Here is a 62,505-nt window from a genome sequence, read left to right as displayed (position 1 = left end):
CTGTTTTTTTAAATTTTAGCGCGTTAAAAAAAAAAATAGAAATTTTTTTGGACAGAGGATTATTTTGAATTTGGGGCAAGATGGACATGGGAATTTTTAAATTTTATGGGTAAAAATATATAGATGTGGGTACTCATTTAAAAGGGTTTTATATTTTCTATACAAATCCGTATGATTTTTTTTTTAATTTCAAAAGTGAATTTTCAAAATTTTATTTAAAAAAATTTTCAAATTTGGATATATGCGAGCGCGTACTCATTTTGGAGAAAATTAAATTGTCTATTTGAAAAAATAAAAATTTTTGATTTTACTTCTACAAGATTTTTTTTCATCTGGCCCATTTTACCCCAACTTATATATTTTCATAAAATTTACCCTAATTACTCCAGATTACTCATTAATTTCTTTATCATCTCAATTAGTAGACTAAATTTCATAAAATAATATATATATATATATATATATATATATATATATATATATATATATATATATATATATATTTTTTTTTTTTCTTAATTTTTCTCCAACTTTCTGTAATTATTTATAAAAATCTTATCTCTTATATATATTTACTCAACGTTTTCTATATATTTTATAAATAAATATATATTATTATGACATTAGTTGTAAAGATTTTATATTTTTTAATATTTAGTTTTTAAAATATATGTTATTAAGTTAATGTTAGTTTTGTTGCGATTTTATTTAATCAATGATAAGACAGTCACGCATCATGTCGTGTACATTTTATGTCTAGTCCGTCAAATATTATATAGAACATCGATCGTTAAATTATTATATACAAACCATCACATAACATATATATACATATATAGATTTTATAACTTAATGGACATTTAAATGAACCGTAACGCGCAAATGCACTCAGATTTTAAAATATGATAAATTTTTATTATTCATATTTATCATATATAAATATATATACATATATATATATATATTTTTTTGGCACAGAAAGATAGAGGTCTGAATGCCCTTTCATATGAATACCCACATGCCTTATTTATTTTTAATAACATAACATTTATATATATATAAATATATATACTACAAATATATATAAGAAATAAATATGGCTTGTTGGTACTCATTTTAAAGCTTATAAAATTCTCTATTCATAAATATATATGTTACTTAAAAGCACTGAGTTAGAATTTAACATTAAGGGGTAATTTGGACCAAGCAGATTTAAAAAAATGTGGCAATTAAATATCAATTTTGAATTTGATAATAATTAAAATTTTAGAGACACCAGGGTCCGTGGTTCGAATCCAGTCTACGGTTTTTTTTTTTTAAATAATCGCGCGCATTTAAATTCAAATTTAAATGTTTAAATTGAATGAACAACGAGCTTATTATTTAATATCTCGTGTACAAAGTTAAACAAATATAGACTAAAAAAATATTTAAATAAATAAAATTTCTAAAGTTTTTTTTTCGAGATGATGAACGAATCGCGGGCGGTGAAGCATTTAAAAATACTCAAGAGTTATCGAAGCATCTCGACTCACCTGCCGGTCTTGGAAGTACAAGTTGGAACATCTGCAGCTAAACGCAATCACCTTCTCCTTCTTCTGCTGTTTCCCTTGCTCTGGTGTTACGTGCGCTCATTATGCCTCCCGCTATTCTATCTGAGGAATATTCAAATGGATTAATATCACCTCTCTTTCCAGTGAATCCGTGAATTATTGTATCGAGCATGAGTTTGAGGCAATGGTGCATCACTTAAGTACTTTAATCTCTACAATGTTTTCTCGAGCATGGAAATTAATCAACCTCAATGTATATTGTACTCACCGGTGTGAAAATATATATATTGCTTTATCCATCGCGCATTTTAAAAATATATATATTTTTTTTTTTTACAATTATTCGAGCTGCGAATACCGATCGTTAACTTTTAGTGACGATATCTCAATAAATATATAAAATAAGTATACGTTGTTTGTGCTCACTGAAAAGTTCATTTAATTTCCTACAATTTTTAACTCTTTGTAAATATCCCTAGAGCCAATGGTTCAAAAGTTAGAGCCCCTTGACCAATAAAATATTATTTGAGCCCAAGATCGGTATTTTATAAAACTTTAAACGCCTGTAACTTTAAAACTATCGATCCCACCAACTTTTTTATGAAATTAAAATATGTAGATAATTAAATTAGCTTTCCAACGAGCATATTAAAAGTATAATTATCTCAACTCCTTCCACAGTATCAGCAATTTTATTTTATCTAATTAATCCGCGGATTATCGACATAAAAAATGTTAATTATTAACTTGACTCGGCAAGATCTCTCTGAATATATAAAAAGAGTCGCGGGTACTTGTAGTCACTGAAACCAAAATAAAATCTTACCCTTGAGTACCTACATACAATATTTTTTAAAGACATTCCCATATATTTCCATAAATATATAAATATATACCCATATATACATATATTTTCTTCCACAGAAAGATAGAGGACCGCGTGCCCTTTCATACGAGTACCAACATGCCATATTTATTTTTAATAACTCACTAAATTTACATACATTTATATATATATCAACATATACTCAAATACTCATAAAAAATAAATATAGCTTGTTGGTATTCATTTGAAAGCTCATCGGACGCTCGTTAAAATGAATCTATACACGTCATATTTTACATACATTTATATACATATATATCAACATATACTAGAAATACTCATAAAAAATAAATACAGCTTGTTGGTATTCATTTGAAAGCTCATCGAACGCTCGTTAAAATGAATATATACACGTCATATTTTTTATATATAAAATTCCAAGTTTACTAATTTTTGAAATTATCACCCCACCCCGGGGATTTTTTTTAACAATCAACAATCAATATCCCAACCGAGTCATGATAAATAAATATCTAAATTGGGACAATTTTGCCTCTCAATAAATAATTTATCAGTCATGTCATTTTACTGTCAAGTTACCTCATATATTATTGTACTCATTCCTCATATTCTTTAGTTTTCCTTCTTCCTTTCTTTTGTATTACTCCTACTTACTACTTTTCTACAATCATAAGCAAATATATACATATATATAAAGGAATATATATGATTGTATCAAATTAAATGTCAAAGCGCAAGCGTCATAATCATTATTTCCTATGTACGATTCAATTTCTTCAGCTCACGTTTGTTATTACACTAGATGTTTAGATTCAAGTTAACTTATTTACTTATGTGTTAGTGTAAATAAATATATGAGTAATAAATTAAAAAATGTCTAAAATCGGTATTAAGTTTATTTTTACTGGCCTATATTTATTTAATTATATTTTGGCACAGGAAGTTATTAAAATGAGTAAGAATTTTTTTTTTTTATTTATTTAAGGAAATTAGAAAATTTTTTTTTTACTAAAGAGAAAATAATAAAATAAATAATTAATTAATTAATTATAAAAATTTTTAGTGGTGGTGATAGAAAATACTGATAGACATATATTTCATTTAATGAATAATATTTTACCTGAAGCTGAAAAAGCTGCAGGTGGAAATGATATAGTAAAAGTTGATGTGGAAAAAGTTGAGTTAGATCGGAATAATGTCACGGAAAGTTTAAATCAAGGTAATTAATTTTTTAAATTCATTTTTCATATATATATATATTTTCAAATATATATATATATATATATATATATATATATATACTACTCACATATATATATTTGGATAGAGAATTCAATGCCCTTTAAAATGAGTACCCACAAGTGATACTTATTTTTACTTTTAAATTGACATATATGTAGATATATATAAATATATAAATATATGTTAAAAATAAGTATAGCTTGTTGGTACTCATTTTAAAGGGAATTTTATGAACTTTTTGATAAACGTAAGCAAAATTTAATTATTTACAATATTTCTCATATATATATAGATATATATTATTTAAAAATTAAAAATAATAAATTTCTCGCTCTAACCATCTGAGTCGCCGTTTTATCTATTACTTTCGTAACTATTCACCTTGTGACCGTGAGCTTCTTAATTTAAGATGAGTGCTGGCATCTATATTTTTTTTTAAATACTAATCGAAGTTATATTTATATATAAAATTCTATTTGATCTAAACCTAGTGATGTGGGTACTTATTCCACCGGAAATGACCTCCTTACCATGACCCAACCATTAAAAATCCTTAAAAAAAAAAATTTCTATTCTAGCGTGCGCTGTTTTGTCTCGTGGAATCGCAATAGCTCTCGACATGACGCACACAGGCTGGGACAAGCTACGGGAAATAATCGCCAACAACTCAATAATATACCTAAGATCCGACGGCAGTATAATACCTTTTATCCAAGCCACCGATGAATTTCTAAAGAAAAAAAACGCAACGGACTTTGCGTTGATTTTTGAAAATCCATTGGATGTTGATCCAGCGCTCTATTACTTACTAGGCGCCTCAACTCTTCGACTTGTGATAATAGACAATTTAAACAATGCCTCGATAAGCAAAATCCATGATATGAAACCTCAGCCATCTTATTATATGATTTATTCCAGCACCAAGGGAATGGAAAAGTTATTCCAAGCAGTAATTTATATATTTTTTTTTATTGTTCATTCAACGCCCTTTCAAATGAGTACCCACAAGCCATATTTATTTTAAAGATTTTCATATATTTATATATATCAATATATATATGGAATAAATAATTAAAAATAAACGTGGCTTGTGGGTACTCATTTTAAAGGGCGTTTAATTTTATATCTTTATATATATACCATATATACATAAATTCATATTTACATATATTGATATATATAAATATATATATTTTAAAAATTTTTTTTATTAACTGTCAAATGGATTTACTTATAATTGTTTAGACACTAATTATAAAAAAAAAAAAAAAAAAAAAAAATTCAAAGTACGCGACCAGGATTCGAACCTTCGACTCTCTAGTTACAATCGAAATTTTTTCTATTGACTTTAAATGAATATTCTGGCTAAACTATCAAGTTTATGAAAAAAATTAAAGAGACACTTTTTGTAGCCAATAAAATTTCCTACAAAATTAGTCCTGTTCATTTTTTCTGTATCTTCAATACTTCATCTGTAATTTACAGATTCGCTATGGGATACTGAAAAATCGCAGGCAGCGCGAGCCGAAGGTTCAGTTTCCATTTTATTTAACGATTTGTTTTTTTTTTCTAAGGCTGTAGACGGTAATTTAGTCACAAGATCCGGTGTGTGGAATTTAGTTTTCACGGACATGGACTACAAACAATTTCGTTACATTAAAGGGCCCGATATACTGAACCATAATATCGGAATTTTTTCAATGAATTCTACTGTGTGCTGTACACCATTAGAAAAAATAATTTGTGAATGCCCACCAGATTTCAAGGCTCGTATCAATTGCTTTTATAAAATTTCCTTTTGCCCGCGAATTTCAAAATTTTTTTAAAATTTCCATACTTCGTAGCTCGGAGCAAAATTTACAGGATTCAAAATAAAAAAATTTTTTTTTTAGATTTTCGATCAGTACCTACAAGTTTTAATGAAACAATTAGTAGCAACATTCGTTAAAATAAATAGTGAAAATGGACCTAAGGTGAGGTCAATTAAAGGACAGTGTCCATTAGTAGAAAGACCGGCGGAAGAAGATAAAATAATTGAAATATTTAAGGATGCGATAATAGAAGTTACGGTAAGTCATATTTAAATATATGAAAAAATATATTTCACTGTTTGCGGTTCGCAAACTTTTTTTTTAAATTTTCAAATTTTGGCGGGAAATTTAAATTTTTTCGGGTGACAAATTCAGACTTTTTCGGGTGGTCCATCATACCCCGGAATCTTGTATCGCTTTGAAATTTGTAAATATATCAAAGATAAAAATATGACGATTATAAAAAAAATTTTTGACTAATTTTTGAGGGGATCCATTGGGCCCCGGTTTTTTTTACGGTTAAAAAATAAATTTTTTTTTTTTTACTATATGGTATAGTAAAATTACAACACGGGTTAGTAGTAATTGATGACGCAAGGTTTGTAAATTTAACATAGAGGGTTAGTAAAATTCACAATGTCGTCGTCTACTGTATCAGGAGCACATGAAAGTGTAAGAGTCGGCATTGGCGGGAATAATAAATTTTTTTTAAATATTTGAATTTTTCGCGCTTTTAAATTTGAATTTAAATATTCGGTTCGAAATTCAGATATAAAATTTTTATTTGATAATTATAAAAAATTTCGATTTTTTGGAAAATTAGAAAATTTACGAATAATTTGAAAATTTACGTAATTCAAATTTTACGATTAAATCAAACTTACAAAACAATTTTAATTTTCGAATAATTAAAATTATTCGAATTTTTTGAATACTTACACATAATTCGAAAAATCAATTTTTTTTAAAAAAATTTTAGATTTGATCATAAATCAAATAAAATTTATTTGAATTCAAAAATTTCTTATAATTTAAAATTTTTGTTTTTTATATACTCGTTAAATAATTAATAAATTAAATAAATTAAAGGAAGCAGATCCACTACATCCATTAGAATATATGCCAAAATCATCAATAGTTGTTCATGAATGTCTTATAGACATTGAAATATTAGAAAATGGTACACTAAATTTATTAGCGGAATGGACTAAAGACACAATTGCTCCAGCAGCTGGACAAGTTATTGCTGCTAGTCAGCCACATTTTCGTATTGGAACGACGGCGGTAAGTTCAAAATTTCTATTTTTTTTTTTTTTTTTTTTTTTTTTTTTTTTTTTGGAAAAAAAAAAAATCTAATTATTTAGTCTATACCATGGGTTACTCTTCATACTGACCCACGCACCGGAGAAGTTCTGCGGGACGCGAATAACAATTTAATGGCGGAGGGCTACTGCATTGACTTTATCCGGGAGCTGTCTAAGAAAATGCAATTTACTTATGAACTGGTCGTGCCGAAAGACAGAAAATTTGGAGATAAACTTCCTGATGGACAGTGGACGGGTCTCGTTGGTGATTTGGCCACTCGTGTAAGTTAATTATTTAATTTTAGTAATGAAAATTACGAATTCATTAATTTTTTTTTCTTTTAAATATGGGCTTGTGGGTACTCGTTCCAGAGGATTTTTCATTTTTAATTTATCCCCGTAAAAAAAAAATTTCAAAATTTCAAAATTGAAATTTTGGAAAATTTGATATTATCAAAACCTAGTCATGTGGGTACTCATTCTAGACTAAATTTAATTTTCTGTCCCATGAAATCTAAAAAAATAAAAAATTTCAAAATTTCAAAATTCAAATTTTGATAAATTTGAAATTATCAAAACCTAGTCATGTGGGTACTCATTCTAGAGTAAATTTGATTTTCTAACCCATGAAATCTAAAAGAATAAAAAAATTTCAAAATTTCAAAATTCAAATTTTGATAAATTTGAAATTATCAAAACCTAGTCATGTGGGTACTCATTCAAGAGTAAATTTGATTTTCTAACCCATGAAATCTAAAAGAATAAAAAAATTTCAAAATTTCAAAATTCAAATTTTGATAAATTTGAAATTATCAAAACCGAGTCATGTGGGTACTCATTCTAAAGTAAAATTAATTTCCTCTCCAGCAATCTAAGAAAAAAAAACCGCAAAAATTCAAATTTGAAAAAAATCATTTTTTTCAAAAATAAAAAATTTCCAAATGGTCAGAACCTAGTCATGTGACTACTCATTCCACGGCATTTTCAATTCTGCCTTCACCTATGCTGTTACATTTACCGTAAACCTTCACCTCAACAAGACTATTATTTCCCTCTGAAAATTGCTACCTATACTCTTCAATTATAGAATCAATAATCGCTTAACTTCATATTAATTTTCAATATTCATTATTTAAACTCGTCGTAAGTTAATAACATACAATTAATAACGTTCGATATCAAAACATGATATTAAGAAAAAAATATATATATACATATATACATATATATAAGACAAAGAAAAATAAATAGCCTTCATTTTATCGATTGTATTGTATAACTAAACTAAACTAAGTATATACTACACACGCTCATATATATATATATATATTCTCTTGAGTATATATTCTTATACTTTCATATACTCCTGATACAGTAGACGACGACATTGTGAATTTTACTAACCCTCTGTGTTAAATTTACAAATCTGGTGTCATAATTATTACTAACCCGTATTGTAAATTTTACTATACCGTATAGTAAAAAAAAATTTATATATATATATATATATGAATTAAAATACGATTTATATTTAGTCCGTTGGCTTTTCATGTTTCCCTGATACTCGAAGCGTCAAATATGACCGAGTTTGATAAATTTTACAGTATATATATAGATATATATGACATGATGACTTTGACTAATTAGTTTTTTATTGTCATTATTTATATACAGAATAAAATTATTATGAAAAAAAATGTTCAATAACATTGAAATAGAATTTTAATAAATAATTTACATATACTTCAATAACATTATAAATTTTTGTATTATAAAATTTTCAAAATGCCGTCAGTCATTTAAAAATACATGTATACATGTGTAGTTCGAAAAATATAATAGATAATTATATTTTGCTTGCATTAAATGAAAAAGTTATGAAATTCCCTGTAAAATGAGTACCAACAAGCCATATTCATATATTTATATGTATATGTCAAAATATATATATATATATTAAATAAGTAAAAATAAGTATGGCTTGTGGGTACTCATTTTATAGCCCATTAAATTCTCTATTTATATATATATGTATACATACATATATTTATATACATATATATATATATATATATAACAGAAAATATAGTAGAATGTATAGTATACTCCTGAATAGTCATAAACTCCTGATAAAAATATCAGAAATCAACTAAATGATTTGATAAATTCAAGAAAATCTTTTTAGTTAAATCTACTTAGTATATATATATATATATATAATATTTATCTAAAAATAAATTCAAATATTAAAAAAAAAAAAAATATTGAAACTATAAATTTTTTCATTCCAAAAATATAATAAAAAATAAATTTTCAAATAAAAAAAAAATAATGATAGTTATTAAAATTTATAGAGAACAGATATCGCAATAGCGTCATTGACAATGACGTCAGAACGTGAAGAAGTAATCGATTTTGTGGCGCCTTATTTTGAACAATCTGGTATTTTAATAGGTAACATTTTTTTTCTATGTTATTATTATTATCATTATTATTAATAATAATTAGAATTTTTAGTACCAAGTGATTAATGACGAATGATTGAGTTACATTTTTTTTTAAAGTTATGAGAAAGCCGGTCAAGGAAACGTCACTGTTCAAATTTATGACGGTACTAAAATATCAAGTTTGGCTGAGTATCGTTGGGGCGATAGTTGCGACAGCAATTATGATTTGGATATTAGATAAATATTCACCTTACAGTGCTAGTAATAATAAACAACTTTATCCCTATCCTTGCAGGTAATTTTTATTATTATTATATTTTTTTTTCATATATTAAAATTCAGAAATTAGAGCTAAATTGATTTGTCACTTATCTAAATCCTTTAAAAAATAGGGGTTTCTAAATTCAAAAATTACTATATGTTAATTTTTTAATTAAAAAAAAATTAGTTAATCAAAATATAGTCATGTGGGTACTCATTCCAGAGGAAATTCAATAATAAACACGATTTAAGATATTAAAACGAAAAAAAAATTTTTTTTTCAAAAATCAATTTTTTAATTTTTTCAAAAAATTAGTTACTCGAAATATAGTCATGTGGGTACTCATTCCAGAGGAAATCCCTTCCTGTACCCACCCCAGCTATCAATTTTCTCCCTAAAATTATCAAACTCGAAACCTAAACCATCAGCGCCTCTGGCAAAATTGAATTAAAATTTATTTTACAGAGAATTTACACTCAAAGAAAGTTTCTGGTTCGCCCTGACATCATTCACACCCCAAGGGGGTGGTGAGGCACCAAAAGCCCTATCTAGCCGAGTTTTAGTTGCCGCTTACTGGTTATTTGTTGTCCTCATGCTCGCAACATTTACCGCTAATCTAGCTGCGTTTTTAACCGTCGAAAGGATGCAAGTACGTAAACTCCCCCTGTTATTCTCTCTAACTTTTTAGATAATTTAAAAAATTTTATTCAAAAAAAATTTCAGGTGCCTGTGCAATCATTAGAACAATTAGCGCGACAATCTAAAATAAATTACACAGTTGTAAATAATTCTAATGCCTACCAATATTTTAGCAATATGAAAAATGCCGAAGATAAACTTTATAAGTATATATTTGCTGTTTTTTTTTTTACTAAGTAATTACTCTGTTAATTAATTTATTAATTTTTTGAATTTAAATAGAGTATGGAAGGAAATAACTTTAAACAGTACAAGTGATCAAACAGAATATAGAGTTTGGGATTACCCGATAAAAGAACAATATGGACATATTTTTCAAACTATTAAGACGGTTGGTACTGTTGCTAATGCCAGTGAAGGTTTTTTAAAGGTTTGTACAGAACTTCTCTAGTTTGTATTTTATTATATATAACAGGGTGTATCCGAAAAAAATTTTTTTTTCTCGGAAACAGGTTCAAAAGCTTCATTTAGATATAAAAATACACCTGTGAAAATTAGAGCTCTTGATATTAATATTATCTAAATTAAATCTATTTAAATCGAAAATCTTTAGAAGAAAAAAAAATTTATATATATATTATTACATATATATAAATATATGTGATTAAATATATATATAAATAAATATAAAATATAATTACCTGTAAAATGAGTACCCACAAGCCATATTTATATTTAATTATTCAATTCATATATATTTTAATATATATTAATATATGAATGTATGAAAAATAAATGTAGCTTGTGGGTACTCATTTGAAAAGGCATCAAATTTTCTATCTTTCTATACTCTTGTAAAATTGTTAACTTGAAAAAAAATTTATATATATTTTATTACATATATATAAATATATGTGAATAAACATATATATAAATAAATATAAAATAAAATTACCTGTAAAATGAGTACCCACAAGCCATACTTATTTTTAATTATTCAATTCATATATATTTTAATATATATTAATATATGAATGTATGAAAAATAAATGTAGCTTGTGGGTATTCATTTGAAAAGGCATCAAATTTTCTATCTTTCTATACTCTTGTAAAATTGTTAACTTGAAAAAAAATTTATATATATTTTATTACATATATATAAATATATGTGAATAAACATATACATAAATAAATATAAAATAAAATTACCTGTAAAATGAGTACCCACAAGCCATATTTATTTTTAATTATTCAATTCATATATATTTTAATATATATTAATATATGAATGTATGAAAAATAAATGTAGCTTGTGGGTACTCATTTGAAAGGGCATCAAATTTTCTATCTTTCTATATTCTTGTAAAATTGTTAACTTGAAAAAAAATTTATATATATTTTGTTACATATATATAAATATATGTGAATAAACATATATATAAATAAATATAAAATAAAATTACCTGTAAAATGAGTACCCACAAGCCATATTTATTTTTAATTATTCAATTCATATATATTTTAATATATATTAATATATGAATGTATGAAAAATAAATGTAGCTTGTGGGTACTCATTTGAAAGGGCATTAAATTTTCTATCTTTCTATACTCTTGTAAAATTGTTAACTTGAAAAAAAAATTTTTTTTGTAACAGGTTTTGGATAGTACAAAAGCTGAGTTTGCGTTCATACATGACTCGGCGGAAATTCAGTACCAAGTAACGAAGGATTGCAATTTAACAGAAATTGGTGAAATTTTTGCGGAGCAGCCTTACGCAGTTGCAGTGCAACAGGGCAGTCATTTACAAGAAGAGATAAGTCGAGCGTAATTATTCCTAAATTTATTTAATTAATTGTAAATAAATAATTATTGTTTTTTTTTTTTTTCAATAATTATTTCGAAATAAATAGAATTTTAGATTTACAAAAAGACAGATTTTTTGAAAATTTATCCGCTAAATATTGGAACACATCTTTGAAAGACAAGTGTCCGACTTCGAATGAAAATGAAGGGATCACTTTAGAAAGCTTGGGTAATTTTTTTTTTACTGATAAATAAAAATAATTTTTTTTATCGTAAAGTAGACAAAATTTCCTGTAGAATGAGTACCCACAACAATATATTTAAATTAAGTCATTTTTTAACAATTTGGCCGCGGTCATGCGCAAATTGAAAGTTGACATCAACTTTTTAAAAATATATCGATGTGGGTACTCAAATTACAGGAAATTTCGTCACTAATTCAACTGTCATAATTATTTTTTTTTTTACTTGCATAAAAAAATTTTAGGTGGAGTATTTATCGCAACATTATTTGGTCTCGCACTGGCAATGATAACACTAGGAATAGAAGTACTGTATCATCGACGTAAAAATAATTTAAATGATGACAAAGCACAGGAAGCCAATAAGTCTGTTAAAAAAATACCATCGAAATTAATAAAACCAAAACTACATCAATTCAAACCTGCACCGACTGTCGCGTTTATTGGACGGAATCGCGGGCTTAGATCCCGAGTTTCTCATATCTCAGTTTATCCCAAAACTTTTCCGTATAAAGATTAATTTCTTTTTATTGCTGACACATATTTTAATATTTATTAGTTTTCTCACTCATATTTATTTATGTACATTATATTAATAAATAGTACGAAAAAATAATGATATTTTGTAAAAATAATGTTAATTAATTCAAATAAATATTCTAATATTAATAAAATTACTAGAAATTTTATAAATTTTCAAAAAATTCCGGGTTTTTTTATCGGGATTAATCATGAAGTGAGTACTCATTAAAAAGGTAATTTTCTAGTAATTAGTCATGGAATTTCCTGTATTTTGAGTACTGACATCACTAAATTTAAGTCCAGAAAAAAAAGTCAAAAAAAAAAAAAAAGAAAAATTGATACTGAAGTCGTGTTCTTTATAAATTTTCCTTTCATTTGAGTACCCACATCAATATATTTGAATCAACTCGCGGTCAATTCGCGGGTGGCCGCGGCTTTTTGAATAAGACGTGACTTTATTTAAATATATTGTTGTTGGTACTCATTTTACAGGAAATTTTCTCTACTTTAAGAATATCAAATTTGTTTTGTCAAAAAAAAAATATTTTGAAAAAAATTTCTTATAAAAAAATGAAAAAATTGAAATTTTCGGTTTGCTGAACTTTGGCTTCGATTTGTGACTTAAATATTGCAGATACGACAAAAATGTACTGATATAAAGTTGTAGGAAATTAAATTCTCTATAAAAAAGAATATGATGATCTTCTTCGTAAATTTGATAGTTTCGGTGTAATTTTAATTTGAATAGAAAATAACAAACAGACGTTAAATTGAAATTTAATAAAATGGTTAAAAAAAAAATTTAATGTAAAATAATTATTTTGATTAGAAAATCATTTGATAATTTCTCTTTAGAGTAAAAGCTAAGTGACAATAGTCAATAAAAAAAAAAAAAAAAAAAAAAAAAAAAAAAAAATTATTGTAAAGGCGGAAGTTGGATTGAAATCTATGTTACAATATATCGAAAGTGTGTTTTTGCATTTATTGCATTCACTACTTTTTCTATTCATTCAATTTCTTTAATAAAATAAAAAAAAATTTCACAATTTAATTCATTAATTTTTTTTTTTTAATAAATTCCTGAAAAATAAAAACATTTTATTTCAACGCCCGATTTCTCATAAAATATTGACTTTAGCCAAAAAATGAAAGAATAACTTTTTGTAGAAAATTGAATTTCCTACAAGATTTACTTTTATCATTTTTATCATATCTTTAATAATTCACCCGCAAATTAACTTTTTAAGTTCAATAAATTATCACTAGATTTATTTTTAGTTTAAATTGCACACCAAGTTCTTTAAATTTAAATTACGGGTAAACTATCAGAGATATGATAAAAATATATGAGATCAATTTTGTTTATAATTAAATTTCCTGTAAAAAAAGTCTCTTTACATTTTTTTCTAAACTCAATATTTCATGAGTTATCGCGGCTCAAACTTAAATGTCACAGCAAATAAAAATTATTTTACTCAATTTTTTTTCTAATTAATTAATCAATTAATTAATTTAGTAAAAAAAAAAATTACTGGGTACTCGAAGCATGTCGAGAATAAAATTAAGAGTATAAATAATCAATGGTATAAATTTATCACGCTTGAAATATTGTAACGATAACGAATTAACATTCAAATGTTCATTGATGTCATTATTATTATTATTGTTATTGTTATTGGTCTCGTTACTTTTACTTTCACTTTATTATTGTCACACTATGTATTTATTCACTTTAAATTACTTCATCAATTTATGTACTTTTATTACCTTTTTTTTTTTTTTTTGAACGAAAATTTTATTTTTTTTTTTTAATTCAACTGAACTCTGAATTCAAATATAAAATTTTTGTCAATTTCATTAAAGTTTGAATTTTTTTTTTAAAACAAAATTTTGAATTTTCTTCAATTGAAATAAAGTTTGAATTTTTTCTTGAATAAAAATTTGAATTTTCTTCAATTGAATCAAAGTTTGAATTTTTTTTTAATTCAACTGAATTTTGATTTTTTTTTCTAAATCAAATTTTGAATTTTTTCAACTCAATAAAAGTTTGAATTTTTTAAATGAGATCAAATTTTAAATTTTTTCTTAAATCAAATTTTCACTTTTTGTCACTCAACTAAATCGTAAATTTTTTTATCAATCAGAGCAAATCTTAAATTTTTTCATAGAATTTGTAAAGAAAAATGATTACATAATTTGTGGTTTACAATTTACCCAATAACTTTTACTTTAAAATAGACATTTTTATAATAAAAATATATAGGAGTGGGGACTATATTTCTTTATCGACACAATTTAATATAAAATCGATTCAGTAGCCTGGAAAAATTCATTTCATGAGAAAGCTTTTGTTTATTTGTTCGTTAAAGTGATCGATCTTTTCTATAATATATAAATATATATATTTATATATTCGCTTATAAAAATATCAACAAAATGGCGACGTATAAGGTTTAGTTTTTTTTTTTATTATTCCTATTTTTTAATTTTAAATTTTCAAGTAATTTTACTATTTAATTCTGTGGGGTAAAATGGGTCATCAAAAAATAATCTCTAATTTTCTGTCATTCATTTTTTCATATAAGTAAAATAGTATGAGTGTTAATATAGAAAAAAAAAATTTTTTTTTCAAAATTTTCATTTTTTTGATTTTTTCAAAAATTATCTTTTACTCAAAGTATTATCATGTGGGTACTCGTTCGAGAGGAAATTGAATTCTTAACATTAATCCAGCATCAAAATAAATGAAAAATTGATTTTTTTAAAAATTCCATTTTTTCAATTTTTTTAAAAAATGATTTTTTACTCAAAATATCATCATGTGGGTACTCGTTCGAGAGGAAAGTGATTTCTAAACATTTATTCTGCATCGAATTAAAAAAATTTTTTTTTTTTGAAAAATCAAATTTCTTAGTTTTTTAAAAAAATTATCTGTTGTTCAAAATACCATCATGTGGGTACTCATTCAACCGGAAATTCAATAACGAACGAGATCCTGCCAATTTTTTTTTTTTTTAAATTTCAAAAAAAAAAAATTCTCATTTTTCTAAATTTTTTTTACAGATTTTCGCCATCATAAGCATCTTTGGTTTGTCCGTCTCCGGTCGCTCTTACCCCGTGACCCATCAGTCACTAGCCGACGTTTCAAATTCAAATCCCCGGGCGGGAAATTTTCAATTTTTTACTCCCGAAGCTCCAAAGAAAAGTAACGAAAATTGTGAAAAAGTTATCAAGAACGGCATGATGTGTTTTGTCTGCAACGACCCTCAGAAAAATGGCCAACTAGAACAATGCGCATATCTATCTCACCCTCCGAGAAAATATTCAGGTCTCAAAAAAGTAAAACCTGAGCCGGACATCGACGAGCTTGGACCCAAACCCACTAAAAATAGTGACAAAAAATTACGAAGATACGACGAAAGTTCCGAAAGTGACGATAATTCAAATTATTCAACCGAATTTGACACTTTTGATTACTACCCCGACTATACAACAAAGTCTGAAAAATCAACGAAATTAACCGACAGCAACAGTGACTGTCACGACGTTAGAAGAGATGACGGCTCAATTTGTACCGTTTGCAAAAATTCAAAAAATGGCGGGAATTCAGAGCGCTGTCGTCGCGAGTACCAACCGAAGGAAAATGTCTACAGTTACAGGAAGTCCAATAGTTTTGGTTATCCCAAGAAATCGGTTGGGAACAAAGGAACCAAAAGCAAGAAGGGCGATGATAAGGGTCAGCAGAGCCAAAGCTACAGAAGGCGCGATATTAATGATGACGATGATAATGATAACGACAGTTATGACTACGATGGAGCCGAAGATAGAAAAGGCTCGGAAAATTGTGAAGAAGAAGAACGGGATGGAATGATTTGCAAAATTTGCTTGAACCCAAGTACTAATGGAAAATCCGAACAATGTTCGTACTCTTATCAACCGGAAGATAAATTATTTGCTTACACTAATAAGCGGTCATTTAAAGATCATAGTGATCGAGATGATTAATTGATTGATTGATAAGTTCTTTGGTCAGTTAGAAGGTTAATTGGTTGATTAATCGATAATTTGGTTCGTTAATGAGAAGAATGGTTGATTAGTTGTTCGATTAAATCACTATTTGCGTGATTAATTGATTAATTAGTCATTTAATTGAATAAATGAGAGGTTAATTGGTTGATTAATCGATTAATTAGATGATTAGTTAATAGATTGTTAATTATTTGTTCAATTAAATTGAGATTCGGAGAACTAATTGATTAATCGATCATTAAATTGATTAATTGAAAGGTTAATAAATTGATTGATAAATTAATTGGCTGATTAATCGATTAATTGTTTCGTTAATGAGCAGAATTGTTGATTAATTGTTCGATTAAATCAATAGTAGAGTGATTAATCGATTAATCGATCTGTTAATTCAATAAATCGAAGGTTAATTGTTTGATTAATCGATTAATTAGATGATTAGTTAATAGATTGTTAATTATTTGTTCAATTAAATTGAGATTCGGAGAACTAATTGATTAATCGATCATTAAATTGATTAATTGGAAGGTTAATAAATTGATTGATAAATTAATTGGCTGATTAATCGATTAATTGGTTCGTTAATGAGCAGAATTGTTGATTAATTGTTCGATTAAATCAATAGTAGAGTGATTAATCGATTAATCGGTCTGTTAATTCAATAAATCGAAGGTTAATTGGTTGATTAATCGATTAATTAGTTAATTAATAAATAAACTTTTGATTATTAGTTCGATTGAATTAATATTTGGAGGACTAATTGATTAATCGGCCATTAATTGATTAATTAGAAGGTTAATTAGTCTATTAACGAATCAATTGGTTGATTAATCAATTAATCAGTTCGTTAATGAGTATAATGGTTGATTAATTGTTCGATTGACCAATAGTTGGGTGATTAATTGATTAATCAGCCATTTAGTTGAATACATAACCGATTAATTGGTTGATTAATCAGTTAATTAGTTAATTATCTAATAGATTGTTAATTATTTGTTCGAACGGATCGATTGTTTAAGAATTAATTGATTAATTGGTAATAAAATTGATTAATTCGAAGGTTAATTAGTTGATTAATCAATTAATTGGTTAATCAATCGAGAAATTGGTTGATTAATTATCAAATTTAATGATTATTGTTATGTTTTAACAGTTCATTGATTAATTAACCGAATAATTGGTTAGTTGACTGATTAATCACATTATAAATTGGTCGATTAATAAATCAATTAATCGATTAATCAATCGGTTAATAATTTTTTACTCTGTTTTATTGTTTTTTGTTTAATTAATTATTTAATAAATTTGTATAAAAAAAAATTGTTATTGTTGAGAATAAATAAAATTTTTGTTAAAAAAAAAAAAAAAAAAAATAAAATAAATTTTTTTTTATTAAGAATAATTTAAAAAAATGGCGGGAATTTTAAATAATTCATAAGCGAACGAACAACGAAATTCTATTTTCTAACGGCATTAAAAAATAAAAAAAATATATTTTCTATGTATAAAAATAATTCTAACACATATTTACCCCATGGAACACGTCATCGGTGTTCAAGGTGCCCAGACAGTTGTTTATCTAAAGACCACAACTTAAATCTAGGTCGAGAGCGTTTCCCAACTCACGTACCTTTACAACCTATTATTTTTTTTTTTTTTTTCATTTTAATTTTAAAAATTTGTAATTTTATAAATAAATTAACTGTAAATAATTTTTCATTAATGTTAGTATTATAATTAATTTTGTTAACAGTGTTAATTAAAAGTATTTTTGGTAAATTATGAAAATTGAGTAGTAAAAAAAAAAAATTAATCCGCGACTCGGGTCCGCGAGACCGCGACATCCTCAGTCTTAACCGACGCGGTACAGTGATAGCATCGTCAAATGATTTTGTTTTGATCGCGTAGACTTAAATAGAATAGTAATTAGTCATAGAAAATATATTTTACTTATTTTTTAAAATAAAATTAATTTGTTTTATTTTCAAATTTTTTTCTACTAAAAATTCAATTTTTTTTTGGATATAATGAGCTCTATAACTATTGGGTAAGTAAATCAAAATTCAAAAAAAATTTTTTTTAATTTTAAAAAATTCTCTGAAGATTTTTTAAAAAATTTTTTTACAAAATTAAAAAAAAAATAATAAAATTTTGAATTAGAAAAAAAATTTGAAAATTTTTGATGGCAATTTTGAGAAAAAAATTAATTTTGAATATGAATAATTTTATTAAAATAAAAAAATTAAAATTAAAAGAAGATGAAAAATTGCTAAAAATAAAATAATCGGAAGCATTTTATATACGGGCGGTGTTAGAGGCTTGGGTCAGCATGTTGCTAAAATTAGAGTATTGCTGGCGTATCTCTATACCTAAATACATTTATAAAAGCTATAGAGTTGAATTTCTTGGCCGGTTTGCCAACGATGAGAAAATCTCACCGCTCGTCTCATATTAAATTTTATATTATTCTCGCTTTGTACCACTAAATTTTCCATATTTTTTTTACGCTGTATTTTTGTTTTACTAAATACGTAAAAATAAACATGTATTTATCATTTTAAAAAAAACTGGTAATTTAGACACGCTTACGTTTAACGTTTCCTTAAATGGTGTCCTTAAGGTTTTTTTACCTTATCCGGAAATTAAGTTATCTGTAAATGTCTTTTAACATATATATACTTAGGCAATTTTATCATACTAATTATTTTATAGATTTAGATCAATGAAATTTTTATCATTTTATATTCAATATCTCCATTTTACCCCTGGTATTGTGTGACCTCAGTAAAAATTTTTTAGTCCTGAGAAATTTTTTTTGGATGTCCATTTTTCCTCTTTTACAAAATTTACTGCCAAAAATTTTCTGTGACCATTTTACCCTTTTGATATAAAAAAAAATTCTGTTTATTTTACACGCTTAAATTCAAAATTTTTCGTGTGACCTTTTTACCCCAGTAAAATTTATTTGCTGCTGAATTTTTTTTTTTTTACATGACAATTTTACCCCACATAAAGAATTCAAAATTTACATTTTTTTTGACCATTTTACCCCATTAATATGAAAAAAATTCTGTTCATTTTACCCCGGATATTAAATTAAAAATTGAAAATTTGTTGAGTGACCTTTTTACCCCAGTAAAATTTTTTTAAAAAATAATCATTTTACTCCTTGTGAAGAATTCAAAATTTACATTTTTTTGACCATTTTACCCCATTAATATAAAAAAAATTCTGTTCATTTTACCCCAGATATTAAATTAAAAATTGAAAATTTGTTGAGTGACCTTTTTACCCCAGTGACCTTTTTTTAAAAAATGACCATTTTACCCCTTGTAAAAAATTGATTATTCACATGTTCGTATAACCATTTTACCCCATGGTATTAAAAAAATCATGTCTATATTACCCCTTATTATTTCTTATGACCATATTACCCCTCAACAATATGTCCATTTTACCCCTGCAAAAAATTAAATTTAAAATTCAAATATTTTTCTATTTTTTTTTTACTATGACCAATTTACCCAACTTTCCATGAAATTTTCTCCGACCCATTTTACCCCATATTTATTTTTCAATTAAATAATTAATTATTTTTATTTTTTTCAGACCAAATGATTCAAATCCTTCAGGTAAAAAAAATATATATATATAATTTATATATTTTGGTTTTTGGCATAAAAACTAAATTTATTAATAATAAATATAAATAATAATAATATCAAGTAAATATTTATTCTTGTATTACAACCTGGCATAATTTACAGGATTTAGTCCTGCCCCACCCCCACCACCACCACCACCGGTACCTGGTCAGATGCCAACCATGAGAATTAATACTGAGGTAAGTAACACAGATACACCTATTGTGTACTCATATATATATATATATATATATATATATATATATATATACATATATATAAACAAGTTAAGGAGTCATGGTATTTCAAGTTTAACATTCAATCTCTCAACATCGCGCTTTCTATTTTAAAAAAACTCATTCAATCCGTCGGTCCACGTGCGTAAGTAGCTGACGAAATTTTATAATTTTCCTTCAAATTCCTTTCTAATAATTTTTGTGTTTTTTTAAAATTCTATTGAATTTTCTGACACGTCTATACCGCGAGTGGTAAAAGAAAAATTTGGAAAAGTGGAAAATTCTATTCGTGGCTATGTGACAAAATTTTTAATTTTTTGAAAAATTCTATGGATTCTTTGATCTGCATCTACATCACAAGTTTTTCAGTGAAAATTTTTTTTAAAAAGTGAAAATTACATTTTTCACAAATTTTGAAATTATAGATTTTTGATAAATTTTCCAAGTAAATATGAATTTTCAAAAAAAATTACACGAATTTTTTGATCTGCATCTGTGCCACAAGTTTTTCAGTGAAATTTTTTTTGGAAAAATGAAAATTCAAAATTTTCCAAAGTAAAAATTTTAAGATTTTAGTAAAATTTTCCAAAAAATTTCTACTGAATTCTTAGATCTGCATTTACGCCACAACTTTTTCAGTGGAAATTTTTTTTTGGAAAAGTGAAAATTAAAATTTTCCCAAATTACGAAATTTTAGATTTTTCTTTTAATTTTCCGACACAAGTTTTTTTAGTAAACATTTTTAATGAAAAATGAAAATTTCCAACCTCTGATCAGAGGAACATTTTCCGAAAGCGCCCGAAATTTGGGAATTGAATTTAACTGAAGAATTAATTTTCCAAAATCGAATTTTTTTGTATAAATAAAATGTGTCCTTGTAGAACCAGATGTCAAAAAGACCAAATACTTATAATAATGATGCATATGAGCCACCGGCGGCGATACAGAACGCGATGATGACCAAGGACAAGAAACCTTTCACTTACACTCCGGGTATGGGGGGTAAATTGGACTTATCACAAATTCGCAGTCCGAGAATGGCCCGCAGAGTTGCTAAGAACGCCAATGATGAAGGTATCGAAGGACCTCCAAAGTCCCCGCTGGCTAATGAACAAACACGCCCGGCCCAAGTTACCCCACCCGCGACTGCAAATCTTTTTGTTCAGCCGCAAGTCGCTGTTCCGGTTTTTCCGACCAGTGTCTCGCCGACTACAAGACCGCTTTCGCGGAATATCAATGGTAATTGTATTTATAATTTTTCAAATTTTTTATTTTTGATTTTTCAAATTTTCGCCTATTCTATAATTAGTAACTTTGGAATGGCAATATCTCGTTAAATATTGAAGATACATAAATTTTTATAGATACCTTTTTTGTAGGAAATTTAATTATCTTCAAGATTGGTATCATTAATTTTCTCTGTAAAATCAATATTTTAAAAGTTACAGCCGTTTTAAGTTGAAAAATAATTTTGGAAATGCTAAAATTGAAAATTCATTTTCAAAATTTTGTAAACTGCTATTATTTCACTAAGGGTTGAAATTACGTGAATTTTGAAAGAATACTTTTTTGTAGAAAATTAAATTTCCTACAATTTTTGATTGATTAATTTTTTCTGTAAAACCAATATTTTACAAGTTACAGCCGTTTTAAGTTGAAAAATAATTTTGGAAGCGCTAAAATTGAAAATTCATTTTCAAAATTTTGTAAACTGCTATTATTTCACTAAGGATTGAAATTACGTGAATTTTGAAAGAATACTTTTTTGTAGAAAATTAAATTTCCCAAAATTTTTGACTGATTAATTTTTTCTGTAAAATCAATAGTTCAAAAGTTATAGCGCGAAATTTAAAATTATTTTTAAGTGCCAGAGAAAATCGAAGTCCGGCCAATAAAAATCGATCAGAAATCATCGCAGCCGACGTCACCCGATACTCCGACGACTCCAATCCAAGTGACGTTAGCAAAAGCACCAACTCCTTGGTTGCAGCAAAAATCAAAGCCCGCGGAAGAGCTTCCCGAGTGGGCAAAACGGCCCACAAACGGATCCGGGCAAGAGAGTCCGACATCTCCAGTTCTGCCTTCTTCGATAAACGTCCAGGCAGTTCCTGTCCAAGTATCTGGTCAGAGAGTTCAAGCAAAACCTGTTGGAGCCAACGAACGAGTTATTCCTGTCCAGGTATAAAAAATATTTTTTTATGCATTGATGAGTTTTAAATTTTTTTTTTCCCGCTAAATTTTTATTTTTTAATAAACTTGTATAGATCGAAGATCGTCCGTCTGTGTTCGCGGTTAAAAATGAACAAGGGCACCATCAATTCAAGCAGACACCGCACCAACAACGATGGGGAAACTCACAACAAAATTTACCACAAAATACTACTGCTAAAATTACCGTCGCTCCACCGAAGCCTCAATTAACTAGTCCCGGAACTTACATTGTCCCTATCGCTGTTGAAGGTGCTCATGATGTCCAGCCTAATTATGATTATCAATCTAGTCCAGTAAATGCAGTCAGGTAAATTAATTCACTCAGTTTCGAAAAAAAAAAAAAATAAATAAAAATATTAAAACTTTTTTAAATTTTTCTTCATATATATTTTTTTTCACCTCGAAAAATATATGAGAAGACATAAAATTCTACGCTCTTTAAAATGAGTACCCACAAGCCATACTTATTTTTAATTATTTATAACACATATATTTAAATATGTATATATGTTAATAAAATATGAAAAATAAGTATGGCTTGTTGGTACTCGTTTTAAAGGGAATTTGATTTTCTATCTGACTAAATATATATTTTTGTAATATTTTTTTTTTATTAAAAAATAAGAGTCAATTTTAGCATAGCTTGAATTTAAAAAAATGTTTTTTCAATAGAAGTCAAGGAAGAAATATTCAAGAGATAGGACCTGGGGCACCAGTTCAGTCACGTTCATTTAGAGTTTTACAAAAATTAACAGATACTGATGATGATGTTGATAGTGAACAATTGCGTAAATTACAATTGACTGAAGATGATAAAGTTCTTATGAATAAATTTAAAGAACAAGGTAACTAAAAGCAAAATTTTAAAAATAGATTTTTTTTTTTTAAATTGAATTTTTAGAATAGGAAAAAAATTTTTTTGATATATTTTAGTGGATGGTGATACATATTTACATCAAGAAGAAGATCCTAGATATCGTGGTGCAGCTATTCCATCACGAGCATTTAGATATTTACAAAATATGACTGATTCCAATGAAGTACCCATTAATATAAATGGTAATATTTTTTTTAAATTTGATTATCAATTTCAAAAAGTTTTATATAAATATATATTATATTTATTTGGTTATTATTTAACAGCACCTAGAGCTATCAACAGTGCATTGAAGAGACAAAATAGAAATTCTCGATCATTTGGTGATTAAAAAAAAAATTAGAATCAAAATTTGTGTGATTTTTTTTTTTTTTAAGAAAATTAATTTTTGTATTTTTTTAAATGACAAAATAACTCATAAATAGTAATGTATTGAAAAAATTACCCATAACATAAATAACCCATAGTAAAAATTACCCATAGCAAAAATCACCCATAGTGAAAATTTCCTAAAAACACGAACTGTAAAAATGACCCATAGTATAAATAACCCACCGTAAAAATTACCCATAGCAAAAATTACCTTCAGTAAAAATTACCCATAGTAAAAATAACCCATAATAAAAATGACCCATAGTAAAAATTTCCTAAAAACAAGAACTGTAAAAATGACCCATAGTATAAATAACCCACCGTAAAAATGACCCATAGCAAAAATTACCTTCAGTAAAAATTACTAATAGTAAAATGACCCATAATAAAAATGACCCATAGTGAAAATTTCCTAAAAACAAGAACTGTAAAAATGACCCATAGTATAAATAAGCCACCGTAAAAATGACCCATAGCAAAAATTACCTTCAGTAAAAATTACTCATAGTAAAAATAACCCATAATAAAAATGACCCATAGTATAAATAACCCACAGTAAAAATTACCCATAACAAAAATAATCCATTACAAAAATTACCCATAGCAAAAATAACCTTCAGTAATAATTACTTATAGTAAAAATGACCCATAATGAAAATTTCCTATAAAAATAAAATATGAAAAATGACCCATTGTTAAAATAACCCATAAAAATTACCCATATAAAAACGTGGGTTATTTTGTGACAACCATTGATTCGTTGCATGGATTTTGGATTTTGCATGATGATTTTTTTTTTTTTCGAATCGACAAACATATAATCTAATTTTTGCATTGCTACTGTGCAGATGAGTCACCACAAATCCAATCAAACCTACCGCCGAGTGAGCAACAGGCACCAGAACCTAAAATATATACCGGAAGTGCAATACCATCGCGGTCATTCCGGATATTACAGGCGATGACCACTCCCGATTCTCTTGGTGAGTATTTTTATGAGTAATTTTTAATTTAAACCTAAACCAAAGCCTTTAATCGACACGAGAGTTCAAATTTAAATTTTGTCGAATTAAAATCTATCTATTCAAATTAAGATTACGCCTCAAAAATTGATTTTAGCCAAAAAATTAATGAATACTTTTTTATAGGAAATTTAATTCTCCATAAAATCATTTATACACACTTTTATCGTATCTTCAATATTTAACCCAGAAATTCAAATTCAAAAGTTAAAAATTTAAATCTAGATATCTATAAATATTTTTACATATATTCAAATTAAGATTGCACCCAAAATATTGAATTTTTTAAAAAAATCAATCAATACTTTTTTGCTCAAAATTTATTTTCCTACAAAATTTGTCTCAATAATTTTTTTGTATCTCTCATAGTTTACCCACAATTCAAATTATAAAAATATAATTTTCAAATTTTTCAATTTTCCCGCCAAAGATTTAAAAAATGTGTATTTTCAAATCAGATTAACTCTTTAACAAAAAAATCACTAATTAAAAATGAATGCCCATTGATTAATAAATTAATTAATAATTAAATAATAAATCCTGTGTTTACAGGAAGCTTTTAAAAAAAATAACAAATTAATTAATTAATTAATTAATAAATTTTAAAAATCATTTAAAATTAAAATTTAAAAAAAATTCCTCTGAGCACAGGATTTAATTCAACCCCCTGTCGTTCATCCTCTCTTGCTCCTTTGCCTCGTCGTTTCCACAAAAAAACGGCGACAATTAAAAAAAATAAAGGCAATTTTTAAAAAATCATAATTAAGCATTAATTAACTTTATTAATAATTAACTGTATTAATAATCATTTAAAATAAATAATTAAAGCATTAGTGAGAGAGAATGTAACGTAAATAAGGGAATCTGTATGTGTATGAAACGAATATATATATTTTTGTATAACCATAGCATCAACCCAAGACTTACCAGCAGAATTACCCGGTCAAGTAACAAGTAACATAACCTTGGGCAATAATCACCAGGGAATATTTCTCCCGCATTATTCCCAGCCTATTTATTGGGCGTATTATCCGTTAGCTTACTCGGCTGGTCACAGTATAGAATACCGACCTTACCAACAGCAAGAATATTGTTGCCCGAATCAGTTTCAGCATCATTTTAATCCATCTAACGGAAATGTTGGTTACTATCAAAATAACGGCTTGCCAATGTATGTTCTTGCTGAAAATAGAATTTATGATGGCCCTAGTGGTCATTATGAGGCTTCAGTACCTCAAGATAGTCAACAAGATGTCAATTCTGTTGATTCTAATCATAACCTAACAGAAACAAAGCCTAGAATGCTATTTTCTGAAGGCCCTAGTCATGAAACTTTGAAACCTACTGATTTGAATCAGGCAGGAGTCAATTCTGATGATTTTAATCACAAGATAATGACAATGCAGCCTAGAATGCTACTTGTTGATGGCCCTAGTCAAGATATTTTGAAGCCTGTTAATCATTTGAAGCAGACAGGAGTCATTCCTGATGATTCTAGTCAGAAGTTAATGACAATGCAGCCTAAAATGCTATTTGCTGAAGGTCCTAATCGTGAAACGTCGAAGCCTGATCATTTAAACCATGCAGGAGTCAATGCTGATGATTCTAGTCATAATCTAATAGAAACAAAGCCTAGAATGCTATTTTCTGAAGGCCCTAGTCATGAAACTTTGAAACCTACTGATTTGAATCAAGCAGGAGTCAATTCTGATGATTTTAATCACAAGATAATGACAATGCAGCCTAGAATGCTACTTGTTGATGGCCCTAGTCAAGATATTTTGAAGCCTGTTAATCATTTGAAGCAGACAGGAGTCATTCCTGATGATTCTAGTCAGAAGTTAATGACAATGCAGCCTAAAATGCTATTTGCTGAAGGTCCTAATCGTGAAACGTCGAAGCCTGATCATTTAAACCATGCAGGAGTCAATGCTGATGATTCTAGTCATAATCTAATAGAAACAAAGCCTAGAATGCTATTTTCTGAAGGCCCTAGTCATGAAACTTTGAAACCTACTGATTTGAATCAAGCAGGAGTCAATTCTGATGATTTTAATCACAAGATAATGACAATGCAGCCTAGAATGCTACTTGTTGATGGCCCTAGTCAAGATATTTTGAAGCCTGTTAATCATTTGAAGCAGACAGGAGTCATTCCTGATGATTCTAGTCAGAAGTTAATGACAATGCAGCCTAAAATGCTATTTGCCGAAGGCCCTAGCCATGAAACTTGGAAATCTGATCATTTGAACCAGGCAGGAGTCAATGCTGATGATTCTAGTCCTAAATCACCTACCCAACTCAGAATGCCATTTGCTGACCCTAATTCAAATCAGCCCAAAATAACCGATATTTCTAGTAACCGTCCTAATCACAACTCAATTTCCAACCAGCCTACATCTTTTGTTGATAATCCTAATTGCAACCTCCCAAAAGACCTAGATGACCATTCTTACCAGGTTGATTTAGCTAACCGTCCCTCAAACGCGATGTTAAAACGTCCCAAAGATCGTTTCAAGCATCCAAAGACCCCAGATGCTTCTAGTCATGATTCATCTCCAGCAATTCTGACTGATAGCCCCATCAACTATGAAACTATGAAACAACCAAGAACAGATTCCATCAATCCAAGTCCCAGTTCTATTACCAGCCTGGAAAACTCTGGAAACTTGACCCCGGGTCCTATCAATGTCTTCCAGGGTCTGTCTACCAGCTATCAAGCTTCTAATGACTTTTCAATGAACATTCTTCACGAGGATCTCGATAGTTCTGACAGTAGTTCCAGCGCCAATAACATCGACGATGGAATTGAAGCCCTGGGGACTTCAACTTCTGATTCAGACTCCGATTCCTACCTCGCGTACTCCACTGGTCTAAATCCTTCCCCTATTCGCGAGGAAGCCAAAGCTCCAGAGCATGAAAACATTCAGCAAGAAGGCCCGACAATAAACGTCAGGATTCCGCTAAAAGTACCAAAGCCAGTTGATGAAATCCACGTGGACTTCACGGTGACCAGACCAAAGTCATGGTGCCAAGATGGCAACCGACCATATGGTCAAGCAAAAGAAGAAACTGACGATGACGACAGCGGAGTCACGTCTCAGTCAGATTTGAGCCGGATCATATCCGAAGTCGACACCGATTCCGAGTCGGGAACGAAACAGAAGAAAATAAACAGCTACAAGCGCACGCAGACTCACTCACGTTTGTTTAAATTAATAACCGATGATTCGTCATTTTTAGAACCTCATAAATTATCACGGCTTAATGACAGAGAAATAAATTCCATTAAAAAATCTTTAAAATTTACGGATTTCAAATCTCGCGCCACTGGCGCGCCGTCTGAAGTGACGCTCAGGAACTTTGGGCGGCCATTAAGCTTGCAGATAAACTTGAACCGAAAAGATGAATTTTATAGAAAATTTATCAAGGAGACAAATATATCAGATAATTTTAAATTTAATTTAAAACCAAATGTTCTTTGCCCGAGAATAAAAAGTTTTAAAAGTATTAATAAATTAAAAGATAATTAATGCAATAGTCAGCTAAAAAATTTTTTCTAATTTTTATATTTTTATTTATATGATTTTTTATCACGTGTTACATGTCTCTCACGAATGCTCAAGGATTTTAAACTAACAACCTCATCATGGATGACAATTTATAATTTATAATAACAAATAAATAAATAAATAATTAAAAAAAAAATAAAATAATATAAAATGGAAAAAGTATGAGCCGAGGGATGACGGGGCAACGGATTTTGTTTAAATTTGGTACATATTTTTTTAAACTATTTTTTTTTTAAATCTCGTCGTCGAATTTTCAATTTTTTTTAAATGCCTATAATTGCCGCTTTTTTTTAAATTGCATGAAAAAATTCAGTTTTTTTTTTTTTTACTCAAAAATATTTTTTTTTTCAGGTCCTGATACATCTGAATTCTGATGAAGAAGAAATAATATTTTTTGCGTGCTCTATTTTTTTTTTTTTTTTTTTTTTCTAATTATTTATTTATTTATTAACGCCGATTTTTTTTTTAAGTTCGATTCAGTGTTTTTTTTTTTTTTTTTTTATAAACGAAATATTTAATTGCTAATATATATATGAATATTTGAATAATATATATTAATAATGTAAAGACAATGAATAAATTATTTATGATTAATTGAATTTTTTATTTGAGGAATTTCCTTTTTGGGAGGGAAAATTTTGGAAATTGAATTTTGAGAAATGGATCAGAGGGTTATATATATTTTTTTATAATGCAAAATATAGGCGATGACTGTCCAGATAGCAGCATCCCATAGAGCGCTTATGGTTTTCCAGCTGTGGTAATTCATGTTTCCATATTTCCAATGAAATGGGAAAATTTGGTAGCACATTTGATGACCGATGTACATAACAAGTGCGTTCATACCTTTAAATAATAATCTGGTTGAATTTAGTCGGTAGAAATCGAGGGAAAGGGATTTCTGGCAGTCATCTATTAGGTCATCATTTTAACGGTCGATAGATTAATGGAAAAAGGTGAAAATTTGGACATCTAGTGAGAATTAGATGGAATATTTTTTAGTTTGAGAAAATCTGGGTGTTAGAAGTTGAGGAAATAGATTTTTCAAAAGCATCTATCAGGTCAATAGTCTAAAGGTTGATAGATTAATGGAAAAAGGTGAAAATTTGGACATCTAGTGAGAATTAGATGGAATATTTCTTAGTTTAGAAAATTTAGGCGTTAGAAGTCGAGGAAATTTTATTTTTCAAAGGCATCTATCTGGTCAATATTCTAAAGGTTGATAGATTAATGGGAAAGGGTGATAATTTGAACATCTAATGACAGTTAGATGGAATATTTTTTAGTTTGAAAAAATCTAGACGTTAGAAGCTGAGAAAATTTTATTTTTCAAAGGCATTTATCAGGTCAATGTTCTAAAGGTCGATAGATTAATGGAAAAGGTGATAATTTGGACATCTAGCGAGAATTAGATGGAATATTTCTTACGTTAGAAAATCTAGGCGTTAGAAGTCGAAGAAATTTTATTTTTCAAAGGCATCTATCAGGTCAATATTCTAAAGGTCGATAGATTAATGGAAAAAGGTGATAATTTGGACATCTCGTGAGAATTAGATGGAATATTTTTTAGTTTGAAAAAATCTAGGCGTTAGAAGCTGAGGAAATTGCATCTATTAGGCATCTATAAGGTCATTACTCTAAAAGTCAGTAGATTAATGGGGAAAAAATGAAAATTTGGAACCATGGCGGGAATTAGATGGAATATTTCTTAGTTTGAAAAAAATCTAGTTGTTAGAAGCTGAGGAAATTAGATTTTCCAGTCATCTATTAAGTCATTCATTTAGAAGTCACATTTTAGCAGTCATCTATCGGGTTTAAATCCTTAAAAATGAATAATTTTTTAAAATAGACTAATTGTTTGTCTGAATTTCAAAAGAATTGTCAACTTTACGTATACGACTATAGTCTAAATAAATGAGTCTAATAGTCTTCGTAAACATAAATAGTAATGAATGATTAACTGATTAATTGATTAATTACCTGGTACACGAAAAGGTGATCCGTCCCACAGTTTGACGACGTCGATTAATAAATAAAAAATCGTAAAAATGGTCAAAGCGAAGCTTGTAGTCACTAACACAAATGAGATTGACCTGAAACATGTCGATTGATTGATTAATTGATTAACTGCTTGGCTCAGTCGATTAATTTCGCTGATGGGGTAGCATCTAACCATAGATTTTTGTTGACTGGAATGATGTCATTGAAGTGGAGAATGGAGCCAAGGGCCGCGTAGATAAGAGCGAGTATCATCCATCTAACGGTCCTAGCTCGCCAATCTTTGTAGACCCGAAGGATTTTACCAGCCTGGACACCCAGAAAAGTTTGGAAAATGGTCGGAAGACACCCGATCAATCCTTCGGGGTCGAACGGTCCGGATTGGTAAACAGAGGCGATGGTTGGGTATTGGTAGAGGTGTTTAGATAAGACTAGTTTGTCGAGGTATCCAGTGGATCCACCGGTACAGTTGAAGTATTTTCTGTTTTCATGCAGCCCCCCGGGTCCTAAGTAACCTCTGAAAATTTTTTGATTTTTTTTTAGAGTGCTTTCGGGTCTAGGGTTGAATTGTGGGTCGTTTCAGAGGTTTGTTTACCCGGGAAATAATCATCATGCATGACCAAACATGATTCTAAAATCAATCGTGCATGATTTATGCAAATTCATGAATCAATCATGCATGATCATGATAGGGAAAGAATTTCGACTTTTGAGTCATTAAAAATCATGCATGACTGAGCATGATTTTTCATCGTCATACAAAATCATGCAGTCATGATTAATCATTCACAATAATGTACAACAAGAAAGTCATTATCATGCCTCATTCATGTTCAATCATGCATGATGGTAGATAAACATGTCTGACTCATGCGCGAACATGCATGATTATACAAACCATGCTCAATCATGAATGATTATACATAAACATGTCTGATTCATGCGCGAACATGCATGCTCATACATAATTATGCTCAATCATGCATGCTGATACATAACCATGCTCAATCATGCATGATCATACATAATCATACACAGCCATGCATGATCATACATAACCATGCTCAATCATGCATGATCATGCACAATCATGCTCAATCATGCATGATCATACATAATCATGCTCAATCAGGCATGATCATACATAACCATACTCAATCATGCATGATCATACATAATCATGCTCAATCATGCATGGTTATGTATGACCATGCTCAATCATGCATGGTTATGTATTATCATGCTCAATCATGCATGATCATACATAACCATGCCTAATTCATGTTTGATCATGCATGACGAGAAAAAAATTGTCATATCTAATTCACGAAAAATCATGCATGAGTCTGCATGACCATGCTCAATTCATGATTGTGCATGGTCGTTTATAATCATGCTTCCTCATGGCTGGCAAATAATCAGTCATGATGATTTTTCCCAGGTAAATGGTTTAAGTTTCTAAAATTCCACAAGATTTGATTTTAACGCAAAGTCTTATTCTTAATAATTACACTAGTGGAAGATTTATTACCTCGGGCATCCTGGAATGTCCAAATGAAAAATAATTACCAAGTATACAACAAGTATCGTGATATAAAAAATCCACTGGGGAATCAGTAAAATAAAGTCGCATAAATTTTTAAATATTCCCCGTTGGAATTCCAGGTCATGGCGACGACTCATCAATGTATAGACTAAACCGACAACTAAGTAAGCGATTCCAAAGCGCTGGAGAACTCCAAAAATTCTCAACGTACTCAGGTCTGCGTCTGTGCCCAGTGAATTTAGGCAGACACCAATAAAGAATAGCAAACAGCTTCTTTTTATAATGTTCGCTATTATTTTGTGTCTGGGGACTTGGCGAGAGAGAAGAGACGTCAGAGATATCGGGACACAAACTCCCATGATCCAAATGAAAGACGGGAATATCAAGTCTCCTATAAATAATCCGTTCCAGGTCGCGTGTTCCAAAATGGCGTAACCCCCAGCGCCATTGTTTACGAAAATCATCATCAGTATGCTTAATCTGGGAAATTATTTTCGTTCTAAGTCATCAATTGGGCAAGAAGAGATAATTAATTTTATCTTACCCCCGGAAGCTGTCGATTGACTGGATACGTTTTTTTTGTGGTTTTGGATCTTCATTTATGACAGATCGTTTTTTTGATTTGTAGTATTTTATTATAGATTTTACGAGAATGGTTAGAGTGAATAGAACTATTAATGTGCCAAATATAATGACGAGGGCTAAAAATTAATTTATTGAAAATTAGTTTTTTTAATTTCTATTAAAAAATTGGAATGCATGATCATGCATGATTCAGACATTATCAAGCATGATCCATGAAAAGTCGTATTCATTCATGTGTGATCATGCATGATGAGGAATGAATCATCAGGCATGATCATGCATGATAAAATATGACCACGCATGATTCAGAGATCATCAAGCATGATCCATGTAAAGTCGTATTCAATCATGTGTGATCATGCATGATCCAAGTAAAGTCGTATTCAATCATGTGTGATCATGCATGATGAGGAATAAACCATCAGACATGATCATGCATGATAAAATATGACCACGCATGATTCAGACATGATCAAACATGATCCATGTAAAGTCGTATTCAATCATGTGTGGTCATGCATGATGAGGAATAAATCATCAAACATGATCATGCATGAATAATGTATGATCGCAAATGATCATGCCTGAGTGTTTTTCAACCATAATCATGCGTGATCATGAGTGATCATGCATGACTATGCTGTCAGCCATATTTTCTAAAAAAAATACTTGAAAAAAAATTTTTTTTCGTCTGAACTCAAACTTACGAGTGTAAAAATTTGAGGGCTGTTTAATTATTTCAACATGACAGTCATCAAATGCTTCATAAATTCCAAATTCGCCAAAATCCGGCTTCAATTCGCACACTAGACCTCTAAAAAATAAAATCACCCTAATTTTAAACCCCGCGAAAATTCAAAATTCAAATTTAAAAATACAAACTGAGTATCATCCGAATCCCGATATTTCTGGGGTTCAAAATTTTCCGACCCATTGAAAATACGCAGATTCCAAGATTTCTGACTATTGAACACAAAACTCTCGTTTTTCGATCCCAAGTCACTTAATTTTGTGTACGGGCACTAAAACATTTTTTTTTGTAAATTCAAACTTTTTACAAAAATTTAAAAATTACTTACGGAATTGCAATCAGAAGTGAGCGAATAAATCGAATAATTATTATTACTATCACTATCAAAATTAAAAGTAATACATGCTTGGTCTAGTTCAAGGACGTGACCGCAATCGTCTACTTGCATTTTATTTTATTTTTTTTTTTTAATAATAATAAAAAAATATTTTTATCAACTACAATATTTATAAAATGCGCGACATACTCATGACACACTTAGAGAGCAACTGATAAAATAACGATGCGCGATATTGAGGTAGAAAGTAACTCGGTAAGTGGATCTATTAAAAATCGTCATTAATAAAAAGCGTGAAAGTTTCTTTCCACTGCAGAATTTATTATTAATTTTTTTTTTTTTTTAATATAATTAGTAAATTAAATAAATAAAAATTTATTCATTACTATTGATAATTAGATTTAATTTATATGACATAGTATATATATATATATATATATATATATATATATATATATATATATATATATATATATATATATATATGACGAATTATATGGCTGGTTTATTTACTCAGAGAAAATATGACCCAATAAAAAAATTTTTTTTTTTCGGGCCCGCGAGTTTTCTGAAAAATTTTTTCAAAAATCAGATGATCAAAAACTGAGAAAATGGAATTTCTAAGTCATCAATTGGATCACTGGCCTCAAGGTCACGAGAAAAAGTGTAAATTCAAGGTTTGGTGGAAATAATTTAATAGTTTAAGAAAATCTGGTGATTAGATTTTGAAAAAATTGAATTTTTCAGTCATCTATTGGGTCATGTATCAGATTTAGAAGATAAGTGACAAAATATGTAATTTTTTTAAGTATGACAGTCATTGATAAAAATTTCTACTACTCATTTTGATTAAAATGTCAAAAGTTGAGAAAATTGAATTTTCGGTCATTTATTGGGTCACAAGATTTGACCGTCACACGATTTTCCAACTTTTTTTAAACATATCGATGTGACCACTCTAATGAACGGAAATTTCCCGCTCTTTTCAAAAATCACTATCCCAAACCCGCCAAAAATTTTCTACTCTCTCCAGATCTCCATTCAATCTCCTCCAATATTCATAATCATCATCTATAGCGTTTTGTGTATTATAAATTTTACATTTACGAGTTATGAGTATTTTTGGTTTAAAAATCGGAAAAATGGTCTACTGCTGGAAAATTCCAAGTTTCGACTGTTTTCAAACTCAAAGAGCTGAGTCTAGATTTTCTATCGATTTTTGAAAATCGGACCGAAACCAAAAGCTTCTCTTTTTTCAAAAATTTCAAATTTCATAGCGGGTTAAAAAATATGAAAATAAAGTGACAAAAAATGTTATTTTGATATATAAATTTATTTATTAATTTTTTTTTTTTTTTTACATTGACCTTAAATTTTTTTATTTTGTTACCTAGTTCACTTAGTAAAATTATACATATATAATTATTTTATAAATCATTTAAACCATTACAAATAAATCATAACAAAATAAAAATTAAAAACTAAAATATATATATATTTATTTATTTATTCATATATTTTTCTTCACCATTTAGTTATAAATATCCTTGCAATTTGAATCTTTCTCGTCTTGGTCGGGAAACCTTGAGATTTTGTCCGCGTACTTAAAATTTTTTTTTTTTCAAAACCAAAAAAAAAATTTTCGATTTATTTCGTTTATAATTTTTTATGAAATTTAAATATAAAATAAAAAAAGTAAATAAAAATAAACTAATGAATTAAAATAATTGATTAATGGAATTCATTGAGTTATTTTTATTTTATTTAAATTAAATTAGTAATTATTATTATTTTTTTTTCTTTTTTTTTTTTAATTAATTTATTATTGATTTAATAAAGTTTTTATTTCTTTGTGCATATGACAAAGAAAATCGACGTAACTAGGGCTGCTGTCACTGTTACGATCTTCTACCAAGAAGTGACGTAATACCATTTCTAATTTGTCTCTTTGTCTGACGAATGTTAACTGCAAAAAAAATGATTAATTTAAATATTTAAAGACAAAATTATTGGAATTTCTATTGAAAATTTTGTTATTTTATTTTTGGGAGATTTTAAATTGATATTGCGTCTAAACTATCCAATTTATGGAAAAATTTATGAGGACCTTTTTTGTAGGAAATTAAATTCTCTACAAAAATGTATCAGTACATTTTAGTGATATTTTTGATATTTTAGCCAGAATTTTAATTTAAAGTTCGAATAACCTGAAAATTTTCATCAGGGATCACACTAAAATTTCTCGAGATTAAAATTTGAATTCCTGAGTAAACTGCTAGAGTTATGGAAAAATTTGTAAGGACCTTTTTTGTAGGAAATTAAATTCTCTACAAAAATGTATTAGTACATTTTAGTGATATTCTTGATATTTTAGCCAGAATTTTAATTTGAAGTTTGAATAACCTGATAATTTTTATCAGGGATCACACTAAAATTTCTCGAGATTTAAAATTTGAATTTCTGAGTAAACTACTAGAGTTATGGAAAAATTTGTAAGGACCTTTTTTGTAGAAAATTAAATTCTCGACAAAAATGTATTAGTACATTTTAGTGATATATTTGATATTTTAGCCAGAATTTTAATTTAAAGTTAACTTACCCTCATACAGTGATATCTTTCCATACGAACACGATTGACAATATCTCTCACCCGTTTATTTAACGGATTATCTAGAATCGGTATAGAACTGCGGTCGGTATCGACCACTGGAGTACCAAAAACAGCTTGGATCCATTCCGTTGATAAAGACAAACCAAACCACATAAACATATGTATTCCATTTTCTAAAAATAAAATCAATCATTGCAATATCTCGAAAAATATTGAAATTACAAAAAAACTACTAAGACGTTTTTTGTAGCTCTTTAAATTCTCTACAAAAAAGTCTTAATAAATTTTCTTCTAAACTCAATAGTTTCCGCTCCTAAGCCGTCCCACTCCCAAGATCCCAATCCAGAGCCAGAAAAACCAACAATCACTCAATAATTACCTAACAAAAACGCTCCATCATCAGTAAATTTATCAAAAGAGCACCTCAGCTGCTGTGGGAGTTCCATAGCCTGGGTATCAAGATCATGCAACGGCAGTAAACGCGGATAGAAATATATTACAGAAGTATAGAGCGGCATCGTGACCACAGCTTGCATAACAAATGACCTGTCATCAATAGTCATATCAGAACCTGCAACAAAACCCCATTAGTCATCAGTCTCCATCCCAGCCAATCATCAATCCAAGTCCCTACCTCCCGAAAGCGCGTCGCTCTTCAGCAGACAATTGACATAAAGCGGCAGCAGCTTCATGCACTCTGGCAAAACGAGCTGACTTGCACTGAAAGGACTCGCGCAATGTTTCCTATAAGCCGCAAGTATCATCGCACATCTAGCAACCAACTGGTCCTTGATAGTCTTCGGCGAGTTCTCAATGATCTTGACCACGCTCTGCTTAGCAAAGAAGTTAACAATCGCATCAGGGTCACAAGTTCTATACAGTTCCGTCATCTGCGAACTGGTCCTCAAACTAAGATTGATGATTCTCAATCTCCTGACCCCACCAACAGAAGTATACAGCAGCGCTACCTGGACATAGACCCCTTCCTCTTCCGTCAACTTGTCATCATGTTTAACCTCAACCGCGATCGCCTTGTTGCAGTCAATCGCCGCCAGTTCCATGTCCGTTGTGTTAGACATGAAGAAGTGGCCATAGAAATCAGTAGGACGGACTCCAGTTGATGTCCTGACTCTCATCACTGCATCAAATGCTATCGGACGAGTGATGTCATTGATGATATCCTGGACCAAACGTTCCCCATCAGTGTCTGCTTGGAAATAAGTATACTTGAATATTTCTCCGCCGGTAAGTCGGCAGACTTGACCGATCGTCGCTAAGTCGATGTAGGAATTGTTGAAGACAAACAAATCGACACTGCAACCAGCGCCGACGCAATCCTGACCCAGGTTATTGTAAACGCTATTCTGTGGCGCGAGAACTGTCTTCTCTTTGTCGGTCCCCAGCAGCTTCCGGTCGTCCCGGTTCTTCAGCTTACCAGGAGCCTCAGCATTGGGGAGAGAGGAATGAAAGACCAGGAGCTTCCCAGCACAATTGTAGGCCTTGCAAGCTTCCAGACCAGCCTGGATTGCCGGTGCGAGAATGGTCTCAGTTTCCCTTGTCTCCGCGAACATGGCAGGAATCTGCTGCATCAGACTGTCAATAACTGCAGCAGATTCCTCGGGGTCGACGAGGAACCCGTCGAGGAGAGGCATGAAGACGTCTTGGACATCACCGACGACCATCATCTGGGGCTGGGTGAGACACGCGCTGACGTTGTAGAAGTGAACGGAAGTCGAATAGGTTATGAAGCCAACGCGCATGTTGGTGCGCTCGCTGTAGGTATCGCGGGGTAAGTTAGAGATTATCTCTTTCATGGATCGGCAAAGCAGAGCGACCATTCCGGACTTGATGTTGTTGTAGGAGACGTCGATGACGAAGATCATCGCCGGGGGAGAAGGGAACGTGTTGTTGCGGCAGTAGTCTTTCGTTGCGAGGTACTCGTAGGTACCGAGCATGAGCTCCGGGCGCTCGAATCGGTCCATGCGCTGGCCGGTGTGGTCTAGATGTTGGAAGTACTCTTGGGGAACGTCGGTTGTCGCTTTGCAGAAGCTGCACTGGAAACGTCGCCCGGCGTCGATGAATTGCATGAAGGGACTCATGTAGGCTTTGCAACGGTTGCATCTGATGGGACCAACTTCCCCCATGTCTACTATAGGCGGTTCTTGCTCGCCCTCGGAGATCTTGGCCATGGGGCTGAGGATCAGGCCGAAGGGGACTCCGGTTTGCTTCATCATGTCGGTGGTGGTGGGCACGGTGTAGATTGTGGAGCGAATGAACCGGGGCGAGGCGTTCCCCTGGTCCTGGACCACGAATTTCGTGGTGACGAAGGGGGGAACTAGGCCTTTTTGGTTGGTTATGAAAGTTCCGCCGCGGGTTTTCTGGTCGTCTTGCATTACTTGGATGGGGCTGGGCATTGACTCGGGGTCTAGGCGCTTGGCTTGAGCGGGCTGAGCTCCGGGTTGGAAGGGTTGGGCTCCAGGCATGTTGACACCTTGCTGCGGGTGGTAGGAACGGTAAGGGTCTTGGTAGGGGTATGGGGGTTGAGGTTGAGTTGGAGGTTGAGGTTGAGCTTGGTAGTTGGGAGGTTGTTGGTATGGAGGGTAAGGCTGACGTAGGGGAGATTGGTTCGGTGGGAATGGAGCTGGTTGACCTGGCAGTGGTGGTCCACGTTGGTAATTTATATTTTGTTGGTATGCTCCTGGTTGTCCTGGTGGTAACTGTCCAGGACCAGGTGGTAATTGTCCAGGACCAGGTGGTAATTGTCCAGGTCCAGGTGGTAGTTGTCCAGGGCCATGTTGTGCTGGTGGTAATTGACCAGGAACAGATGGTAATTGTCCAGAACCAGGTGGTAGCTGTCCAGGGCCATGTTGTGCTGGTGGTAATTGACCAGGACCATGTTGTGCTGGTGGTAATTGACCAGGACCATGTTGTGTTGGTGGTAATTGACCAGGACTAGGTTGTCCAAGTGATCCAGTTGGTGGTAATTGACCAGGGCCATGTTGTGTTGGTGGTAATTGACCAGGACCAGGTGGTAGTTGTCCAGTACCAGGTTGTCCAATTGATCCAGGTGGTCCAGTTGGTGGTAATTGACCAGGACCTGTCTGTCCATGTAATCCAAATGATCCAGTTGGTGGTAAAGGACCAGGACCAGGTGGTGGTCCTCCCGTTTGACCATGTGCTGATAAATTAGTTCCTTGTGTTCCGAATGAATTTTGCTGAGCGCTCACTCCTGGTGGATATCTCGTAGGTCGAGGCATAAAATTCATCGGCTGTGACTGAGTTCCTGGAGGTTCCGGTTGCCCACTTTGCATAGCACTTGAATTAGACGGCGGCCTTTGGCCCATACTTACCGGTCCCTGTGTGTCTCCTGGATATCGATTGAAGTTTGCGTTCGGAGGAAGACTTGGGGCTCCAGGCTTGTTACCATCGCTGTTAAATCCATTCATATTGCCTTGATAGTTCTGTAATTAAATAAACAGTAGTATTTCATGGAAAATTATTATCACAAATAAACTTACCGGTGCGATACTCATGTTTGACATCTGATTCGTCAACCCCGCGGTTCCTTGAGCTGGTCCATTTGCACCTGGATCGCCCTGGTAATTATAAAAGTTTCCTTGATTACCGGCGGGGACTTTTTGCCCAGGGTAACCTGGTCCAGGTGCTCCTGGCTTCATATTAGGGACATTGGAGTTCAATCCATCATAACCTGGTCTAGGTTGACCATAAAGTGGCTGCTGCATGTATTGCTGATTCATAATTACGCTTTAAAAAAATTATACATTACCAAAAATTTTATTTCAAAAATTCTAACCCCAAAAATCCACCCCCACTTTTTACCCACCGCCATATTTATTTTTGATAAAAATATGTCGATTAACCTTAAAAATTTTCATACATATGGATCAAATTTTTTTTTTTTTTTTATTAATTAATTTGCAAAAAAAAATTTTTTAATGGCGGGTAAAAAAATTATTTGAATTTTTAAAAAATAATTTACTTACTTGGAATTAAATTTGAAATTAAATCATCACAATATCACTTTATTAATATAAATATATATATGTATGTATATATATATATATATATATATATATGTATATAAATGTTAAACCAAAATATGTCACGTTAAATGTCGCAATGAATTTTAACGAATAAAAGAGTAATTATTGAATCTAATTAACAGACAATTATAATTACAATAATGCGGGTGATTAATTATAATTTTTTTTTAATAATTTTCACTAAATTTTTTTATTTTTTTACACTTCAGACAGCATTTAGTTGCTGCTGTCTCTTTTACACTCGTGACTGTTACACTGCCACGTAATGTTTTACTGCGCATGCGTATCGGAACACGTTTATGTCCGTACACGTCACGTAAAAAAATTTATTTTTTAATTAAACATTTTATTTCCTACCAAGGAAACTTGGAAAATTTTTATTTCCCGCGAAATTTTATGGAGGAGATACTGGAGATTGAATAAAAAATTCAAACTTTTTAAAAAAGTGCGGGAATATTTAAATAATTATTTTTGACATTTTAATTTTTTTCTTACGCGATTTAAATTTCCCGCGGATTTTTTGACAGCGACAATGGTCATTAGAGTGGGAAAATGAAAAAATTTCTATATTATCGTCAGCAGATAAATTTCTACGTCATCGTGTACACAAGTCGTGCGTCATAACTCATAACCTAAAGAAAAATAAAATTAAGTGGACGTGATAAATAATTTTTTTTAATTAAATAATTAATTAATTAACAATTAAATTATTTAATAATTTTTTAAAATAATAAATATGAAGACAATATATATATATGTAATATATATAAAATAGTGAAAATTGTGTTGGTTAAAAATATATATTTTTTTTTTATCAATAAAAAAAGTTTCGTGTGAAATTTAATTTGTTGACAAAGGATTGAAATTAAAAAAAATAAAATGGTCGTAAATGCAACAGAGCATGGTATGCAAGCAGATGTTATTTTTGTGATAGAAGGAACTGCAGCAAATGGCGCGTATTTTAATGACTTGAAGACAAATTATTTGATACCGACTTTGGAGTACTTCAACCAGGGTAATATTGAAGATCGGGAGTATGTGACGGAAAATAGTACGACGCGGTATGGAATCGTTATCTATCATGCTGCTGATTGCTTACCCAGACCGTGCACTGACACATTTGGTCCGTATTCGAATCCTCATAAATTGTTGCAGCGACTAGATAATCTGGAGTATGTTTTTTTTTATTATTTTTTAAATTACAGTAATTAAAAGTATCTAATTTGTATGATTCGATATAGAGAAACTGAAGTGGCAGAAATCAGACAAATTTGAAATTAAAATTTTTTTAAATTTAATTTTATTAATTATTTACTCGAGTTATAAATAATTTTAAATTTGTCTGATGTCGGCTGCATGGACTCATGTGCTTTTATCAATAAGTTACTTGTGATTAGAAAAATTTTTTAAAAATGAGCGGGAAAATTTTTTAAAACTACTGCTACTTTAAAAATTTGCAATAAATCAATTTATTGTTTCAAATTTTGATATTTTAAATTTTAAAAAATGAATTTTGGACAAAAATCGATTTTTGATATTTCGATATATCGATGAGTGGATTTCGATAAATCGAGTCATGTTTCTATACATCGATTTATTTATTACTATTTTAAATCAGTTTAAAATTTTGATTCATTGGTTAATAATTAGAATGATCGATTTATTCATATCGATTAATCGAACCATAATTCGATATATCGATTCCAATTCAACTTTCATTACATCGATTTATTATTTAATATCGACTTACAAAAATCAATTTTTGTCATTCGATATACCGATTTATGAATTTAAATTTTGATATATCGATATACGAATTCAAATTTTGATATATCGATTTATGAAGTCAAATTTCGATATATCGAACTAAAAATATCGAATTAACTCAAAATAAATATTTTCAGAATGGTCGGTGGCCGCGGAGAATCTCACGCAAACATAGCAGAAGGCCTCGCCACAGCTCTAATATGCTTCGAAGACCTCCAACTGGAACGCGAGCCCAGCACCGCCTCCCAAAAGCACTGTATCCTCGTCTGCAACTCTCCGCCTTATCAGATCTCCGTCCAAGAATCCTACAAATTTCTCAACTACACAATCGAATCCCTCCCACCCGTCTTCCAAAAACGCAACATCAACCTCTCTATCGTCTCTCCCCGCAAAATCCCCGAGTTCTTCAAACTATTCGAGCTCGCCGGTGGGGATCTCCAAAGCTCCCAGACCAAGAACTACGCCAAAGACCCTCGCAACCTCGTTCTCCTCCACAACTACAACCTGAAAGAGCGACCCGTGACCCCAACGAACGTAACTCCAGTCCACGCAGCCGCAAACACAGTCCAGATTCCCTCAAGCCCAGTTCCAGCCCACGACAGCCCCAACACCAACCAACCCGCGAACATTCCCCAGCCACCCGCGCCCCAGAACCCCGCGTTCCGGAACGCGACCCCAATAAACATCGGAGTCAATCACGGAGCAGCTCCAGCCATGACAGTTCCAATGAATCCCGGCCGGCCAGTGTTCAATCCTCAAATAACAGCTCCACCAAACTATCACCCAGCTCGCGCACCACAAGCAAGATGGCGGACTCCCTTCATCGCCCCCGGGGCCACTGTCCAGTCCAACAATCAAGGCAGCGCCTTAATTGCCCAGTTGACACAACCGCCAACAGCCCTGACGGGCATCAATGTCCCCTTCAACCAACGAATGGACGCCAATGGAATGCAACCCAGTGCCCCGGCACCCCAGGCCCCTCAGCAGAACCAACAGGCCCAGCTTACTCCCCAGCAACAGCAGCAGATCCGCAACATGCAGCTGCAGCAGCAACAGCAGCAACAGTTGCAGCAGCAGACGATGCAAATCGCACCCATGACTGTCAGTTCCACTGGAACTTCCGGTCCGACTCCAGTTCAGCAGACGGTTACGCAGACAACTGCAGCAGCGCCGCAGCATCAACCAGCAGCAGCTGTCACGGGTCAGGTCGCGACCAGAGAACGACCTCCTATTTGGCAGGGAGTCCTCGAGTGGCTGGAAAAGGCCAAGAATCCAACGGACTCTCAAAAGCAGACACGTCAGGTTCCATGTCAGGTGTCTGCTAATGCTAAGGACAACGAACCGGAGTTGAAAGCTGATTCCTGGCCGCATAAATTGATCATGCAGCTGATGCCCAAGCAGCTGATTGGTAGCATAGGTGGCGCGTATTTGAAAAATTCTAGGAGTGTTTTGTTCCATCCAACACCTTGTGATGCTTTGGACTCTTTGACTAAGGTTATGAGCACGGGATTTGCTGGTTGCGTTCATTTTACGTCTGCTCCGGCTCTGCCGGCGTGTGAAATAAAAGTCCTAATTTTACTTTATACGGCTGAGAAACGAGCGTATCTAGGATTTATTCCTAATGATCAGACGGCGTTTGTTGATAGGCTGAGAAAAGTTATTCAGCATCAAAAAACAAGCCATGCTGCCACGAGAGGGCAGATTTTCCCACCATCTGCTGGAGGCGCAGGTGGACCTTCGACTGCTACGAGTATTCCGCCGCAGATGCCGCCGGCGGGAGGAATTGTTTCTCAGGGAGGAATCATGATGTCGCAAACAAATACTATGACTATGGGAGGTGGTCAGATTACCCAAGTTGCTACTCAGCAGCAGGGACTGAGCAACCAGCAGCCTAATCAGGGTCAGATGAACTTGCAAGGCGCGATGGCGCAGCAGGGGGTTGAGAATTCGGGTGGGGGTATGATCAGTGGACATCAGCAGCAACAGAGACAGATGTATGAAAATAATTTTGAAGTGGCTAGGCAGCAGAATTTGATGAAGATTCATCAGCTGAAACAGACTTTGGAGGCTGCTCAGCAACAGGAAGCTCAGTACAAGTCGCAGTTGGAAGTTAATGTATGGAAATATTTATTGATTGATGATTTTTGATCGATAATTGATGATTGGTTATTATTAATTGGTGATCGATGATCAATAATTTGGAGTCAATGATCAATAATTAATAGTTGGTTATTGATGATCGATGATAAAATATTGATGATTGGTGATCAATTAATGATTATTGGTGATCAATGATTGATGGTGAATATTTGGTCATTGATGATCGATAATCAATAATTGGTGAACAATTATTGATGATTGGTAATCAAATATGATTATTGATGGTTAATTATTGATTATTGGTGATCAGTGATTGATGATCTGATTGGTGATCAATATTCAATCAATTATGTTCAATTATTGATGATTGGTGATCAATATTAAATTAATGATGGCCAATTATTGATGATTGGTAATTAAATATTGATTATTGGTGATCAAATATTAATTATTGGTGATCAATTATTAATTATTGGTGATCAATAATTAATGATTGGTAATCAGTGATTGATGATCGATAATTGGTGATCAATATTCAATCAATTATGATCAATTATTGATGATTGATGATCGATATTTAAATAATGATGATCAATTATTGATAATTGGTGATTGATATCTGGTAATTGATGATCGATGATCAATGATTGGTGATAAATTATTGATGGCTGGTGATCAGTGATTGATAATCTATGATTGATAATCAATTATTAATGATTAATGATTAATAATTAATTAATTTTCAGATCCAACAAAATTTAGAAGTCGCACAACAGCAAGAAATGCAATTTAAGCAACAAATTGAGGTAAATTATAATTTTTTTTTATAAAATTGATAAAAAATATCAAAAATAAATGTCTATGTTTAATTTTTAGGCTCAACAACAAGCACAGAGAGGATTAAACCCAAATGCTGGTATGGCTGGACAGCAACCGAATACTCAAAGAATGATGAGACCGGTGATGGCAAGTAATTTGCAGCTGCGACATTTACTTCAGCAGGTTAATTGATACACTGGTTATTAATATTTTTATTGCACTGTTGCTATTCAATATTAATTAATAAATTAATTAATTGATTATTTCAGCAACACAATCCACAACAATACAGACAACAAGTTCTAGGAATGCAGCAGCAAATGGTCGGACCGAGAGGGCAAATGAATGTACGGCCAATTAACAACAGTAACCAACCAAATCAGCAATTTGATGACGTTTCTAATTACGACTTTCTTGGATAATTTTTTGTTATAATTATAATAATTTAATTAATGTTATTTTATAATTAATTGTAATATTTAATAAATAATTCGATATTTAAATAAATTTGTTGTTAAAATTATACCGAATAAATTCATTTTTGAATTTAAAATACCGCGAGTTTTAAAATTTTTTAAATTTAAATATAAAAAAAATAATTTTCAAATTTTAAAAAAGAAAAAATAATTTCAAAAAACCGACTATTTACTTCAATAAATTATTAAAACTTAAACTACAGTATTTTAAATAGCGCGCCAATTTTTAAAACACCCGGGAAAATTCAAAATTTAATTTTTAACTTAAATTAACGAAATTTATGAATTATAAAATAAAACAATGAAATAATTACAGAAAATTAATTACCCGTTAATTTTTTATGCAAAAAAAATTATTAAAATTTTTAAATTTACTTACTCTTCCCGCCATTTTGTTCTCTCGTACTCGTCTATCTCCAGCACATAAATAAATTACACACAAACACTCACTTAATTAATTAAATTTAATTAACACAACTAATTAATCCCAAAACAATAAAAACCACTTGATAAAATTATTTTAATTAAAAAAAAACTCGAATATTTTTATTCGCGACTCGAAATTCCGACAATCAAAATGGCGTCGAATTACACCAGAGTTAACTCGGCACTGAATTTAATATAATTCAAAAATTTACACTCACTGACACTCAAATTAATATCACAAACTAATTACCATTAATTAAATAATTATTTAAAAGTACAGATTTTAAATTACGCGCGCGATAATTAAATTAATTATTTTGACGAACGATAAAGACAACGACTACGAGAGATTCGAATTCGCGAGAGACTAACGGACTTTGAGAGGCATCCTGCGCATGCGTACTAAAATTTAACCTCTACTGCGCAGTCTTCGTTACCTCCCCCACTTCTGCGCAAGTGTTTCTGGGAACAATTTCATATTGCCGCCATTGCAGTAACACGGATTCTGTCGCGCTCGTGATTAAATAAATAAATAAAGTGTTTTTTTGTTTAAATAAATAAAAATTTTTATCTATAAATATTCTCTACTACCCAACGTATATTTTGTGATAAAATTCAAATCGGTGTTTGAAATATTCGTACAAAAAAAACAGTCAGTAAACTCGTGTATATTTTTCGATGTCTAGTTACTGGCGTTCGTTGTCGTTTGTTTAATTGATTTAAAACCCACGTAAATAAATTTTTTAAATTAGTATTTGCATGCAAAGTGTTTAAAAGTTATCAGTGATCATTTTTGTGCAGTAGTGAATTTTTTTTTTGTAATTTGTGTAAAAAATAATTTTTTTATTGCCAAGTTTTGTGCCGCCATTTTTTTTTAAATTTATTCGTGTGAATTTTTTTTTAAATTTATAAATTGTTTTTGAGAAAGTGAAGTTCTGTGTAATTAACATCAGTGACAGTTTGTGTGAATAGTTTATATGTGTGTACTTTATTGTGAGTAATTTTTTCAAGTATTTAAGTTCCGGTTCCAGGGTGAGACGAAAGAATTTATGCCAGAGCAGCAACGGTGAGTTTTTTTTTATTTTTTCAAATAATTCAAATATTTATTGATATTTTATACTCGGCAATTATTTATTTTACTTTAAATCACTTGTAATTATTATTTTTTTTATGAATTATTTAACTGGGAAGAAATTCCCGATTTTTAAATTTTATTGAGTTCTGGAACTGAATTTTGAATTTATTGAAATATTTTTGAAAAATAACTAGGTGTTTTTTTTTTTTTTTTTTTTTTTTTGATTTATTATATATTTTAAAATTTTCCCCACAAAATGGTCGTAAATTTTTGCGAAATTCAAATTTCATAACTATATATATAAATATATGTATACATATACATATATGTGAATTTAAATGTATAAAGAAATGCAGGATTGAACGCCTTTTAAAATGAATACCCACATGACATATTTATAAAAAATTTAGAAATTATATATATATATATATAACTATATATATATATATATTTCATAAAATATATAAGAATAAGTATGGGTTGTTGGTACTCATTTTAAAGTGCTTTCAATTCTCTCTCTCTCTCTCTCTCTCTCTCTCTCTCTATATATATATATATATATATATATATATATATATATATATATATATATTTAATTAATTATGGTATTAATAGTAGAAATAATTAAAACAATGAAATATATATACATAAAATATATTTTTATATTTAAAAAGATTATAAAATAATAATTATTACATTAAATTTAAAAATATTAATGTAACACGTATTAATTTCGTATAAATTCATTGACTTCCTTTATTTAATTCACAATTTAAATTTCTTCTGCAATTTAATCGACATTTCTTCTCTAATTACAATTATATAAATTTATAAAACCATTTATTATTTTAGCCATTTAAATTTTTGCCTCTCGAATCAACTATTGCTACTTTTGTTTCCTTTTTGAGCCTGAAAAAAAAAAAAAAAATAATAATAATAATAATTTACAGTCTAAATATTAAACAATAGAATATTTGTTTTTACCTCTTCCTTATTTTTCATTTCTTGTCTAGCAATTTCAATGTTTTTCCTTATCTAAAAAAAAAATTTATCAAGTTATATTTTATTTTATAAAATCTATAGTATATATATATATATACACATACATTTATTTCAATTTGTGATTTAAAAAGAACTTCCTGTTGTTCAGCTTCTGATAATAATTCTTTTAATAATTGAATTCTTATTAAATTTTGCTGACGTGCATTTTTTAAAGTATCAAAATCTATTTTTTCAAGATTTATTATTCCATTGGCACCATTGTTATTATTATTATTTTTATTATTACTATTATTATTATTATTATTATTATTATTATTATTATTATTATTATTATTATTATTAATATTATTATTATTATTATTATTATTTGATTGTTGTGGTAATAATGCGTCAGCTAAATTCGTAACCTGTTTATTAGAATTATCAACACGTTGCTGAAAAAAAAAAAAAAAAAAAAACAAATTAAAAAAATTAAAAACAAAAAAAAATAAATAAATTTTAAAACTGGTTAACGTCTAATAATTTTTGATTTTTTTTTTTAACGATAAATAATGAAAAAAAAAATATTCTAAAAAAATGTACTTGTAGTTTTTTAAATTTTCTACCTGTGCATTTTTTTATTTTTTTTTTATTTTTTTGTAATTTATCTTTAAAAAAAAAAAAAAAAAAAATTATTGACTACAAAATAAATATCTTGCAATTAGCAGAGACTTTAAAATTTTCGAATTTTTTTTTCCATCAATTATAAAAAAAAAAAAATGCACATGTAGAAAATTAAAAAAACTACAAGTGCATTTTTTAAAAATATTTTTTTTTTTTATAATTTATTTAAAAAAAAAAGAACAAAAATTATTGGACGTTGGCTAACTTCAGTATCATATATAAATAACAGTAATTTATAAAATAAAAATTTCTTTTTACTCCGACCCATTTTACCCCTTGACAAATTACCCAATTAAAAACTTACATGTCTCAGTTTGATAATGGCTTCAATTCCTTTTTCATACTCAATTAATTTTCTCAAATGATTAGCAAAAGTTATTTGATCTTCCGGAAATGACCCAAAGAACGCGCGTTTCTCTTCAATGTATAGTAGAATAAAAACTCTAATGTCACATTTTGATGTCGATTGTTGATCTGATTTAAATAAAATCAAACCAATCTAAAAAAAATTCCCATTAAAATTAAAATTAATACGCGGGAAATTTAAAAATTTGAATTAAAAAATGAAAATTACTTTGCCAGTCTTCATAGAATTTATCAGAGAGTCCAAAGTGGTGCAGGAAATGAGATTACAAAAAATATGTTTAGTTTTTAAAAAGTAGTTTCTGTCAATACTATTAATCAGCTGCATGGGTATCAGCTGCATTATCAATTTTGGCGGCCATAAATTCATTTTTAATTCGGCGTTCGTTGCGCTTGTGTGTGACAGCATTTGGCAGAGGACATTGAACCGAATTTGTTTATTATTTTCACCAGGACACTTAATTTTTTCATGCCACTCAAGTAACCCCTGCCACAAAATCGAATGTTTCTGTGTTACAAGCAACGGAATTGTTTTTTCTATTTTTTTAGTCACGATACTTGAGCTAGATGACGATGACGAGTGATGGTGGTGATGGTGATTGTGCTGATGGTTTATTGTCTTCAGTAAATTTTTTTGTTCCTTTAATTTTTGTTGCTGTTGTTGTTGCTGCTGTTTTTTCAATTTTTTTTCATCTTTTTTACGTTCTGTTTCTTTTTGTTGCTGCTTTTTGTGTTCTTGAAGTATTACTACTTTGTCATTTTGTTTTGTTTTATTTTGTTGTTGTTGTTGTTGTTGTTGTTGGTTGGACTTTGAATCACTTTCACTTAAATTTTGACTGTCTGAATTTTTCTCAATTTCATTGTTTTGTTGTTGTTGTTGTTGTTGTTGTTCGACAATTTTTTGTTGTTGTTGACTTTCAGCAATATTGTGTTGAGTTTTTTCTAAATTTTGTTGTTTGTGTTGTTGAACAAAATTTTGTTGTTGTTCAATAGAATTTCTTTGAGTTTCATCAATTTTTTGTTGTTGTTGTTGTTCAGTAGAATTGTTTTGTTGTTCAATAGAATCTTGTTTTTGTTCAAAAGAATTTTCTTGTGGTTGTTGCTGTAGTTCAACAGAACTTTGTTGTTGTTTTTGTTGTTCAACTTCATTCTGTTGTTGTGGTTGTTCAACAGAAATTAGTTCTTGTTGTTGTTCAACAAAAGTTTGTTTTTGTTGTTGTTCAACAGAACATTGTTGTTGTTTTTGTTGTTCAACAAAATCTTGTTGTTGTTTTTGTTGCTCAACAAAATCTTGTTGTTGTTGTTCAGCAGTACTTTGTTGTTGTTTAGCAGAACTTTGTTGTTCTTGTTTAGCGGAACATTGTTGTTGTTGTTGTTGTTGTTTAATAGAAACTTGTTGTTGTAAAAAATTTTTTTTTTCATTAATATGTTTCAATTTTTCATCAATTTTAGGTTCAATAAAAATTTTTCGTTGTATTTTTATTTGAATTTTTTCAAACTTATTTTCCTCCGATCCTTTTTTTTTTTGAACAAATATTTTTTTTTCAATATCTATTTTATGACCATCTATTTCCTGTTCCTGTTTAACCAAAATCGGCAACTGGTCAAACATTTTATTTTGCAATTCCATAAACTCACTTAATTTACTCTCATCCCTGTCGTCATTTTCTCTCATCCGTTCCTCCATTTTGACTCCTCGATTTTCAAAAATTTTGTTTATCTCATCAATATTCTGTCCCTCGATTTTAACACGAGCTTTAACTATCTTCTGTTTATCATTTTTGCCATTCGATTTGACAACCGGTAATCGATCCAGCATTTCATTTTGAAATTTAATCGTTTCCTCTAATTTTTTATCTGCTTGCTCCTGGTCGATTTTTTGCTGCTGCTGCTGTCTTATTTTTTGTTTCTCCAAATATTTTTTACGTTCTCTAACTTTTTTTGATTGACTATTTTCATGTGACATTTTAGCTCTTTCTTTACGCTCTTCTTTTATTCTCGGTATACTTTTTAATTGTTGTATCAACTCACCTTTATATTCTTCAACGATAAAATCTTTATAAAATGATGACACTACAGGATTGGGTACTGTCATTTTACCAGGTCTAAAAAATGTCTCAATTCCGATCTGGTACTGAATTATTTCATGCATACGGTTTAAAAAATTTGTTGTATCATTTAAAAAAAATCCGATGTACATTTGACGCTCTGCTGCATAATGAAGTGTACATACTTTATTAATTTTAGTCGTTAATTGCGATTGTAATGATGATTGACTGTTAGGTTTTGATGAAAAAAATATACATCCAAACTGCAACAAAAAATATTTCATTCAAAAAATTGTGGAGCCTTAAATATCAACTTTAGCGTAAAAATGAACTAGACCTTTTTTGTAGGGCTTTAAATTCTCTACAAAAAAGGTATTGATAACTTTTTTGATAATTTTAATATTTCGCTTGTAATTTAATTTTTTAAAGTACTGGAGTTAACTTAAAATTTTGAGAGGAAATTTTGAAAAACCAAGGCTTGTAAAAATGTGAAGGTTTGATTTTTGGTAGAAGTTGTGAAGAGCTTTTTTGCAGAAAATTTAAAGAGCTACAAAAAAGGTCTAGTGGAATTTTATGATATCTTTGATATTTAAGCGGTATTTATTGTTTTTTTGAATTATTTTACTGGGTTACTTTAAATTTCTGAGCAATAAAAAAATTGAAGCTTTCAAAGCTTCTAGAGCTTCATCGCTTAGATTGAGGGCAAAAGTCATCATGACCTTTTTTGTAGTTAATTTAACGCTCTACAAAAAAGTATCAGTGACTTTTTTACGTATTTCTATAATTTCCCTAGTAAATTTAATTTTTTTTACAAATTAATTAAACTTGTCATCCCAAAACCCGGAACTTTTACTCCAAAATAATAATAACTTTGAAAATATCAAAAATATCAAAAAAATTAATCAGACATTTTTTGTAGCTTTTAAAATTCTCTACAAAAAAGTCCTCATCCATTTTTCCCTAAAACCAATACCTACAAAATTAATTGACAACCTTCAAAAATCTGATAGTTAAAATTTGAAATTTAAAAAAACCATTAATAAATAATTAAATAATTCGTGTAATAAATTTAAAAAAAACTGATTTCCAAAAGTAAAATTATATTTATAAATATACTTACATAACCACTATTCATAAATTTAGTCAAAGAATTCAATTTATCACAAGCCTCCATATCAAAAAGCGTTCTGGTAGCATTATTAAAAAAACTCTTATCAGTATTTCTAATAAATTGTTTGCGCATCAAAGTCATTGTCAATTTATCCGGCAAATTTTTTTTCACATCGATTATTTTATCATCGATATTCCATACCAGTAATTTACAAATTATTTCATTTGATTTATTATCATTAATTTTATCGTCGCCTCCTCCGCTACCTCCAACTTCATTTCCAGCCTCTTGTTTTTTCTCGACATTTTTGACATCAAAATTTTTTCTAATCGGTTCTGTCCAGTCCAAAATTCCACGCCAAATAATTACACTCCCCTCATAATCTATTTTTTTTTTAATTATTTTGTCAATGGATTTTTTTCCATCATTATCATTAGCATCATTAATTAATTTTTTATTTTTATCCTCTTCTTCTTCCTCTTGTTCTTTTGTTGGTTTTTTTGTTGTTAATTCATAATTAATTAAACAATTACCATCTAATTGTTTATTTGCTTCAATTGTTCTTTTTGTATCCATCGAGTTGATCAACTTTATTATATTACATATATTTTATTTATATTTATATATATGTATATATATAAATTTTAATATTAATTATAATTATTTATTTTAAAAATTAATTACCAAATTAATTAATTAATTAATTAATAGAAGGCACAATAAGCGTAATTATTTTATTTATAAATTTTATTTTTAAGAAGACTCAAGCGGAAATACACTAGGTTATATTGGTTATATTTTATATATATTTATATATATGTGTGTATAGATATGTGGTATATATGAGTAGATATATGTGTGTATATATGTAGGAGATAGTGTGATGAATGAGTTTTTTTTTTACTTTTGTGTGTTACGTCACTGGAAAAATTTTGTGAACGAATTTCAAATTTTAAATTTATGAGGAATTTTGAAATTGTGGGAATTTTTTTAATTTTTGAGATTTGCGCAAATATATCATGATATATTTTTAAATAGGTCATAGGATTTGATTTGTAAGAAGGAATTTTCTGAGGAATTTTTGCTGGAGAATTTTAGGGATTTGGGATTTGTGGGGAATTTTTGAGATTTGGAATGAAAAAATTTTTAAGCTGTGAAATTTTGCATAGGATTTTTTTGAATTTTAAATTTTGGAGGAAATTTTCTGAGGAATTTTTGCTGGAGAATTTTAGGGATTTAGGATTTATGGGGAATTTTTGAGATTTGGAATGAAAAAATTTTTAAGCTGTGAAATTTTGTATAGGATTTTTTTGCGATTTTAAATTTTGGAGGGAATTTTCTGAGGAATTTTTGCTGGAGAATTTTAGGGATTTAGGATTTATGGGGAATTTTTGGGATTTGGGATGAAAAAATTTTTAAGCTGTGAAATTTTGTATAGGATTTTTTTGCGATTTTAAATTCTGGAGGGAATTTTATGAGGAATTTTTAGAGGAAACAATTGAAAGGTTTGGGATTTACGGAGATTTAAGATGAGGAATTCTTCAGGGGGGGAGGGGTAATTTTGTAGTGAGGGATTTTTAATTCAAGAGGTAATTTTCAATGGAAAAAAATATAGATGTTGGAATTTATGGGGATTTTTTAGATTCGAGATAAGGAATTTAGGGAAAGGGTTTTAAAATTTTTTATCGAAAGATTTTTGAGGATTTGAAATTAAAGAAAGAATGTTAAGATGATAAAAATTGAAGGGGCTGGGATTTATGGGGAATTTTTGGATTTAAAATGAGGAATTTTAAGAGGAGGTTTGAAATTTTGTAAAGTGAAAGATTTTTAATTTTGGAAGAATTTTGTGAGGAAGTTTTAGAGGAAAAATTGAAGGGTTTGGGATTTATGGGGATTTTGGGGATTTGAGATGAGGATTTTTCAGGGAAAGTTTGAAATTTCGTAGTCAGGGAGTTTAAATTTAAGAATGAATTTTCTGAGGAATTTTTAGAGGATAAAAATTGAAGGTATTGGGATTTATGGGGATTTTTATGGGGACATCAAAATAAAATTTGAACTACTTTTTAAAAATTTTATTATCAATAAAAATGTACAGAGACACTAATTAATTTAAATTTAAATGCATTATTAATTATTTTTTTTTTAAATTAAATTTATTTAACATTAATTACCCATAATAAATGTACGAATTATTTATAATTAATTAATTGATTAAATAATTAATTATTATTATATTAAACCCGAGAATTAGTATATTCTCGCGGGAATGCAAATGTATGAGATCCAAATGCATTGACACTCGGTAATAATCCAGCATTTGGTATAATATTCCACGATAATGTTAGTGTCACATTATTATTACCCCTTAAGAAAATAAAATCATTATTAGTCTTTCCTTTGATTAATTAATAATTAACAAAAATAATAATAATAATTAATACATACTTGAGACCATTACCATCATCCCAGAAATAATATTTCGTATTCATATTTTTAAAATCAAGTACTGCATTGTCACCACGCAATACTATTTTATCCCATAATACGACCTATAAAAAAAAAAATAATAATAATAATGGTACCAATGGAATACTAAATCCCCATAAAACAGAATTTGATAATTTATAAAATTGACGTCAGTAAAATTAAACAAGGATTCAATAATTAAATAAATTATTAATGATCCTGCAGTTAGTAGAGAATTAAAAATTTTCGGATTTTTTTTTTTCAGCGAATTACTTAAAAAAAAAATAAAATAAAAAAATGCACATGTAGGAAATTAGAAAAGCTACAGGCGCAATTTTTTGAATTTTTTATTTTTTTATAATTTATCGTTTTAAAAAAAATTCAAAAATTATTTGACGTCAGTTCACTATGATCTGAAGTTAACAGACATTGAAAAATTTTTGGATTTTTTTTTTTCAGAAAATTAATTACAAAAAAAATAAAATAAAAAAATGCACATGTAGGAAATTAAAAAATCTACAGGTGCAATTTTTTGAATTTTTTATTTTTTTATAATTTATCGTTTTAAAAAAAATTCAAAAATTCGTTCAGACGAGTGTTTAATTCTATCAGACAGACAAATTTTAATTTCCACATAAATAGCATAAACAATTAAAAAAAAAATATTTACAAAAAATGCACATATTAATTACAAAATTTTTCAAATGCCCATTTTTTAAAAATTTTATTTTATCAATTATTTACCTTATTAATTACCAATTTTAAATTTATCTACTACTCACCCAATTACCCATCAAACAATTTTTGAATTTCTTAACAGTAAATAAAAAAAAAATATTTTTCAAAAAATGCACTTATAGTTTTCAAAATTTCCTACATGTGCATTTTTTTATTTTTTTTATTTCTTCTCAAAATCGACATTAAAAAAAAATCAAAAAATTATAAATCGTCTCCGAGCTTCAGAATCATAAAAATATATGAGCATTATATCTGATATATAAGTAATTAATTAATATATACCTGATTAATATGATTGGCTTCAGTTTTATATTCGGCAGTCAAATAAAGAAACAGCTGTTTTACATTCCAATTAAATAATGGAGTGAGATGTAATTAATAATTAAAATAAATTAAAGAAAATATAAATTAATTATTTAAACAAATTTATACATATATATATATACTTATAAATATATAAAAAGGATATCAGTTTGTAAATCAAATGTCAAAAATCCTAGATCATTTTTTTCTCTCGACGCGCTGTAGTCCGGTACATTTTTTCTGTAATTAAAAAAATAAAAATTACAGTAATTAGTAATTAATAAAAATTAATAAAAATAAATACTTACACAACAACTTTAACAGTATTTAAATTAGCAACAGCACGATAATCTAGAAAAACAGTTGACAGGAAACAGAAAAATGTTAAAAAACCGGCAACACTTACAGTGTATGCCAATATTGCATTCGCTCTTGTAAATACCGTGTGCATTTTCAAATAATTAATTAGCTTAATTAATTACTATTAAGTCTCTTACGTATTTAATTTATTTTATTTATTTAAATCTGTGCTGTGGCGAAAATAAGTAGTAGATTTATTTTTAAAATTTTAAATCAACTAATGAACTATCAACATTTGGAAGTTGATTTTTTTTAATGAGATTAATTATTTTTTTTGGTTAGTTGTTATAATTATCAACGTCATCAAATTATTATTGTAAATTTATAGAAAACGTGTGTTTTATTGTTATTATTATTATTATTATTGTTATTATTGAGGTGAGTGTAGTGACACGTATGTTTTTTGAAGATGGCGGGTCAGAGGTTTCTGTATTTGAAAACGCGCCTTTATTTGAATTTTTTAAATCGCGCCTTTATTTGAATTTTTGAAATCGCGCCTTAATGTGCGGAAGTGGTTTCCATGAAATTTTATTTAAGTAAGAATTTATTGGTGTGTATACTGTAGTTTAATTTTTTTAATGGATTTTTGGTTTTATTTTTGTGAAAATAAAATGAAATTTGGTTTTTTTTTGGATTTTTGAACCGCGGATTTTAAAATTGAAATTATGGTTAAAGTATTGGAGATATCGAGAAAATGATAGGGATCTTTTTTGTAGGAAATTTAATTCTCTATAAAAAAGGTTTATGTCTATTTTATCAAAAATTTGATATTTTAGCCAGAATTTTGTTCTAAAGTAACTCATACACTTTTTTTGAGTTTTTGATATCAATTTTAGGCCCGCGGGTTTTAAAATTGAAATTACGGTTAAAATTTTACAGATATTGGAAAAATGATAGAGGACTTTTTTGTAGGAAATTTAATTTTCTACAAAAAAGATATCTATAAATTTTATCAAAAATTTGATATTTTAGCCAGAATTTTATTTTAAAGTAACTCATATACTTTTTTTTTAAATTTTTGATAACAACTTTAAATCCCTGGGTTTTAAAATTAAAATTCTGGTTAAAATATTAAAGATATCAAAAAAATGAAAGAGACCTTTCTTAAAGAGGATGAAATTTCCTATAAAAAAGGTCCTTACAAAAAATCTCATAAATCCAGTAGTTAAGTAATAAAATAAAAAATTAACACAACCCTGAAAATCTCAACAAATTACTGCTCTAGTAAATTAATTATCAATTTTTACTCTATTAATTAATAATTAAAAAATGTCTACTAAAAATCGCGTTTATAATTTTTTAAAATATTCGACGACAAGATGGCTGATGCGCGCACATGACAATCGATTCCTACACTATCGATAATTTTCTTTTGGGTTTTTTTTTATATTCAAATTAAAACCCGCCTTAAATATTATTCGAGCACATGGTAAATTGTGTCTTCATGTTCATGTTTATACAAAGTTGACAGTAAACAAGAGGTTAAAAAAAAAATTTAATATTTTAAGTGAAAAGTGTTAATAAAAAAAATTAATAATGGCGTCACTTTATCAGTAATTATAATTTTGTATTAATTAATTATTTAAATTATATTTATTTTTTTTTTTTTTATCAATTATATGCTTTTTTTCCAGAACTCTTTATCCTATGAAATTTCTCCGTGACTACTTGGTAAGAATTTATTTAAATATTTTATAATTTTTTTTTTTTGTATAAAATGAATTTTATTTTTTTTAGACACAAGAAATTCGTCCAGATGGACGTGAATTTTTAAATTACCGTCCGGTTAACGTCAACGTATCATCAATAACAAAAGCCGATGCATCGGCGATTTATAAAATCGGCAACACTAAAGTTGTCTGTGGTATTAAAGCTGTAAGTTTATTAATTTTCAAAACAAGTTATTTAACTCCTTAAATATTAACTTTAGAGTAAAATTTATGAGGACCTTTTTTGTAGCCCTGAAAAATCTCTATTAAAAAGGTCCAGATGACTTTTTTTGTATCTTTGATAATTAAGGCGTAATTGTAATTTTAAACTTTTGAAACCGCAAGCATAAAAAAATTTAAATTAGAAATTTAAAAAATGTTAAACTTGTAAAATTTTGATTTTTTTAAAAAGTCGATGAGGACTTTTTTGTAGAAATTTTAAAGGGCTTCAAAAAAGGTCTCTATAAATTTTCCCTTAAATCCAATAACTAATGAGATATTTCAATTTTAAAATAAACGTTTAAATTTTTTAAATTAGAGTTTAATTAAAAATTTGACTGTCAGCTTTAAAAATTTTTAGAGCCTTAAATATCAATTTTAGACTAAAAGTCGACTCGACCTTTTTTGTAGAGAATTCAAAGGGCTTCAAAAAAGGTCTCTATACATTTTTTCCTAAACTCAATATTTAATGAGATATTCGAATATTTAATTAAAAAAAAAAATTAAAAGTGATTAAAAATTTTTATTTCAGGAATTAGCGGAGCCAAAATCCGAAACACCAGACTGTGGATACTTGATACCAAATGTAGGACTGACCCCCCTCTGTTCATCAAAATATCGGCCAGGGCCACCCAGCGAAAATGCGCAAACTGCAACTAAAATAATTGACGATATTTTAAATCATTCACAAGCAATTGATTTGCGTGAGCTCTGTATCTGTAAAAATAAATTAGCCTGGGTACTGTACTGTGACTTGGAGTGCATTGATTGCGATGGTTCATTAATTGATGCCTGCATCGGTGCGCTTATGGCCGCTCTTTCCACTCGTAAGTTTAATTTTTTTTTTTCTGTAATTAATTGTTAGTTTAAATTTAAAAAAAAATTTCTGCTCTAGTAACATTACCAGAGATAAATTACAACCCAGAAGCAAAAACGACTGTCGTACATCCAAGTAATCGTCACCAGTTGACGTTAAAATGTTTGTTATCTTCAAATACTTTCGCTATTTACGATGAGTAAGTTTATAATTATTTTTCCGGCTAAACTATTGGAGATACGACGAAAATGTATCAGACAAAAATTTTAGGGAATTTAATTCTCTACAAAAAAGGTCTCTATAAGTTTTTGAATAGATTGAATAGTTCAGAAGATACGAGAGGTTTTTTGGTAAAAGAAATAAATTATTCTATGAAATAATTAAAAAATTTTTTTTTTTTAGTGAATTAATACTCGCAGATCCTACGGAAGAAGAGGAAGCATTATCTTTAAGTAGGATTACAATTGTTATAAATGAAAATGGAATATGTTTTGTACATAAGCCAGGTAATTTTTTTTTTATTCAAATTATAAATATTTTTTATTAAATTGAGTTCTGGGGAGAGTAGAAAATTTTTGGGGGTTTTGTGATGAAGATTTTTGAAAAGAGCGGAAAATTTCCGATCAAATGAGTGGTCACATCAATATGTTTTGATAAAGTGGTCAATGTTTTCGCGAGAGGGGTAAGATGGTTCGGAAGCGGGAAATTTAAATTGCGGTAAAAATGGTGTGATTAAATATCGGGGAGAAAATTACGATTAAAATGAATGGTCACATTGACATTTTTCAGTAGATAATTTTTAAAATTTAATTTCAATATTTTTAATGACCCGCCATTTTGATTTTTTGGACCACGTTCAAATATATCGATGTGGGTACTCAAACTAACGGTAATCGCGTCACGAATTCGACCCTAGTACTAAAAATTATCTTTTAATTTAATTGCAGGCGGAAGACCAATATCGCAACAATTACTTATGCTGTGTATTGATCAGTCAAAAAAACGTTCTGAAAAAATTTGTAATTTAATTAAAACTGCGGTTGCTGACTTGTAAATAAAAATATTCATAAATTATGTTTTTTTGGTACAAAAATTTTGTTCTTATTTTCTCAACCATCAATACATCGATACTTAATTAATATTATTATTAATATTAATAAATACTTTTTTTCAATTCAGACATTTTCAAGAATTTTTTTTTTAAAAAATCATAACTCATAAACTATCATGTTTACATGAAAACACCTAAGGACCATTTTTACCCAGAATTAAATTATCTACAAAAAAAGTCCTTAGCATTTCATCATAACTTCCAAAGTTTACGAACTAGAATTTTTTAAAATTTTAATTCCATTTTTTTTTTTATAAAAAAATATCAATCTTATCTTTCTATCAAACTTTGGATTATTATTATGGCTAAACTATTAAAGATACGACAAAAGTTCACTGAGATAATTTTGTAGGAAATTTAATTTCCTACAAAAAAAGCCTCTATCAATTTTCTCATATATTTGATATTTTAGCCAGAATCATCATTTTAAAAAGTACTTATATATTTCTTTGCATATCTGGTAAAAATTTCAAATCCACTAGTTTTAAAATTAAAATTCCGGCTAAAATATCAAAGATATCAAAAAAGTGAAAGAGACTTTTTTTATAGAGAATTCAATTTCCTACAAAAAACATCCTCATCAACTTTCTCATATATTTGATATTTTAGCCAGAATCATCATTTAAAGAAACTCATACATTTTTCTTTGCATATCTAATCAAAATTTCAAATCCACTAGTTTTAAAATTAAAATTCCGGCTAAAATATCAAAGATATCAAAAAAGTGAAAAAGACCTTTTTTATAGAGAATTAAATTTCCTACAAAAAAGGTCCTTACAAAAATGGTCATAAACCCAGTAGTTTAGCAGCAATTTAAATAAATACAAAAAAGAAATTAATACAAACAAGTTTTCTTCATGATTCTCAAAAACTCATCAGGTGAAATGGCGCCATCGCCATCACGGTCAGCCTCATCAATCATTTCCTGTAACTCCTCATCAGTCAAATTCTCTCCCAACTCTTTGGCAACTCTTTTCAAATTTTTAAAAGTTATTTTCCCAGTGTCATCGTCATCAAAAAGTTTGAATGCCCGTAAAATTTCCTCTTTATTATCTTTCTCTCCCATTTTAGTAGCCATCAGTGTCAGAAAATCTTCATAGCAAATAACTCCCTCATTATCAGGGTCAACTTCTCCAATGAGTTTTTTTAACTCATCGCGCTTAGGTTCAAATCCTAGTGCTCGTAACACAACTTTCAATTCTTTTGTCGCAATAATTCCTGTCCCATCGGTATCAAAAAGATCAAACGCTTCTTTAATATCTGAACGCTGGTCATCTGTCAGCTCATCAATAAGCTTTGATTTTTTTTTCGTGCCTCCTTTTTTTGATGTTGATGCCTGAAAAAAAATTGACAATTTTTTACTGACAAAAATTTGAAAAAAAAAAAAAAAAAAAAAAAAAAAAAAACAGAAGTTAATTTTTTCCCATGACTTGGAATTTAAATTCTGGCTTAAATATTAGATATACGAAAAAAAAGTACTGAAATAAACTTAAAGGAAATTTAATTTCCTATAAAAAAGGTCTGAGATAATTTTTATGTGAAATGAATATTTTGGCCAGAATTTAAATTTTAATAGATTGGAGTAAAAAAAAATTAGAAATTTTGACAGTAATCTGGATGTAAAAATTTTTTCTAATGATAAATTAATTTAGTAACTAAAAAAATTAATTAATAGGATACTTACCATGGTAATTAATGAAATAAAAGGGTAAATTGGTGAGCGATTTTAATTTCGAAATTAAATGGTTAGAAATTATTGTTTACTTGACAGGAAGTTGACTTGTTTTTTTTGTTTGATCAATATATGAATGAATATATATAAAAATATATATACTGATAATGAATTACAGTCATTAAAATTATTGCAAAATAAATTTATGAGAAGTTTATAAATATTGTGGGTTTTTCTATTTTTTTTTTTTAGAAAAAAAAAAAAATTGAGAGGAAAATTTCTTTTCTATCTTTTGAAGGTAAAGCGGGAATAGATGTTTCGTGCACGAGACGCATCGCGTGTATTTTTGCAATGGATTCCCTGATAGCCAAGTTGGCGAGAAACTGACGAGAAACTTGCAGCCGCAACTGGACACTAAGTTGACCGCCAACAGTTGGTACCTCCAATAGTTGATAGATATTTTCTGAGAAAGTTAGTGGCAAAAGTTGGAAATCCAAAAAGTTGATGGACACTTTCTGAGAAAGTTGGTGGCAAAAGTTGCTTGCAAAAGTTGGCAATCATAAGTTGACGGTAAGTTTCTTTTCAATTGTCTCAGAAACTTGCATTCCAGTTGCGGCTCCATACTAAAGCCAACTTTCTGAAAAAGTTTGCGGTAACTTGTAGCCAAAAGTTGCAAAAGCTGAAGTTGTCAATAATTTGTCGTCAAGTTGGTCGGAAACTGATGAATGACCAA

At 29.3% G+C, this 62,505-nt stretch overlaps 9 protein-coding genes across 11 annotated transcripts; 4 read left to right on the top strand and 5 right to left on the bottom strand.

Annotated features, from left to right (window-relative positions):
* The first annotated feature begins 3,221 nt into the window (after nucleotides 1-3,221).
* On the top strand, nucleotides 3,222-12,702 carry LOC103570873 (ionotropic receptor 25a). Its single transcript, XM_008548758.2, has 15 exons — nucleotides 3,222-3,355; nucleotides 3,464-3,619; nucleotides 4,221-4,591; nucleotides 5,217-5,408; nucleotides 5,535-5,711; nucleotides 6,543-6,737; nucleotides 6,818-7,039; nucleotides 9,112-9,211; nucleotides 9,322-9,499; nucleotides 9,932-10,115; nucleotides 10,190-10,311; nucleotides 10,388-10,535; nucleotides 11,763-11,932; nucleotides 12,019-12,140; nucleotides 12,399-12,702. The coding sequence occupies exons 1-15, from the start codon at nucleotides 3,274-3,276 to the stop codon at nucleotides 12,671-12,673; spliced, it is 2,694 nt and encodes an 897-aa protein (XP_008546980.2). The 5' UTR covers nucleotides 3,222-3,273; the 3' UTR covers nucleotides 12,674-12,702.
* Nucleotides 12,703-18,577: 5,875 nt separating this feature from the next.
* Nucleotides 18,578-29,031, top strand: LOC103570899 (uncharacterized). Of its 3 annotated transcripts, XR_008403619.1 has the most exons (12): nucleotides 18,578-18,748; nucleotides 20,311-20,333; nucleotides 20,469-20,545; nucleotides 21,463-21,820; nucleotides 22,447-22,760; nucleotides 22,846-23,099; nucleotides 23,465-23,637; nucleotides 23,726-23,851; nucleotides 23,936-23,992; nucleotides 24,890-25,024; nucleotides 25,973-28,839; nucleotides 28,987-29,031. XR_008403619.1 is itself a non-coding variant. In XM_014439473.2 (11 exons), the coding sequence occupies exons 1-11, from the start codon at nucleotides 18,729-18,731 to the stop codon at nucleotides 28,594-28,596; spliced, it is 4,161 nt and encodes a 1,386-aa protein (XP_014294959.2). In that variant the 5' UTR covers nucleotides 18,578-18,728; the 3' UTR covers nucleotides 28,597-28,938. The 3 variants fall into 3 exon arrangements, 1 of the variants encoding a protein (XP_014294959.2); XR_008403620.1 differs by lacking the exon at nucleotides 23,936-23,992; XM_014439473.2 differs by lacking the exon at nucleotides 28,987-29,031 and having other exon boundaries at nucleotides 25,973-28,938.
* Nucleotides 29,032-29,221: 190 nt separating this feature from the next.
* Nucleotides 29,222-34,031, bottom strand: LOC103570907 (heparan-alpha-glucosaminide N-acetyltransferase). The gene is made up of 8 exons (XM_008548801.3): nucleotides 33,844-34,031; nucleotides 33,647-33,786; nucleotides 33,472-33,578; nucleotides 32,724-32,880; nucleotides 32,165-32,659; nucleotides 30,809-31,150; nucleotides 30,616-30,728; nucleotides 29,222-29,481 (listed from the first exon to the last, which is right to left on the bottom strand). The coding sequence occupies exons 1-8, from the start codon at nucleotides 33,961-33,963 to the stop codon at nucleotides 29,300-29,302; spliced, it is 1,656 nt and encodes a 551-aa protein (XP_008547023.1). The 5' UTR covers nucleotides 33,964-34,031; the 3' UTR covers nucleotides 29,222-29,299.
* Nucleotides 34,032-35,498: 1,467 nt separating this feature from the next.
* Nucleotides 35,499-40,781, bottom strand: LOC103570851 (protein transport protein Sec24D). Its single transcript, XM_008548733.3, has 6 exons — nucleotides 40,468-40,781; nucleotides 39,982-40,228; nucleotides 37,098-39,924; nucleotides 36,843-37,034; nucleotides 36,452-36,636; nucleotides 35,499-35,818 (listed from the first exon to the last, which is right to left on the bottom strand). Exons 2-6 carry the CDS (start codon nucleotides 40,219-40,221, stop codon nucleotides 35,675-35,677), a joined length of 3,588 nt encoding a protein of 1,195 aa, XP_008546955.1. The 5' UTR covers nucleotides 40,222-40,228; nucleotides 40,468-40,781; the 3' UTR covers nucleotides 35,499-35,674.
* Nucleotides 40,782-41,150: 369 nt separating this feature from the next.
* LOC103570840 (mediator of RNA polymerase II transcription subunit 25) lies at nucleotides 41,151-45,730 on the top strand. The gene is made up of 5 exons (XM_008548723.3): nucleotides 41,151-41,699; nucleotides 42,432-44,409; nucleotides 45,141-45,200; nucleotides 45,271-45,396; nucleotides 45,483-45,730. Exons 1-5 carry the CDS (start codon nucleotides 41,407-41,409, stop codon nucleotides 45,633-45,635), a joined length of 2,610 nt encoding a protein of 869 aa, XP_008546945.1. The 5' UTR covers nucleotides 41,151-41,406; the 3' UTR covers nucleotides 45,636-45,730.
* A 2,098-nt stretch (nucleotides 45,731-47,828) lies between these two features.
* Nucleotides 47,829-53,153, bottom strand: LOC106693149 (putative uncharacterized protein DDB_G0271606). The gene is made up of 6 exons (XM_053738105.1): nucleotides 52,387-53,153; nucleotides 49,430-51,529; nucleotides 49,160-49,354; nucleotides 48,297-48,626; nucleotides 48,175-48,225; nucleotides 47,829-48,099 (listed from the first exon to the last, which is right to left on the bottom strand). Exons 1-6 carry the CDS (start codon nucleotides 52,951-52,953, stop codon nucleotides 48,067-48,069), a joined length of 3,276 nt encoding a protein of 1,091 aa, XP_053594080.1. The 5' UTR covers nucleotides 52,954-53,153; the 3' UTR covers nucleotides 47,829-48,066.
* A 1,281-nt stretch (nucleotides 53,154-54,434) lies between these two features.
* Nucleotides 54,435-56,606, bottom strand: LOC103570829 (signal peptidase complex subunit 3). Its single transcript, XM_008548712.3, has 5 exons — nucleotides 56,193-56,606; nucleotides 56,051-56,124; nucleotides 55,864-55,952; nucleotides 54,823-54,926; nucleotides 54,435-54,741 (listed from the first exon to the last, which is right to left on the bottom strand). Exons 1-5 carry the CDS (start codon nucleotides 56,333-56,335, stop codon nucleotides 54,612-54,614), a joined length of 540 nt encoding a protein of 179 aa, XP_008546934.1. The 5' UTR covers nucleotides 56,336-56,606; the 3' UTR covers nucleotides 54,435-54,611.
* A 1,019-nt stretch (nucleotides 56,607-57,625) lies between these two features.
* On the top strand, nucleotides 57,626-60,108 carry LOC103570821 (exosome complex component RRP43). Its single transcript, XM_008548698.3, has 7 exons — nucleotides 57,626-57,797; nucleotides 57,879-57,915; nucleotides 57,982-58,119; nucleotides 58,705-58,999; nucleotides 59,068-59,188; nucleotides 59,392-59,495; nucleotides 59,937-60,108. Exons 1-7 carry the CDS (start codon nucleotides 57,781-57,783, stop codon nucleotides 60,041-60,043), a joined length of 819 nt encoding a protein of 272 aa, XP_008546920.1. The 5' UTR covers nucleotides 57,626-57,780; the 3' UTR covers nucleotides 60,044-60,108.
* Nucleotides 60,109-60,398: 290 nt separating this feature from the next.
* On the bottom strand, nucleotides 60,399-62,010 carry LOC103570811 (uncharacterized). The gene is made up of 2 exons (XM_008548687.3): nucleotides 61,785-62,010; nucleotides 60,399-61,436 (listed from the first exon to the last, which is right to left on the bottom strand). The coding sequence occupies exons 1-2, from the start codon at nucleotides 61,785-61,787 to the stop codon at nucleotides 60,936-60,938; spliced, it is 504 nt and encodes a 167-aa protein (XP_008546909.1). The 5' UTR covers nucleotides 61,788-62,010; the 3' UTR covers nucleotides 60,399-60,935.
* Between the last annotated feature and the right edge of the window lie 495 nt (nucleotides 62,011-62,505).

This window comes from Microplitis demolitor, chromosome 4 (assembly GCF_026212275.2).
Source record: "Microplitis demolitor isolate Queensland-Clemson2020A chromosome 4, iyMicDemo2.1a, whole genome shotgun sequence".
In the NCBI taxonomy this organism is placed as follows: domain Eukaryota; kingdom Metazoa; phylum Arthropoda; class Insecta; order Hymenoptera; family Braconidae; genus Microplitis; species Microplitis demolitor.
This window is presented reverse-complemented; position numbering and strand designations above follow the sequence as displayed.

Coding starts and splice junctions, on each gene's coding strand:
- LOC103570851 (XM_008548733.3), bottom strand. CDS start 40,221: ATGAATCAGCAATACATGCAGCAGCCACTTTATGGTCAACCTAGACCA. Junction 39,925..39,981: donor CAAACATGAGTATCGCACCG/GTAAGTTTATTT, acceptor ATTTAATTACAG/AACTATCAAGGCAATATGAA. Junction 36,637..36,842: donor TGATGGAGCGTTTTTGTTAG/GTAATTATTGAG, acceptor TTTTATTTTTAG/AAAATGGAATACATATGTTT.
- LOC103570821 (XM_008548698.3), top strand. Junction 59,000..59,067: donor TATGGCCGCTCTTTCCACTC/GTAAGTTTAATT, acceptor TTTCTGCTCTAG/TAACATTACCAGAGATAAAT. Junction 59,189..59,391: donor ACTTTCGCTATTTACGATGA/GTAAGTTTATAA, acceptor TTTTTTTTTTAG/TGAATTAATACTCGCAGATC.
- LOC103570840 (XM_008548723.3), top strand. CDS start 41,407: ATGGTCGTAAATGCAACAGAGCATGGTATGCAAGCAGATGTTATTTTT. Junction 41,700..42,431: donor CAGCGACTAGATAATCTGGA/GTATGTTTTTTT, acceptor AAATATTTTCAG/AATGGTCGGTGGCCGCGGAG. Junction 45,201..45,270: donor AATTTAAGCAACAAATTGAG/GTAAATTATAAT, acceptor TTTAATTTTTAG/GCTCAACAACAAGCACAGAG.
- LOC103570907 (XM_008548801.3), bottom strand. CDS start 33,963: ATGCAAGTAGACGATTGCGGTCACGTCCTTGAACTAGACCAAGCATGT. Junction 32,881..33,471: donor GCCCTCAAATTTTTACACTC/GTAAGTTTGAGT, acceptor ATTAATTTTTAG/CCCTCGTCATTATATTTGGC. Junction 32,660..32,723: donor TCAATCGACAGCTTCCGGGG/GTAAGATAAAAT, acceptor ATAATTTCCCAG/ATTAAGCATACTGATGATGA.
- LOC103570899 (XM_014439473.2), top strand. CDS start 18,729: ATGAGCTCTATAACTATTGG. Junction 18,749..20,310: donor ATGAGCTCTATAACTATTGG/GTAAGTAAATCA, acceptor TATTTTTTTCAG/ACCAAATGATTCAAATCCTT. Junction 20,546..21,462: donor CCATGAGAATTAATACTGAG/GTAAGTAACACA, acceptor GTGTCCTTGTAG/AACCAGATGTCAAAAAGACC.
- LOC103570829 (XM_008548712.3), bottom strand. CDS start 56,335: ATGCACACGGTATTTACAAGAGCGAATGCAATATTGGCATACACTGTA. Junction 55,953..56,050: donor GACATTTGATTTACAAACTG/ATATCCTTTTTA, acceptor ATTATTAATTAC/ATCTCACTCCATTATTTAAT. Junction 54,927..55,863: donor AAGCCAATCATATTAATCAG/GTATATATTAAT, acceptor TTTTTTTTATAG/GTCGTATTATGGGATAAAAT.
- LOC103570873 (XM_008548758.2), top strand. CDS start 3,274: ATGTCTAAAATCGGTATTAAGTTTATTTTTACTGGCCTATATTTATTT. Junction 6,738..6,817: donor TTCGTATTGGAACGACGGCG/GTAAGTTCAAAA, acceptor CTAATTATTTAG/TCTATACCATGGGTTACTCT. Junction 10,312..10,387: donor GCCGAAGATAAACTTTATAA/GTATATATTTGC, acceptor GAATTTAAATAG/AGTATGGAAGGAAATAACTT.
- LOC106693149 (XM_053738105.1), bottom strand. CDS start 52,953: ATGGATACAAAAAGAACAATTGAAGCAAATAAACAATTAGATGGTAAT. Junction 51,530..52,386: donor AATTTATGAATAGTGGTTAT/GTAAGTATATTT, acceptor TTTTTGTTGCAG/TTTGGATGTATATTTTTTTC. Junction 48,100..48,174: donor AAATGAAAAATAAGGAAGAG/GTAAAAACAAAT, acceptor TTTTTTTTTCAG/GCTCAAAAAGGAAACAAAAG.